The following is a 72,089-nucleotide window of genomic DNA, read 5'->3' as shown; positions in this document are numbered from 1 at the left end:
CATTTTAACTTTTTTACATATCCCTTTGTCTTGTAAAGAGATAACTCACATACCTATGCCTTAAATTTAGCCTTACTCTCCACCCAACTTTGCAGCAGAAGCGGCAGCAGAAGTGGCGGCAGCAGCAGCTCCCGATGCCAGCAGCATCTCTGACTGCCTGTGGGCCCTGTCCCCACGCAGAAGCTCTGACTGCCCATGGGTCCTGTCCCCATGCTGGCAGCAGCAGCTCCCCATGCCAGCAGCATCTCTGACTGCCCGTGGGTCCTGTCGCCACGCAGCAGCTCTGACTGCCCATGGGTCGTGTCCCCATGGTGGCAGCAGAAGCTCTGACTGCTCATGGGTCCTGTCCCCATGCTATTCTATTCTCTAAATAAAAGAGCACTACTGCCAGATCTTAAGAGTCTAAGAAATCTTTCTTTCGATTCCTCGGCTCACTGACCCCGCATCAGTGATTATCAAATTATGATAATAATCAACGTGATAACTGAAAGTGGATCAGGTAGCATGTCCCTATTATTATTTCTAATATTTCTAGTGATAATACACCTGGCACCTCAAATCATTTATCTTGTCTAGGTGGAAAAGGGAAAAATCAGAAATGTAATTTTGGAAAGAATCAGGCTGAGAAAGAACACTGTTTTTTGAAATTTTCATTATTATTTCAAACAACGCTTCGCCCGCTCCCTTACTCCCTGTAGTCATCCTGGCCTCCGTGCAGCTCTGACATTGCACCAGGCAGGCTTGTTCTCTACGGCCTTCACACTTGCTACTTCATCTTCCAGAAATGCTTTCCTCCCGACATCCACTTGGTCCCTTCTCCTCCTTCAGTTCTTTGCTCAAACATCTCTGCAAACATCACCTCCGTGGACCACCCTCAAGAAAATGGCACCACCACCACCACCCTGGCATTTCTTACCCTCTTCCCTTCTTTCATTTTTTTCTATATCCCCACTAGAATGTAAGTTTCATGAGGGCATGGATTTGCCTATTTCATTTCCCGCACTGTGCCCAGTACCTAGAATGTTTAGTATATATTACGGACTTAATAATTTTGCTAAATGATTGAACTAATTTTAATGCAGTCCAAGCATTTTATCCATTAGACTGTGAAAAAGAACTTACCAAAGGGCTCTTTAGTAGTACTTTTCCCCATTAAGGCATACTCTTCACACTATGATTTGGACAACAGGCCCGGGAGGGAGGGGACGGCGGCTGAGGGTGGAAGCAAGTATACAAAAGGGGGTACACATTTATGAAGTCTATATTGAACAAACAGATGTCTAAGACGACTGTTTCCTTTACTCTGATTTTAAAAAGTGAAGGGTAAACAGAGAGCCATGTTGTGTAGTATACAGTGGTTGGGTTCGGAGAAAGAGCCAAGAAAGGAGGTATAAATGAAGACCTTTGCAGAAAGATTAATCGAGGTGGATGCGTCCCTCAGGCTTGCAAAGTTGTCCTTGGGGCCTTTGATTTGGAGCTATTGTCATCAATAAGTACACCTTGGTTTAATGTTCAAAAGCAGAAATAGAAAGAAATTGGTATTTGGTCTGTTAGTTCAGTGGAAATCAGTTGAGATGGAGAACTGACTGAACCTTGGCACGCTCTTCACACATCCGCAGCAGGAAAAGCCTGTGTTGGAGATCAAGACCATGCCGAGTACATTAACTTTATTTATCCTTATGAACTTTGCGTGAACTAGTTTCAATTGTCCTTTACACATAAGCAATACAGACTCACCACCGCCCTGCTCTGCTCGGACATGCTGTTATTTCACACTCATGCATTTGTAGCTCTTGTCTAATTTTATTCCCCCTGCTCAGAAAAATAGAACAGCTGCTAGTCTTAGCTTCCTGGCCATTCTCTCAGCCTCCCCTTCCTTCCTGTCCTTCTACTCCAGGCCTATGTTATTTCTCTTAAAGCAAGTTTTCCAAACATCAAGATAGATAAAGATCTGAGGACCATAACTCTTGTATATTCCTTAAGGACAACTTTTTTTTGTCTTGGATCCTGTATCCCTAACAATGAAACTGTGCCAAGAATCTATTTCCAAAGTAAAGCCAAGATATATCCCTGTGCGACTAGCAGCAGATAAACAGCTTTCAGTTTAATCCTAACAAGAATGAGCCAATGGACACCGATCCTTGATTTAGTATTTCACTAACGTAATCCCTTTCCCAGGTGGTGATACTCTTCTGTGACTTATTTGTGTGAGTGTGTGCGTGTGCATGTGAGTGTGTCTCTGTGTGTGTGTAGATATATTTATTCTTCTGGGACATGAAGCTTTAGTTCTGGTGATCTCAAAAGACTTTTGGAGTGTGAATGTTCAAGTGAAAGAAATCATATATCATGCTTATCTTTGGTGAGAGCACGTGTGCACTGGATGATTTTCACCTACAAAGATCATCTTTGACCAAAATGGTAAGACAACTGCCAGGAAAATGTGGGGGGAATTTATTCCAGCCATTTTTAACCCAGGCCTATTTCTCTGTGCTCCGATCTTGCAAACCAACTCAGTAATGGCCAAGCCTCAGTCCTGGGTTAAGAGGAGTGTAGACACCAAGGGTCAACTTGAGTTCAATGCCAGTTCTGGACATCCAGTTTGGGCTTGGGTTAATCAGTGATAGGGAGAAGTTGACCAGTTCCAAGAGAGCTCTAGAATTAAATACGAATTTGTATGTTGGGCAGTTTACGTGGAGACCAGAACATGGAACTGGAAATCAGGACCACAAGTGTCCAGTCTAAAGGTTCTAGATGTGAGACTCCTTGGGCAGATCCAAACCAAGATTGGTGGGACCAGGGACAATCCATGGGATAGCCAGCTAATATTTCAGTTTGAGGATAGAATTTAAAAGACTCACAACTCCAGATATTTGGAAAATGGGTTTGATTCCTCTCTGAAAGATAAAATTTGCTCGAAGGGAGGATGAATGAAAGTGAATGGTTCAAAGAAATACCAAGAATTCACCAGCAAAAGGGACTTCCAGAAATGAGAGCCATAAATTACTGATGAATTGCTGGAAATATTAGAAAGTTTATTTTATGTTGACAACCAAGGAAACAACATTTCTGAATTCAGGGCCCACATCTCTCCCTAGGTTCCTGGTATGTGGGTAAGTCCCTGGTATGTGGGTAAGTCTGTGTGGTGGAAAAGGGGAGGTTTGGGCAGTGAAAGATTCACAGGAAGTAAAAGTTGTCCACTCAAATTCTGAGAGGAAGAACTGAGTTGGGCATCTTTCCAGTTAGTGTGGGCCACAGAGAGACCCAGGAATCCTGAAAGCTCCGAAGAATAAGATGCAATAAAAAATGAACATAAAGTCGATGAAGAATTACCCTTCTCTTCTCCAGTTAGCCTGACTCCTGTTGGCTTCTCATTAAGAAGCAGCAAATCTTAGTTATTAGCGTTTTCAAGAAGATGAACATTTTTTTCATTAAATTCTTTTATGTTACCCAAAAGTTCCTAGGAAAGAAAAATGATATGCATTCATGGGCTTTATATTAAAGATTTCAGAAAGTCCAGTAAAAATATTTTCAGATCTCAGAACTTCCGATAATATTCCAGTTTTATCTCAGACCTGCAGGCCTATAACTTTTATGTACAGAAAAGGTTATAAGAGTTGCTTAATGACTGGCAATTTTTAAGAAACTGCATTCGCTCAGCTTCTTTTATTGTAAGGAAACAGGTTGAATTTACTGTGAGACTGTGCATGCAATGGTGCTAGAATGGAAACACTGTCAGGAGAGAAAAGCTCTAGGAATGTCCCCAGATCTGCACAGGGACAAGCCCATCAGTGGTAGAAATTGCTAGCGAAAAGAATCCTTGTTGATCCATATGGTTGGCCCAATCCTAGGGCTTCAGACATCTTGTTGGCACAGATACCATTTGCCACAATTAGCGTGGGTGCTGTTGACTGGGTTTCCTCCAGCTGGCCCTTTTGGCACCCAAAATCAGGGGCTTCCTCCAACAGCTCAAACTCGTCCAGTTTCATTCCTGGATGGGAGGACCCTGAGACAAAGGAAGGTTTGGGTTTTTGTCATATTCCCCCCTCACTCCTTCCCCATGGTGTGGCTGTCATTTGCAGAAACTGGAAGAGACAAAGCTGCAGGCCTTGTCTCAAAATGAATTTAAAATTGTGGCCCCAAACCCACAAAGGACCTCAATAAAAATAATTTTAAAAACAAACTAAAAACATTCCAGTGAATTCTTACTCATATCCTGCTGCATGTGCCCCCAGTAAGCCGGGGCTCACGTCCCATCTCTTCCTGCAGATGTCTGTCTGTCGTTCCGTTTTGGATTGTTGTTTGCCCTGTGACCTCAGCCGTCTGACGGATTCAGGAAAAGTTTGAACTTACAGCTTGCCCGGCTTTTTGATATTGTAAGGGTGAGAGCTACACTCTTTCTAACCCTGTAGCTCTCCAAGAAGATCCTGGAGGTCCCCTCTATGGAACCTAACAAAACGTAATTGTTAGCTATGGGTCTCTGTCTCTAGACTGCCAAATTCTGGAGGGCAGGAGTGGTGGCTCCTCCTCTGGGTCCCCAGGTCTGGCATGGTGCCAGGCACAGGAGGTGCTCAGTGAAAACACTGCTACTTTCTGCTGCATTTTCATTTTAAGGACTCCTCTTCTCCCTGGACTTCTGGGGGCCAGCAGCGGCAGCAGCACCTGGGAGTTGGTTAGAAATACACATTTTCTGCCCCACCCCATCTACTGAACCCGAAATTCTGGGGGTGGGAAGGCACAATCTGTTTTAACAAGCCCTCCAGGTGGTCTACTTGAGAACCACCTGCCCTAGAGAAACAGGAGATCTGGGCCCTTCGTGACAACCGCTGTGGCTTTTGCTGAGCAGTAAAGAAGACAGGGAAGTGAGGAGCCTGCCCCAAGTGAGGTTTCCGGTGGGCTGCCGTCCTGATCGCCCCCGGCCTCCATCTCAGCCTTTCTCAGCTGCTGGGTACTTGCCCATTTGGTTTCCCAAACCTGGAGTCAATAACCTCAATCTTCCCTCCTGCCACTTTAAGCAGAAAATCAGCACCAAGTAAACTGCAGAAAAAAATGGCCGGACCTTAAAAAGCTAACCCGGTGGCTGCAGGTTGGAACCACCTGGGGAGCTCGCAAAAAAAAACTTCAGACCAATTAAATCAGAATCTCCTGAGGAGGGGGAGGGGGAGGAGGGTTAGTTGTTGTTGTGGTGGGGTTTTTTTTTTTTCTTTAAGTTCCTCAGGTAATCCCATGAGCCGACAGCCTAGCAGAGAATCAACCCTCTGGCCTTGGCCTGCTAGAGAGACTGCCTGAATTTTCTTTATAAAATAAACAACCCCAATATTGATTTTTGGACAAGGCATGTCTCCTCTCTGAGCATCCACCACGTCAAACCATGGGTGCCCTTGCCATGGGATGATGAAGGCAGAGCTGGGTGGGCGTGTCAGTTCTGTGCACACAGACAAGGAGCAGCCTGCTGTCTAATGTCCAGTCCTGGGTGCACCAGGCAACAGTCTGTGACACCCCTTAGCAGAGAGGGTCCCCCAACAGTTTGTCTTTGTGTTTCAGGAGCAAAGAAAATACATGCACTCTATAACCGCTTATTACCCTGGATTCCCTGTCACAGAGGTGGAGAGAAGATTCTGACAAGTAAGGCGTTTACTGGAGAATGAGTTTTCACTTTTAATAAACGTCCAGCATTTTGCCTTGGCAAGCCAGCCAGCTGGAAAGCAGGTGAACTGGGTCATTGTTTCTGCTAAGCTTTTCAGTGCAAAAGCAGCTCTCGGGTCAAAGAGCAGACTTGCAAAGCTTTGCAGAAGCTGTGATCCATTAGCAAGTCCTCCAGCGCCCTCCCCCTGACAGTGCCCAGTGGGTGCACGTAAGCAGAAACGTGTGACCAGGGTCAGGACTGAAGCAGCTTGGGAGCTGAGACCACTAAGCACTCTGTGCCTCTCCTGTAACAGCCTCTGTGCTCTGCCCTGCTCCAGCTCACCACTAAACCCACCCCCCACCCCCCACCTCTGTAGCTGGCAGGACTACAGCCTTATCTCCCACAGTGCCCTGTAGCTCCATCATCTGTGCATCCTCATCTCCCACCATCATCTGCTCCTATGCAGCTTGATCACCCAGGGCCCCAGCCAGATCCATCATCTGGTCCCACCACACCTCTGCAGTCTTACCTCCCATGGCCTCATGTAGCTCTATTATCTGGTCTTAAAAGGTACTTTCCACCTCCACCTCCCATAGACTCCCTCCTCACCGTGGCTTCCTCTGGGTACTTCCTCTAATAATCACAGGAAGAATTAATTGCACTCTTGTTGGTTCCAATAGCGCTTTACACATATACCTGACCTAGAACTTTTCTCGTTTTATCGTAATTGTTTACAATCTCTTCCCCCTCAATAGACTATATTTTCTTTGCAATCGACTTCTTACTCTTCAAAAAAATAGAGATTCAGAGCCTCAAGGTATCTGACAACAGTAAATGCCTAATTAATATTTATTGGCTTCATTTAGATACGTTTAAATGGTCTTGGTTGATCCTTTGGAGCTGGAAGGAGAAAGGCTGTCATCTCAAAGTGGAGGATGACTAAGGAGTGCCCAGGAAGCCAGCAGAGGTGGAAAGAGGCGGAAAGAGGCCATCACACCGAATGGTGTGGTCCGCAAAGGCGGAGGGATATTGAGTGAAGATGGCCGAGGCTATCCAATGAGAATAGAATGCAAGGCAGAAATGCAAGCCACACACGGAATTTTACATTTCTAGTGGCCACATTAAAAAAAAAAGGGTAAAATGAAGCTGCTGAGGCAGATTTTAATAATACTTTTTATTTAACCTAATCTATGCAAAATATTGTCTCTTCAACATATACTCAGTATAAAAATTATTGAGGTATTTGATATTCTATTTCCTTATTTAGTTATTTTGTATGACGTCTTTGGAATTTGGTATGAGTTTTACATTTACTGCACATCTCAAATCAGACTGGCCACATTTCAAGCACTGAATAGCCACATGTGGTTCGTGGCTGCTATATTGGAAGGCACAGTCTAGAAGCTGAGGTAGTGCCCTGGAAGCAGACGGTCAACCCCTTCTTTCAGGCCTCAGAGCAGAGTGAGAGGAAGCCTGGTGTCCCCGGAAAGGCTTATGAGAGGGAGGGGCATGTCAGCGGAAAGATGGCCACTAATAAGGAGCTGGTGGCGGGTGGGTCAGGGCAGAGGTGCCTCAGAAATGGAAGGGGCAGAGCAGCGATGCCACAGGTTGGAGACAAATGCAAAAAAACAAGCTATTCTGACCCACTTGATGCCGGTTTTCTACCACTCACTGTCATTACCTCTGTTAAGAGTCAGAACTTTTCAGGCATTGCAGATAAAGGAACACGCCAGCACTTTATGAGGGGCCATTAATCTTAGCCTCAGGGCAGGGCCAAAGGGAAAAACAGACAAGTTCTTCCTCCTCGATAAATACCCCCTTTACAAATCCAATTAGTAGCAGTAAGTGAAGGTCTTCCTGTGATAGAACGAGTAATTTGAGCGTCAGAAGCGGCTCCAAAGCCAGGGGAGGTAAGGCAGACCCTGAAGCTTTTATGTGGAGCCAGAGTGTTCAGCTCTTTGAAATGGAATTTTCTGGAAAATGCAAGAGAAAACCCTGAGCTAATACCTGCAAAAGGAAGCAGCAGTTTTTCAGAGAGATTTTTCTCAAATAATCTATTGCAAAATAACCAGAATTAAAGCCATTTAAGGAAACCACTGTACATTTAGGTTTTTTATAGTCTTCTCTGGGTTTCTTTCCTGACAAATAGCAATGGTATGTGGGAGGAAGGGGAGCCGGAGAAAGCCAGGAGAACGCAGACTGTTTAGCCTGTCACTGGCTCAGAAAGCCATGAGTGTCTGGTGAACACATCTCTGATCTGGGTGCTGCCCACAGGGCTGGGGGACCCTTGATCAGGAAACTTTCTTCAGATGAAAGGGTAGAAAGATATTTTGTTTGGGCCCGCAGAACCGTAATAGTAAAACCCTTGACCTGCTCAACTCCTCAGCTCTGCTTTCTAGATTCATTTTGGGATAGATAAACTCTGAGACTAAAGGAAAACAAAATATATACAAATTGACCATTTAGGTTGGTTTTTTTTGAGAAAATTCATCCAACAATCACAATGGCACTGCTCCAGGCCCTGGATAATCTTTTTGCATTCCTGTTAATAACTGCAAAACAGCTTTGAAAGAGTTATCAAAATATGGGATGCCTTTGGGCATTTTTAGCAAAGGAGACTTTTTAAAAATAAGAGTTTCATTTAATTTATGTTCTCACTCATTTACCTTAATAGTTCAAATCAAAACAAAATGCAAAAATTCCCATAAATATTGAGATCTGAATGATTTAGATCAACACTATCAGTCTATACCTCCCCAGTAGCTATTTTCTTGAAAAACTCAACACTTCGGAGCCAGATGAATATGAAATAGCACATAGAATAGTGGATCACAGTGCAAACAGCAGCCGAAACGCCAATACTACAATGGAGAGACAAATATGCCTTATAATATCTTCAAAACATTAAATGCCTTTTAAGTTATAAAAAGCCACATAGACACATGCTAGGTAATTAAAAACACACAGTTAATGACAAGGAATTCTGTTAAATAAGAGGCCAGAAAACAAGCAGACCGACTGACCTAGCAGGATTAATGACTGCTTTTTAAATAAAACCATGAAAAGGTCTTGCCCCTGTTTTGAGTGGGGAAAACAAAAGACTCCTTTGTATCAAATAGCCAGCGTCAGAGCTATACCCAGGGCCCCAGCTGTTCAAATATCTTAATGCCAACAAATTTCACAGGCAAGTAGGCTCCCCTTCACGGAGGCTAACGTTTCTCCTGGGTTTGATATTAGAACTCGCTGGGTGTGTCTGGGCTTTTCCAGGTTGTTATGAAATAATTGCTGCTCCAACATGTGTCTTTGAGGCTGACACTTAGACTCGAGTTGGTATGCTTTATTACTCCTTTCTCATTTTGGAAGAGCCAGTTACCTTTCCTCCTTTGCACTCTGGGAAATGGTGGCCCAGTCACGTGGACACCCCCTGCACTCCAGGGCTGCTTTCATTATGTGCCAGCTTCTGTTGTAAACCCCAACGCCTTCCACCAGTGCTTTCCTAGACAAGTTGGCGGTCACAAATGTTATTTACATGTTCAGATGCCTCTTTTTTTTTGGTGAGGAAGATTGGCCCTGAGCTAACATCTGTTGCCAATCTTCCTCTTTTTGCTTGAGGAAAATTGTTGCTGAGCTAACATCTGTGCCAATCTGCCTTTACTTTTGTATGTGGGAGGCCACCACAGCGTGGCTTGACAAACTGTGTAGGTCTGCACCCGGGATCCGAACCCGCGGACCCTGGGCCATGGAAGCAGAGCACACAAACTCAATCACTATGCCACCGGGCCGGCTCCCACATTCCTCTTTTAATTAACATTATGGAAAAGCTTTTCCAGGGCTCTGATTCCTGAAAGGAAGTTAATAGTATAGGTTGAAAAGAATAACTCTGTAAGAGGGGATCTATGAAGGGATTAGAGCAGCTGTGCTAATAAACCTGAATTTTCTTCATTCCCACATCTGCCATGAGTGGCTCCTATGCTGACTTTTCTAGACTCTTTTCAAAGTATGATTTCAAAAAAGTTAAAAACATGGCTCATGGCCAAGATTTTATCCAATCCATTAATGATGGGACCAATGAGACGATAAATGGGCATTGGAGTAACCGCATATTTATAGGCATTAAAGAAGAGGATGTTCAAATGAGATTGCTAGGTTGGATATGAAACTGCTCAATGTCCTACAGGGCAATAAAACTGTAACCTTTGGAGTTATCTTTTCTACCCACGTCATAAATGATTTGCATCTGTAAATCTATCTAGGTAATCTAGGTAAAATATATATGTTAACACATAACTACACATATCTGGGATCCTATTTAATAAATAGTAAACAGCAAGTCAAACAAAGGTACCTTCCTATAGCCAGTTATGTAGTCCTGGGTGGGCTTGTTAGACAGTGCACTGTTATGACATTGAAAGGAGATCTTGAACTCTCCTGGCCTTATTCCGAGATTTGGGTCATTTTTTTTTCTAATGCTTTATTTATTATTCCTTTCCTACTCTATTTTGATCCATAATCAAGATGGTAGGAAGAATATGTTAGCAAATAGACATCACAATGTGAAAGTTTTCAATACACACCAGAAATGTGAAGAATTTAGGTGCATTTTGGGAGTGAGGGTAGGTGGCCTTGGGGAAGGAGGCTGAGGCAAAACCGAACAACAAAAGTAAGTGGCTTTTTAAAAAATTCACTATAACTCTAGACTAATGTGCCCTAAAAGAAACTAATAAACTGGTTTGAAAGCAGCTTATTAACGGCATTTTTGACTTTAAATAACACACTTTGCTAATGCGGAACGCACACACTTTTTCACAGAAAAGAGCCTCTTAGGTTATCCCATGTTAATTATGCAATGCTGTAAATGTTAATTTTCAGTGGGCCCAGGGATCAATTGGCAGGAAATAGAACAATAGAAACCGAAGTGAAAAGGTGAGGTTTGGAGCCAAGCCTGTGGGTTGGGCTGGGGAGTGGGCAGAGCTGCTGGGAAGAAAGAAGAGTGAGCCAGAGGTTGTGACCTCCTAGAAAAGAATGTGATCTTGAACAGTCAGAAGTGAAGCTGAAGGAAGGTCTCTGGAAGCGGAGGAGCCCCTGGAGTGGAGACAGGGGACACGAGGAGCAGCTAGTTCTGGAAGAGGAGAGCTGTCTAGAGCACCAGGGCAGCCTGGATACCAAGCTACGTTTTAAATACTGGTAGGAAAAGTGCCTAAAAAGCAGTGACATAACCAAGTGGCCCTGGGGGTGGGAGCAGTCCACCCTCACCTAGGAGAAGGACTCTTATCAATGAAATTATTTAGAATTGCTGGCGCACGGTGATAGTGAAAAGCAGACCTAGTTTCATTATTGTGTGGAAGTAAATGAAGACCACCCAAAAGAGGACAGAGGCTCCTTATTCAGAGCAAGGGACTCAGCCACCGTCACTTCCCTTGGCAGAGACTCAGACAGGCAGCCGGGTGGGAAAGCTTCATAGTGGACAGAAAAGAGGGCTCCGGGGGTGCCGACTGGAGGTTGTTGACATGGGGAAGCTGGAGGCGGGCTAATTAGAAGTGCAGAATCTTATGTGATTGGTTTGGGGAGTATATTTGGCTTTCTCTGGTTGGTTCTGAGTTGGAAGTTGGGGCAAAAAATAGGGAAACTGGCAGTCATTGACCAAGACGTTCTGAGCCGATGGCTGTAGAGGTTATGGTTTGGCTTCGTAAGCTGGTTCCTGCAGAGGTTATGAGTCAGTTCTTTTGTCACATATGGTCTTGCCATTGTCCACTTGTATATTCAGTCTCTCAGTTGTTTCTGAACATTCTGCTTGCATCCCGTTATTGCCTGCATCCTTGCAGATGACTCTGTTGGTGTGCCAGGGCTGTAAGGAGATCCAGCTGCAGTTGTACAGAATGTGGATAGACGTAAAAAAGGGAAATCCGACTTACCTGGTAGCCACGGGCAGGACACACTAGCTATGAAGAGACTCAGCTCTGGAACCATATCAACCTGGGTTATGCTCATGCATAGACTGGGCCAGGATACTCCCGGCTTGATCCTATCGTCTCTCGTACTCTCAACTTATAACTCCCAGTAATTCCCAAACTTGTCTGTGCATTACTATCACAACCATGATGAATCTTATGAGAATCTTCGAGCATGGACCTAGGGATCAGGAGTTATTTTAAACTGCCCAGATGATTGCACGTGCACGAAGTTTGAGAATGAATGCTCCCACCTTCGCTACTCAAAGTGTGGTCCCCCAACCACTAGTAACATGTGCATTGTATAGCAGCTTATTAGAACTGAAGATTCCTGGGCTGTACCCTTGTCTACCGAATCAGAATCTGCAGTTTATCAATTTTCTACAAGTCATTTAATTTTATAAAGTTTTGGGTCTAATCAAGTAGACAATAAGTCAAACAAAGTTACCTACATTAGCTGCCCCTTAGGTGGGCCTGTAGATAATGTTCTAGTATGGCATTGAAAGGGCACACTGTAATCTTTCTGTGTTCCATGTTTTGGAAATTTTTTCTTAACAAAAGCAAATTCAATGGTGAATATTTTTTAACATAACAACAGCAATCACACGGCTAATATTTACTGCTGGCTCCTTTCCACGCACTCTGCTCAGCACTTTACATCCTTTATTTCTTCTTCTCCTTGATGCAGTGCTAAGGGATGGGTGGATAATGGGTCTGTCCATTGTTGGACAAGAAGAGTAAGGTACGCATAAAATGAGCAGGTTCCCCAAGGTCACGTATCCAGTAAAAGGTGTAGACAAAACTTGAACTTGTGGTTTCTGACTCCAAAAGCCTTTGTAGCTCACAAAGATGGTTTCTAAAATGTCTTTGTATCCATAATAGTGCCTTGAATATTGTATATGTTCGATATGTGCTTCTGGTGAATTAACTGAAAATTCAACTAATACAAGCAAAAAAGGAAGTAATAAATAATGTTGGAAAGTCTTTCCTTTGTGCTTCTGTACAATTTCTCCGTCCATCTAGATTCTTCTCTTTGCTCAGACTCCTCTTCTCCTCCTTGGGTACAGGTGCATGAAATCACACAATGATTGCATCACCCCAAGCTACTGTACGATTTAGGACCAAGTACGGACATACATCTTCATTCTTTGTCACACAGTACTGGCAATGGAAATGTACTGGCCCTCGTCACGGGGGCTCATTTTAAAATTCCATCATCTATTTCATCTAGATATCTAAACAAATTCCATGGACAACAGTCATTTTCCTAGATCAGTTGAGGAAGTGAGTGAGCATTAACTTAAAAATTTATTTTTTACAGATGGAAGACCAGATAGGCTGAACAAGCCCAAGGTCACAGAGCAAATCCTTGGAAGAATGCGGACGACACAGCCAACTTTTTCACTGAAACTATTAACTATTGGACAATCCCTCCCAAAATTGCTTTCTTCCATTTTGATGTCTCTTTTCTTAAGGAGAAGTGATACCAGAAAGACAGCTGATTATAAATGAGAGAGAGAAAATACTTCAGAAAAAAAAAAGTCTCAAACCTATCTGGCAGTGACCATTTTCTTGATTTAAGCAGAGAATGATTTTTGTGTTTCCACATGAGTGACCACATTCAGCAAGATGTAATTGCCAAACACCTGGCGTGTGTCACATACTCTTAACTAAAAACAAAGCCGTGGGAATCCAGAACCCATGTATGATGATGAGCTGGAGTAGAGCTGAAGTTAGTAATCAAAACGATTCTGTCTAGATGTCCATTTCCAAAAACCGTGCACTTAGAGGTCTCTTTCCGCTTAAGTAGCTTGAGTGTATGCAGGTGTTCTGCACGCCCTGCATTGCCATTGTTGTCAAATTCAATCTTATCTTCAGGAGCACCTTAGTAATGAGCCAAATGAACAATCTGATCGTTCCATTTCATGGCGCACATCGCAGGAACACCTGGGTTATGCCCCAGTAGACAGCTTAGACATAGGACAGAGGCAAGGCAATGTGCGAGCATGGTGCTAGCCCCACTCGTCCTTTATCAAGAATCACAGGGCTTGTCTGCATTTGGACAAAGCCTTGATACACACTCATGAGCAGGAAGAAGGGAAGCTAAAGAGTGAAGAGGATAAAGAAGTGAGAGGCACAACAGTGTCGGAAGCTTCTCAATCAGAGTCTGCAATCTCTGTCCAACTACTCAACCCCGCTGGTGTCTGGTAAAAGCAGCCACAGATAATACATGAGTAAATGGGTGTGGCTGGGCTCCAATACAACTTCAGTTACAAAAAGAGATACTGGCTAGATTTGGCCCGCAGGCTCTAATCTGCCTAACACTGAATTGGAGGAATAAGTGTCCAAATCTTCACCTTGAGCTTGGACTTTAGAACTGCAGATGTCATGATCTGAACTGGGAGCTTACCTTCTCAACACACCACAGAAAGTGGGTACTTTCAAAATCTATTTTTACAGTTAGGCAGATTTGCACAAACTGAAAACATCTATGTAACTAGCGTTCAGATTACAAAATAAAAAAAAGACCATTACCAGCCCCCAGAAGCTCCACATTGTGTCTGTGAGACACAGCCCTGTTGCTATGTGTAGCTGCAGCTCATTCAACTCTATCACTGTATATGGTGCTCCATTGTGTGGCAATGGCACTTGCGTAGCTCCACGAGACAGCCCCACAGCAGTTCTTGGCCTGGCCCCATAGCTCTCTCGGGTTGGGGTCCCAAGCCTGAGGCTCTGCCAGGAGCCCCATCATTTGAAATCTAGGTGGAGGGAGCCATGCCCCCCGGGCCCATGCACTCTGTGCACCGGCAGAAACTGCAACCTGTGGACGCCACCAAAGTCCACTGCCTTCTCCTTCCAGAGGGGCGGCCACTACGGCCTTCACTGCACTGGGGCCTGCAAGAACCGCACCTGGGGCGGCCAGGGAGCTTGGTGCCAGAATGGGGGCAGCAGACCTTGTGATGTGAGGTGGTGCCAGGCGTGAGTGCCCAGGTGCTAGGAGCACAGGCAGGGGCCCCCTCTTTGAAACTTCTCTGCTCCGCTCCACCCCTTGCACTCTGGGCCTGTTCCGGGAGTGGCAGCCCTGATGGTCTCTGAATTGCCTGAGGGGCCATTCTTGCCTTGTCTTGGAGAAGAGCTCCTACCTTGAGTTGAGTTGGCTGACACATACTATTCTCCTTATCTAGGTCACCTGGCCACATTCTTGGCATCCTCATTTTTTGCAATATGGATAAACTGAAAATTTTCCAAATCTTTAAGTTCTGCTTCTTTTTTGCTGAACAATTCTGTCTTTAAGTCATTTCTCTCTTGCATTTTACTATAAGCAGTCCAGAGGAGCCAAGCGACGCCTTCAACACTTTGTTTAGAAATCTCTTCAGCCATGTATCCAATTTCATCGCTTGCAAGTTCCACCTTCCACAAAACACTAGAACATGAACACAATCAGCCACTTCATAACAGGATCAGCTCTCCTCCAGTTTCCAATAACATGCTCCTTATTTCCTTCTGAGTCTTCATCAGAATGACCTCTAGCATCCACATTTCCACCAGCATTCAGTCCAGGATTACTTAGGTATTCTCTAAGAAGACCAAGGCTTTCTCTACAGCACTCCTCTTTTCCTTTTGAGCTCTCATTGACTTTAACAGTCCATTCACGGCAATCCAGGCTTTTTCCAGCACGCAGCTCAAAACTCTTCCAGCCTCTACCCATGACCCAGTTCCAAAGCTGCTTCCGCATTTTTGGGTATTTATTACAGTAGCAACCTTACTTCTTGGTACCAATTTCTGTCTTAGTTCAGGCTGCCATAACAGAATACCATAGACTGGGTGGCTTATATACAACAGAAGTTTATTTCTCACAGTCCTGGAGGCTGGAAAGTCCAAGATCAAGGCACCAGCAGGTTTGGTGTCTGGTGAGGAGGGCTGGCTTCCTGGTTCGTAGACAGCTGTCTTCTCTCTCAGTCCTCACATGGCAGAAGGGGTGAGGGAGCTCTCTAGAGTCTCTCTTATAAGAGCATTAACCCCATTCCTGAGGGCTCCACCCTCATGACCTATTTACCTCTCAAAGACCCCACCACCCAATACTGTCACACCGGGGATTAGGCTTCAACATGTGAACTTCGGGGGGACACAAATAGTCAGTGTATTGCAATATGATTATTGGCCATTTGGATATTCTTTTTTTGTGACGTGTCTCTTCAAGTCTTTTGCTCATTGTTTTATTGTGTTGTTTCTTTCTTACTGATTTAAGGAGGGTTTTGCTCCCTGAATTCTAGCTGTATTGCTGTGTAAAATGTTACTTAAAACTTAATAGCTTAAAACAACAATGAACATTTATTATCTCACATTTTCTCTGGGTCAGGAATTTGGGAACAGTTGACTGGGCTGGTTCTGGTTCAAGATCTCTCAGGAGGTTGCAGTCTGATGTCAGCAGGAGCTGTAAGCATCTAGACTTGACTGGGGCTGGAGGATCCACTTCCAAGATGGTGTACTCACACGGCTTGTAAGTTGGTGCTGGCTGTTGGAAGGAGGCCTCAATTCTTTTCCCACATGGTCCTCTTCACAAGACTGCTTGAGCCTCCTCCTGACATGGTGGTTGGCTTCCCTGAGGGTGAGCAATCTAAGAGAGCAAAGTGGAAGGCACAATGCCCTTCGTGTGCTAGCCTGGGAAATCACTTACCCTCACCTCCATCGTATTCCATTGGTCACCCAGTCTCGCCCTGATGCAGTGTGGGAGGGGACTCACTACACACGAGCATGAATACCAGGAGAGGAGAATCACTGGGGGCCATCTCGGAGGCTGGCTACCATGCAAGTCCTTTGTTATATTGAGTCATTTGTGGAGAAGGAAAAAAAGGGAAAGCTTGAGGGAGAGATCCTCTGGCATATGCCTTCAATCATGCGAAAATGCATTCTCTTCTCCTCTGACTACTTAGCCCTTCCTGAAGACTCAGTTGAAGTCCCCAGTGTATCGATCTCTCTGTGGCTGCATGTTTATGTGCTTAGACCTGTAGGGGGATGTGAGACACTGCCTGCCAACTGATACGGTTTTCAGCATCCTCAGAGGTTGCTGGTCTCCAGCAATATTCTCTTCTACTAAGTCAGTCATGTGTGAAATCCTGCCTTAGTGCTTTTTTAATTAAGATTTTAATCCTCTCTTGAAGCAGCATCCTTGGTAGGGAGTGATGTTATGATTGCAGTGAGTCATTTAGCCCTTAGTTGTTAAAGGGTCATCCAAGAGACAGTTGTCAGGGAGAGGCACCAGGCACCTGAGCTGATAAGGAGATGAGGAATTTCTCAGCAAGATAAGGGGAACCTGGCAACAAAGCTGGGACTAGGGAGAGGGAGGAGAGGTGCCTCAGGAGCAAAATTTAAGGAAGCACTGGCTCTCAGAGTCATGCTAGTACAGGGTCTGCAGTGGAGAGTGAGTGCCTCCTTAAATTTTGTGCCCTGGGTGCCTTACTTGCCTCACCCTAGTTCTGATCCTTGCTGGAAGCTCCAAGTGGCACACAGTGCTGTGTCGGTTTTACCTAGACCTGGCCCATGTACACACAATAATGTTAACAATCTCAGCAACGACAACTTTAGGTCAAATGACACGCTATTGCCATTTTTTCAGCAAGTTCATATGGTTCGACAATATGATTTACTGAGTTTCAGGCACTTTGCTCACATAGTTATTAATCCTTACAACCACCTCTGTAAAATAGGCATCATTCCTATTTTACAGCTAAGGAAAGTGAGGCTCATCAAAGCTATAAAACTCGCACAAGTTCATACAACTGGGAAGAGGCAGTGCCAGGATTCCAAAGTAGGTTGGCCTGGGTCACAGCCTTAGCTCATTCTCTCTCACCATGCTGGATATTTCTACAGGAAGTTAGAAATTGACAGCCATGGGTGTGGTGTAACTGAGGCCACCTGAGCAGGGCTTTATTATATTAGCCATGCTCTGCAGTGCCCCACGTTATGCAAACACATTAGTGCCGTCTCTTAAGTGAAGCATAGACGCTTCAGTTTCTGCAGAAGCCGGCATGGGCAGAGGGAGCTGATAAGCAGTTCATGAATGACTAACTGCAGCTGAGAGAGATCTTATAGGTGGAGCAGGGTGGATCCACAGCTACAGAGAGCTGCAAAACCTTGCACGAGGAAATTCTGTTTCAAGGCCAGTGAGGCAGTCTAGTCTTTGTCCATTTTCTAGAAAAAGGAAGGATGAGTTTTGTTTTTATCTTTTTTGTAGATGAGAAAGTGCTTTTGTTGATAAACAAGGCCATTGTGATATTCTGTTTTGAGCCCTGAGAGTCACTACAAGTTTTAGCCTGCAAGAAAAGAAAAAATGCCATTTTTCAGTGGAATCATTATTCTTTGCTTTTTAGAATGAAGCACAGGAAAGTGTAGGCAAAATTGCCAAATCTTGGCAATTTTATATGGTACAACCTAATACATATTCAAGAGCAAGGCTGGAAAACTTTTTTTTGCAGAGTGCCAGATAGTAAATATTTTAGGCTTTGCCAGCCATAACGTCTCTGTCCCACTACTCAACTCTGCTGTAGCAGCATGAAAGCAGACATAGAAAATATGTAAATGAATGGATGTGGCTGTGTTGTAACAGAGCCTTATTTATAAAAATGGACGGCAGCCTGGCTTTGACGTGCAGGCCATAGTTTGCCAATCCTTCATCTGGAGGCAGCTTTCAAGTGTAATCTAGTATCTTTCTTTGCTCTTTAATATTTTGAATTTTTTGTTTTGTGTTTTGTTGTTCATTGTTTTTGTTTTTGTTTTTTCACGATTCTTTTAATGCTAAAATGATGAGGATAAAAAAAAGAATCCTAGATGGTGCAAAACTTCCCTGAAGGGCGGAGAAATGGTTTGGCCATAGTGCGCACATTTTAAGAGGCCAGCTGTTTTCAATCTCCATCAATAGATGGAAGAGCCATCCGGTCTCATAACAAGTTCCAAGCTTCAATTTGGTATTTCAAAAATAGATCTTGTTACTGGAACATCTCTATCTTTAAGCATTTGGAGGGGATGCTAAATAAATATCACAAGCCAAATATGTCATGTGTCCAATGCTGTTATTAGGTAATACAGGAGAACATTTGATTTATGTATTTAATCATGTGTGTGCGAATAAGAACACTGTGTATGGGAATGAATGCTGAAAGAATAAATAAATGAATGAATAATATGGCTTTACCTGAATGTACTAGAGGGCACCAGCATGTGTTATTGATTCCCACGAGGCAGTGTGATCACCGTCACAGGCTTGGATTCCAGGTCTGGTTCCCCTATTGAACTTTGGGCAAATCGTTTGGCCCATCTCCTCACTCCTTCCTCATCTAGAAAATAAAGAGGTTGGATGAGATCAGAGGGTTCAAACTCAGATGCCTCCAGGGGCCAGACTGAAAATACAATGAGGTAAGTGCAATGTAAAACAACAGATGTTAAGTTGATTGTACTATAATATGCTTACTTTTGCAGCCTTTGTTTTTTAAGACAATTTTTTTAGAGCAGTTTTAGGTTCACAGCAAAATTGAGGGAAAAGTACAAAGATTTCCTGCATAACCCCTGTCCGCACATATGCATAGCCGCTCTCATTATGAACATCCCCCACCAGAGTGGGACATTTGTTACAAACGATGAACCTGGATTCACACATCATAATCATCCAAAGTCCTTAGTTTACATGACAACATTCCCGTTCACTCCTGTGCTGTACATTCTATGGGTTTGGACAAATGTTTAATGACATGTATCCACCATTATGGTATCATACAGAGTATTTTCACTGCCCTAAAAATCCTCTATGTTCCGTTTATTCATCCCTCCCTCCCCCCAATCCCTGGCAATGACTGATGTTTTTACTATCTCTGTAGTTTTGCCTTTTCCAGAATGTCATAGAGTTGGGATCATGCAGTACATAGCCTTTTCAGATTGGCTTCTTTCACTTTGTAATATGCATTTAAGGTTCCTCCACATCTTTTCATGGCTTGATAGCTCGTGTCTTTTTAGAGGTGAATAATATTCCATTGTCTGGGTGTACCACAGTTTATTTATCCACTCACCTACTGAAGGACATCTTGGTCGATTCCAAGTTTTGGCAATTGTGAATAAAGCTGCTATAAACATCTGTGTGCAGGTTTTCGTGTGGACTTAAGTTTTCAACTCCCTTGGGAAAATTGCAAGCTGTGTGATTGCTGGATCCTATGGTAAGAGTATGCTTTGTTTTGTAAGAAACTATCAAACTGTCTTCCAAAGTGGCTGTACCATTTTGCATTCCCACTAGCAAAGAATGAGAGTTTCTGTTGCTCTGTGTCTTCACCAGCCAATGGTGTTGTCAGTGTTCGAGATTTTGGCCATTCTAGTAGGTGTGTAGTGGTATCTCACTGTTGTTTTAATTGCGTGTTTCTGCTGACATATGATGTGGAGCACCTTTCAGTGATGCTACCTTTTAGAAAAAGGTCGAAGATAACAAAACTACTTGCAAAGTTCATCTTTGGCCCATAGGTTGACCCTGTGGACTAAGGTAGAGTTTCTCCACATCAGCACTATTGACATTTTATGCCAAATAATTTTTTGTTTGGGAAGTTGTCCTGTGCATTATAAGATGTTTAATAGCATCCCTGGCTTCTACCCACTAGATGCTAGTAGCAGCCACCCCGACTCCTCAAGTAGTGGCAATAAAAAATATCTCCAGACACCTGCAAGTGCCAAGTGCCAGATACATTGCCAATTGTCCTCTAGGGGTCAAAATTGACCCTAGGTGAAAACCACTGAGGTTACTATAGAAACATCGGGGTTTTTTTTTTTTTTTGAAGATTTTATTTTTTTCCTTTTTCTCCCCAAAGCCCCCCAGTATACAGTTGTATATTCTTCGCTGTGGGTCCTTCTAGTTGTGGCATGTGGGACACTGCCTCAGCGTGGCTTGATGAGCAGTGCCATGTCCACGCCCAGGATTCAAACCAACGAAACACTGGGCCACCTGCAGCAGAGCGCGCGAACTTAACCACTCAGCCACAGGGCCAGCCCCTAGAAACATCGGTTTTGAGGCATGAACTATATCAGTGCTACTCAAAGTGTCGTCCTCGGACCAACAGCATCAGCATTACTTGGGAACTTGTTAAAAATGCAAGTTCTTGGGCCTCACTCCATGCTTACTGACTCAGACCCTTTGGGACTGGGGCCCAGGAATCAGTGTTTCAGCAAGCCCTCAGGGTGACTCTGGTGATCACAGAAGTCTTAGCAGCACTGGAGTAGCTTCTTAGGGGAACCCTTCAGGCTCCTGAATGGGAGTGATGATAAAGAAGAGTGATCAGGATTCTAACTGGTCTGACAGAGAGCAAAATTCTGGAGGAAGATAAAGAGATGAAGTACACTTTCTTTTTCATCAATGAGAGGGGGAAGAAGGGAGAGGAGGCCTAGATTTTAATGGCATTTGATGAATGGTCTTTAAAGATTTAAAATAACGTGGATTTCCTGAGATGAACTTCGTTGGTCGTCTACCTATATATAGCATCCAGCCTGTCTTAGCACATTTGGACCACGTATCTGTGAGGAGTAGATGCGATCACAGTGGCTGCTTGCTCCAAAATAGTCCCTGCGCTGACTGTGACTCTTCCACCTCCTCTGCTTCTGGTGACAGAAACTCGCTTTCTCTTCACCCCCTACCCACTTTCTCCAGTGGGATGTACTTCCACCTCCCCTCTCCCACCCAGGAGTGAGCACATCACCCGAGCCAGACCTAGCAGAATCCTCCTGCGATCTTTCAAACAAGATCTAGTAAACTGGCTTGAGAGAATAACTCCCACGAATAGAGAGCAGCAGAGGTGGAAACAGGGGAAACTGATGGTGTTTGAGCTGGTTCCAGTTGCTCCTATGTCCTTCCTGTGGTTTGAGTGTATGCACAAATAAATCCTTCCTTTTTTTGGCTTAGGTCGTTTGAGTCAGCTTTCTGTCACTTGCAACCACAAAGTCCTGACTAACACACACAGCTCGGCAACAGTAATCTGGCAAATATGATTGCCTAGCACCTACTAAGGGTTATAACCCTGGATTTAGGATTGTAAAATACATTGTAGAATATCCTAATCCATTAATTTTTCTTTTGCTTGACACGCTCATGAATATTTCTCATGGGACAAGATGCTAAAAGACAGAGACTTTCAAATATTATTGTTTTAATTTAATTATGATTTGATTATGAAAAAGGTTTTCCCTCTCTTCCCATCTCCACATTGACTTAGAAAACAATAATTTCCAGATTGTTTAGATCTTTTTTGTTTAAAGAACTAGACCCCACCAAATAACCTGGAATCGGGGGTTGGGGGTTGCTGGTGTGTGCGTGCACGTGTATGTAATAGATATTCATTGAAGGAAATTTGACAAATCCAGAAAGGAAAAGGAAGCAAATTAAACTGTTCCTAATCCTACTAATCAAAGATAACCACAATTAACATGTTTTGTTTCTTCAATTGTTTTTCCTCCACATAGAATTTTAAAGTCCTATGTACTGCAACTCTGGAAATCATCAAATGCACCAGGCTGTACCTATTAGGCATGCAGAGTTGCTCTCAGCTCTTTACAAAATAACCTAACTGAACCGTTCTATGACCTCTAGATGCTTACAGTCTAAACCAGGGGCTGGCAAATTTTTTCTGGAAAAAGCCGGGCGGTAACTATTTTAGGCTTTGAGGATCATACCATCCTGTCACAACTACTCAACTCTTGCTGCTGTAATGGGAAAGCAACGATAGACAACATGTAAATAAATGGGCGTGGCTGTGTGCCAAGAAAACTTTATTTACAAAAACAGGCATGCAGGCTGAGTTGCCAACCCCTGATCTAAACAAAACCGGTAGGTCAGCATTTTAATGCCAACCAGTGAAAGAAGTCTCCTATGTTAAGCTACCACCATGTCACTTGGCAGCCTGAAGAGGACTACAGTATTATCCTATAGAGACACCGTGAAAGGAAAAGAGGAACAAATGTTATTTGGAATAAAATCTACATCCTCGAATGTTCTCACATCCACAGGAACTCATATATGTGCTAGGAAATGATTCCAGGACAATAAGCCAAGGAAGATTGTCTTAGTGCTCAGATTCATGGCTAGAACTAGAACTTGACTTGTATATCTGCTAGCAAAGCCAGCGGAAGCTGTGTTGGTACTTATCTGTGATGCAAAGGCTCTCTGTACTAACATATATTCCTTTCTGTGAAAGCTAAAGAAGTAGAACATCACTGAAGCCTGATGTGGCTGAAACTCTGTGAAGCGACCTTGATCACTGAGTGGTCCAGTTTCCCCCCGTTCTAGGGTGGCGAAGGCGAATGGGAACTGCCCTGTACTGGATCGATTCTGGGACTCCCTGTACGTTTGGATTTTCCCCTGATATGGGTCAGGAGAGAGTGCTCTGAGCCTCTCCTGTGCTCATCGCTGGAGACCTGCTGGCTTCCCAGCAAGCACTGGGGCAGGGGCAACTTGTCACTGCACCTTCTTTCAAAGGGAAGAGATGATTCCCACATGACCTGACTTGTTGGTGAGCCTTCCTTTCCCGTGACAGCTGACTCATGGGATGTCTTGTAGCCAAGACACCCTAAGAGCTAGCTCAAAAAGAGAAAGTTGTGATAATTACTCCCCAGGGGCCCCTGAAACTTGCCTGAGAATTGAGTCTGGGGAGCTGAGGGCACACTCTAGGATGAAAGCTGGAAGAAGGCTAAAAGCTGAGGCTTCCGGGAAGTCTAGAATGCATGCCAGATATAGAGAAACTAGAACAGAGCTTGGAACTTACAAATGGGAGGTTGTGGGAAACCAAGCTAGGACGGGGCTTAGAGGATCAGGATTTAGAGGTTAAGAGTGAGCAGGAAAAATCCTAATTAGCTCTGAGTTTGCCCTTTGAAGCCTAACCCAGCAGAGGCCAATCAAACACCCCCCAGCTGGGGGCAGCAGCCTGGTTCTCAAACTTCAATATGCATAAGAATCCTTTGAGGAGATCAAAATGCAGATTACCGTGCCTCCCCTTCGGGAATCCAGACTCTGGTGAAAACTAAAATGAGGCTTGGGACTTACATTCTAAAAAACATTCCAGGTGCCTCTGATGCACTGGTCCTTGAACCACACGTTTTAGAAGACCGGACGTAAAAAGATTAAATTATGTGCTCCCTACTGTCGTACCTGTAACTGCCACAGTGGCGGCTGGGCCACCAACCTGGACCTTTCCATTTGTTTAGTATTTTTAATCTTGAAAGCACTTTTGCACTTATTGTTTGCTATAATTCTCCTTCCAACAATGTTCTGAGGGAGGAATTATAATCACTTTCACGTGTAGTAATGCGTGGCCGGGCTCGCTGCACTGACCTAGAGACCCAGATCTTCGGAGCACAGTGGCAGTGATTTTGCCCCATTACATCAGATGTTGTACAAAAATATGAAAATTTATAGAATCTAGAAATCCTACCAAAGTCTCTTGGGTCTTTGAGACTAGATCAGACTCCTTTCTGTCTTACGTACAGAAGGTAGGCAGTATGATGGGACGGTAGCCCAGCCCCAGGCAGAGATGAAATCTTTAAAGGTAGGGTCAGTGTGATTTGCGGAGGGAGTGAAAAGGATAGAGGCATTACTGAAAAGACCAGTGTTCACACAGCTGCTGGTCCAGCTCATGGAGTCGAGGGTCAGAAAAACCAGAGTTGGCAAGATTTACACCATCAGAGAAGATCCAAGAAGGACCTGCAGCCAGTCAAGGGGAGCTTCAAGCAACCTGCGATGTGGCTTTCCTGCCACTCTCCAGCATCGGGGCCTGGATCCTTCAGGGCCAAGTAGGAGGCTTCAGGGCCAGCAGAGGAAACGGGATCTTCACCTTCTGGGTAGACTTAGGGTAGGATCAGCAATCTCCAATGGGCCCGTTTGGTTTGCCCTCGGAATTGAAGGAAGGGATTGACCTCAATTTTATAAATCGCCCCTCCCTCATGGTTACCATCCAGGGACAGGGCAGAGATCCCGGCAAGTAAGATTCCCATAGCCCTTCAACTGAGAGAAACTTCAGTCTAACACCTTGATGCTCAAAGTGTAGTCCATGGACCAGCAGCATCGGCATCACCTGGGAGCTTGTTAGAAATAGAGTCTTAGGCCCCACCCCAGACCTAGTGCATCAGAATCTGCATTTAACAAGACCCGCCCCCGCCCTCCGATGATCTGTATGCACATTAAATTTGAGACTCTAAAGCAGACACTCTCGTCCCTAACATAAATTCAAAATAATACATTGGGTAGAACTTCTTGGGATTAGATTCAACATTAGGAGCAAGAGATAAATTTCCATAAATTTTAACTGCTTTCCTGGTCATCCCAGGCTATTTACTTTACTAGAAAGCAAAGATGTATAAGAGGCTTAGAAAAGAAAACAACTAAAAGCTATTTAATTTTAATATTCTGTATTAATTTATGCCCCCACTTTCTTCCAAAATAATTTAAAATGGCTTAAAAAATATAAGTAGTTGTAGCAGATTTTATTTTCCACAAAACAGCCACAGCAGTATTTCTCATCTCTTCTAGAATCTTGCCATTCCTCTATTAAAAGGTGGAATCTATTTCCTTTACCTGGGTCGACTATGTGACCACCCTCAGGTGTCAGAAGTGATGCTACCTGACTTCCAAGACTAGCTTGTCAAAGGCAATAAAGCTTTTGCCAAGCTCATTCTATCGTGGCATGCTCACCCTTGGTACTCAGCCACCGTGCTGACCATATGGAGAGGCAACATGTAGGTGTTCCGGCCACAGTCCCAGCTGTTTTTGTCTTCCCATCTAACAGCCAGCATTAACTTCCATACATATGAGTGAGCAAACCTTTGGATGATTCCAGCCCCTAAGCTTTGAGCAGCCCCGGCTGATGCCAAATGGAACAGAGACCAGCTGTCCTGTCAAGCCCTGCCTAAAGTGAATATCTGTGAGTGAAATAAATGTGGCTGTTGTTTTAAGCCACTAAGTTTTGGGATGGTTTGGTACACAGCACGAGATAACTGAAACACTGCCATAAACTCATACCAAGTTGTGAGAATTAGGTGAATAGAAAACAACACTGGAAAAATAACAAGTCAAGAATGAGAAGAGTTTGGACGGAACCAAAGCTTTATTAGGTTCTGAAATATGAGTGTTTTTCTGTTGTTGTTTTGCTAAGCTTTCTGGCAAAAAGGAATATAGTTTAAGACAGTGCTTCTCAAACTTTACTGTGCACACGAATCCCTGGGAGTCTTGTTAAAATCCAGATGCTGATTCAACAGGTCTGGGGTGGAGCCCAAGATTCTCTATTTGTTACAAACCCCCAGGTGATGTCAAAACTGCTGTTCCCGGGACCACACTTTGAAAAGTAAGTGTGTAAGGCATCTTTAGCAACTTTTCTGCAACACATAAAAGTGAATTTCATAACGCTGTTTCTTAGAAGGGTCCTTCAGTGTTGAATAAATGCATTAGGCAAAAGGCAAGTGATCTATGCAGGATCCAAGCAATGAAGGTCAAGTACAAAGCTTGCTGATGGATTGGCTTGGTCCAAGGGCAAATTTTAGAATATCTGAGGATGGATTTCATTTCTTTTAAGCAGTCCTCCAACGATATTATTTCTTGTCAATGTGCTTTTGATAAGGTTTGCAGAGCAGATTGTTCAACGTTAATACACCTGATGTGAACACAGCACCAGGCATTTTCTGTTGTCAATTAAGGGACAATCCATATGTTTCAACCATCAAAAAGAGGGTAGAGTTAAGGTCATCTTAGGAAATTTAAAATGCCAACTCAAGATAGGTGTTTGGTAAATGTACACGCAGCTGTCACGTGGGGAAGACAAACCAAGAGCATGTCCGTGGAAAGAATTAATATCCCCTCCAGCAAACAGTTCTGGACTGTTCTAACCTACAGATAAATGGATGGCCAAAACCTCAAACACGGGCCACTTAGCATTCAGAGGAACCTCACACAAAATAAGTGTTATCTGCTCTGTTAGGGGACATTTTGTCTTGAGCATGACCTTCAAAGTTGTAAAAATATAGGTTTTGCATGAGCAGTCAGTATAACTTAGTTCTTAACCTATTTCCATTGACAAATAAAAATGGCAAGCAAAAGGATGTATTGGAGTATATGAGGAAGCCATTTGGTATAAACCTAATTCAGCCTGACTTTTTTTTTCAAAAGGGCCTGACTGTGGCTATTGAGCACGCACTGCATATCTGCTTAGACATTTCCTATGGCCAGAACAAAGGCCCTTGAGATAAAGGTGCAACTTCCCCCCACATTAGCATTTCCTTAGGGATAAGCATTTTTCCTTAGGCTAGGAACTGATTGCTGCACTCACCTTTGACCACCCAGCTCACCTGTGACCACTCAGCTGGAGACAACAGGCTGCCACCCTGCTGTGTTCACTGAGACAGAAGACCTACCTGCTATTTCCATCAATCGCTGTGCCGACAGAGCAGTCTTGTGACTATTGTGGGAGGGACATTTCAATCATATGTGAAACACCCTCTTTGAGGGTATATAACCACCCTTATACCCCCACTTCTTTGGAGTGCTCTGTTCCTTTGTGGAAAGACTCTCCCGGGTTATAATCCTCAGATTTCGGCTCCAAATAAACTCACCCAAATTTTCATTTACAGATTGGTTATGGATTATTTTCGTCGACACCATTCATAGAGGCAAAGGCTGAGAAATGATCACAGGAAGCTACCAATGACGATGTTATTCGCATTTCTCTGAAAGTTTTAGGGTTAAAACAGCTGTCAATTTTAGCCAGAAATTCCTAAAGCATACCTATTCCTCATGAAGAATATTGAACTGACAGACCCAGGCTTCTAATCCAAGGAGAAAATAGGCAAAAACCGAAAAAGGTTATCTAATGAATTCGGTTGGATCCATGATCTGGGGAGAAAAGATAATTTTACTTTGTAAAAACAGAATGGACTATGGTCTGGGCCCAACCAGATGTCAATTTATCCAGAATGCAGACTGGATACAGAGTTCCCTGATGGAATTTATGTGAAAGTAATTCTAAATCTGCACCTAGCTTATAGATAATTCAAACAGTGACAAGAACAGGGGGAAATGAGTTGGGGTAAAGAAAGCAGTTGAAGAGCGAGGAAACCCTCAGAAGGACACAGACCATGACCAACTTTTTTTGTACAAATAGAATTAGATTCTTAGCATTACAAAGATTTTTGTCATTATTTTAAACTCAGTTCTTCAAAAAAAACCCTTGAAAATTCTTTAGCATAATGAAATGATGATGTGTCTTATCAGAAATGAGAAAGTGCCCATTAAAGAAAATATCTTTAATAAGTTTAGGCAATTAAAGAAAATATCTTTTATAACTTTAATCTAAGGATTAAAATGATCTTCAAAGGAAGGGGCAGCTTCACCAAATAGTGAGATATCCGTTTCTGGAAGAATTCAAGGCTGGATGGACATCTACTGGAGAGAAGATTCTTGCACTGGATTGGAACATGAGCTACAGGACTTGCGAGGTGCTGTTGGAGTCTCAGTTTCTAGGATTCTCTGACATCTTCAGTCTGCCATTTGATGTCTGTTTATCTCTAGAGGGGAATTTTTGTACTGAGGCAAATACATTAGACGGAGCTCTCTGTAGTGAAGAATTTTCAAGCAGAAAAGACCCCAAAGATCATTTCGTCCATCCGTTTCATTTTACAGTTGAGGAGACCAGGCCCAGTATTTATTCACGATGCCACAGGCATATATTGTAGTGGTGGCACCACTGAGATTAAGAGCTTACTTTTCATCATTTCCAGTCCATATGAGTGTGTAGTTTTAGGCAATAAACATATTCAATTAATATTATATAGTCCACATCATGGTCACTCCTTGCAAATCTAAACTTCATTTGTGAGTTGTAGTTAAATGTGGTTCTATTGACACCCTACCAAGAGATACTTAACTTTGGTTAAGAAAAATCTCAAAGATACACAAAATTAGAGAGAATTGAACTTTCATGTACCCTTCACCCAGATTCAACAATAACCAAATTTTGTCACACTTGCTTTATATATCCCTTTTCCTCTTTGCTGAAGTATTTTTAACAAATCCCAGATGTTATATTGTATTACCTCTAAATATTTCCATATGCATTCTGAAAAGCACATTTTCTTATGTATAAGCACAGCACCATTCACACCAAACAAAATTAATACCCAATACCTAGTTTACAATCAGCTTTCCCCCAATTATCTTAAAAAAATCTCACTATCTCTCTCCAACTGAAAAATAAAAACCAAGGCAATTATTAACTCTATAAATAACCATTATAGAAAGGAGATGAAATCATATCTATGAATAATATTTACATAGCCATAAAAATATAAATACTATTTTTGATTTTTCAATTTATCTTGATTAATATCATAATATTAACTTCCTCCTTTAACTATATGGTTTTGTAAGTATGGTATTTTAAGCTATTTTAATTGAAAAATGAAACCAAAGCTGTTTATATAATCATATATATCCTATATTGGTAGCATCTGCGGATTTCTGGTGTCTTTGGGATCTAAGATAATCCATAGGAAAATATGATTTACACTGAAAAATTCATTTTGTAGTCTACTCTTCAGGAAGCTGAAAGAGGCAAAGAGAAGTGCCTGTAAATGAAAGCAAATCTACAGTAAAAAAAAAAATAGAGAGAGAGAGAGAGAGAGACAGAGACAGAGAGACAGAGAGTACTGATGGATAAAAATTTATTGTGTAATTATATTAGAAGGAAGGGGGAGGAGCAGAGAATTTCCTTATTAGGAAATGAACAGATAACACCTGTTTCAGCCAAATAATCAGGGTCTTGTTTTTTGTTGTGTTATTCTTGTTTTGCTTGCAGTGTGGAATTAAATACCAGAAGAAACAGCCAGAAGATTTGAAAATGGCTCCCTCTGGGAAGACAGACTATGTAGGATCAGGGAGGACAGAGGAATGATGTTTCTGATGAACTATTCATGTGTAGCTTTGTGCATACATAACTCTGAGAAAACTAAAAAGTCAAATAAATGGATCTACCAATGATTTGTCCCCTCAGATCTCTGTTAGAAGAAAACTCTTCTTTCAATATATTCAAACACAAAATATCAGCCATCAGTCTGGACTCGTACTGTGGGCCTGGGGCACATCAGCCATCTAGAACCTTCCTCCACTATCATCTTGGGGACTGTCTGCATTCCTCCTGTGTAAGGTCAGCAATTTCTAAGTCCCATAACTTCCTCTTTCTTGGTTTTACGTTATTTTGGTTGCGCTCCTCCCCTGGGAGCTTTCAAAGAAAGAGGAGGTGAAATTTTCTAAAACTTTCAGGTCTAAATATATTTTTCTTATCCTCACACTTGATCACCTGATTGTAGGGTACAGAACCAATGATTTCCACGCAAGATTTTGAAGCTCTGTCTCTCTGAGTCTTCCAGGTTGCTACTGAGAAGACTAATGTGACGTGTATTCCTTGTGCCGTTATACAATCTATTTTATAACTGTGTCCCTGTGGAAATGTTTAGAATCTTGAACTCTGTTGCTGTAAAGTTTCATAATGATATGCGTTGGTTTGGGTTGGTTTTCTTTCATTATGCTGCTCACTTAGAGGAGCCTTTTCAGTCTGGAGACTCATATTCTTTAGTTCTGGCAGAAATTTTGTAATATTTTCTTGAAGGGTTCTTCTCTTAACGTTTTCTCTGTCCTTAGTTTCTGGGATGGCTGCCGTTTAGTGCTGGATCTCCTGGGCTGCTCATCTGATTTTCTTATCTGTTCTCTCTCACATTCGATCTCCTTACGTTTTTGTTCTACTTCCTGGAAGATTTCCTCAGTTTTACTTTCCGGAACTTCTACTGTTATTTTTAATTTCTGCTTTTATGCCTTTAACTTCTGAGCTTTCAGTGAATGGCCCTTTTCTATAAGGTGCTCTTCTTGCTTCATGAATGCAATATTTTCTCTTATATCTTTGAGAATGTTAATCGTAGGCTTGTTAGTATTCTTATTTTCTGCTTCCTGCACTGTCTCTGTTTCTTCTAAGTTCCTTGTTTGTTTTCGTCTCTTTTTTGTTGTTGCTGTTGTTGTTAGCTGAGGAAGATTAGCCCTGAGCTAACATCTGTGCCAATCTTCCTCTACTTTATATGTGGGTCACCACCATAACGTGGCTGACAAATGGTGTATGTCTACACCCGGGATCCAAACCCATGAATCCAGGCCACCAAAGTGGAGTGCACCGAACCTAACTACTATGCCATGGGGCCAGCCCCGTTGGTCTCTATCTTTTGTGTTATAGGCTTCCCTCAAATATCTGGTGACCTTTGACTGTTCATATTTCAGAGTAAGGAGGATTGGAAAATCCACGTATGAGTAAGTCTTTTCGTTCCTTGCAGATTTGAATATAGGATGTTCTGTTTGAGCCATTCAATTGGGGGATTCCCAGCTGTCAGTTCTCTTGGTATTTTTCTTGGGCTGATCAGCAATTCCTGAGAATTCTTTGATTTCTTGCCTGGAGTATATGGACTGCTTAAAGAGCTCTGGGCTCCAAGAACCCTCAGATATGGAGGGCCAACTGTACTTCCAGAGTAATGAGAGTTCATTTAGCAAAAGATTTACTTCTCTACTGTGACTGGAAAATCTATTTTTCACCCGCAAGGAATTCAAATTATCAATAGGAAAGAGGAAGGGCATTTGAGATTAAATGAAACACTTTCACTTTATATATCAGGCAACTGGACTTGGGTAACAGAAAGATATTACATTGTTCACAGCCTTGGGGAAGAGAGCCAACTTGATCTGCTAGTCTAGCCATGACAATATTGAAAATTTACGTTAATTCTCCTAAGGTTTAGCATTGTTAGACTTCACTGGCAAATTACCTTTCTGAGGAGGAAATACATTTGCATGGTGCGTAAACAAGAATGTATCATTGTTATGCAGCAGAAAGTTCCCTGGCACTCCTGTCTGCCACATCCCAGTTCTTACTGCCCACGGCCACCCCCAGGTAAATACCATTCTTCCGTGCATATGGTTTTTTTTCAGAATTTCAACCAAACAAATATGAATGTGGATCCTTATTTCCCCTTTTTTATACAAGAGTCGTTTCTGATAAACACTAAGTTTGGCCCAACCATATGAATAGCACGTAGAATTTAAATTAACAGCAGACTTTGAGTTAAATGTTAAAGACTGAACACTCACATTTATCACTAATCCTCCCACACACTCATTAAAATGAGGGTAAATGATGAAAAGAATAAAACTTCACAAAGATATAGAGAAGAGGAAAAATGAAACCAGTCAGCATGAGATAATGGGGTAGGTTTTATTATTTGTTCACAATTATTTGTTCTCTGCCTGTACTTGCTCTGCTTTCCTATAGATGGAAATACTTCACCCTGTGTACTTTGGGCACGGCCAGTTGACTCGGGCCAGTGCAATGTGAGCAAATAATGCATAAGACATGTCTGAGCAGAAGCTTTACTGCCCTTCTGTGGTTCAGTTCTTTTCATTGTGCTTCTGTCCTTCACCAGGAGAACAAAATTCCCCAGATGGTGTCTGCTCTTAAGACCGAGTCCTGGATTTCAAAAACACACGGAGCCAAGCCCAGCAGAGCCTGGCAGAGCAACAGCCCTCATGTAACTTAAGACCAAAAAAGTGCTGTTGTAAGCCATTGAGATTTGGAAGGTGTTCGTGGCTATAGCAGTAGCTCCTTAATGCAGATACCAGCATTTTTTGGAAGTCAGATAACAAATTGTGGAGTGGTAAAGGGAGAAAGAAAATGTCTCAGAGATCTAGAGATACAAATATCTGTAGACACTTATCCATAAATACTAACTCTATAAATGTGACTATCTAGAGATCTACCAACATTAACTCTAACTCAACAGAAAATCACTCCACCCTCCACAGTGAAAGTCAACTGTCAGCAAGCCCCACCTCTGTTCACAAGGCTTCTAATTTTCTTTTCCATGCTTTAGCCTTAAACATGAACATACAACCAAGGAAAGCCTGCAACATGAAAGAAACCCAACACACACAAATAAAGGAACTTGTAGGAGACAAAGATAAATCAGGAAGAAGAAAAAGTTTAAAGAAACTAAAATTAATGTTCTCAGAACCATAAAGGGACAGTAAACATGAAATAAGATTACAATCATGCATTGCTTAAGGACGGGGATACGTCCTGAGAAATGTGACGATAGGTGACTTCATCGTTGTACAACCGTCATAGAGTTACTCCCACAAACCTAGATGGTATAGCCTACCACACGCCTAGGCTATATGTTCTAATCTTATGGAACCACTGTCATATATGTGGTCTGTCATTGACCAAGATGTCATTATGTGGCACAGGACTGTATACATGAAACAAGATTAGGATATGTTAAAAGGAACAGAAAAATGTTCTTATAGCCCAAATGAAAAATTCAGTAAAAGGATTAGACAATAAAGGCAAGGTTATCTCCAGCTATACTGTCCTATTGAACAACATCATGGAAAACCGTTTACATGACCTAGTGCCCATCAAGTTGTGCAACTAAGTGGCTCAAAGGAGAAGAAAACACAAACAAATGGAAAATATGAGGAAGGATAAGAAAAAGCTATCTAGGAGGTCCACAACCTAATAGAGTTCCAGAAATAGAGAATAGGGAAAGCAGAGGAAGAAAATCATAACATATGTTGGGGAGGAAGACATTTCCTCTACCCTCTCTGGGTTCGTCTGGCCGGAGAACAAATTAAATTCACATGAGACAGACTAGCAGGAGAAAATTAAACAAAGCTTTATAACATGTATACATGGGAGAGGCTCAGGCAAGCTGAGCAACTCGCCAAAATGGCTGAAGCCACCACCTTAAATATCATATCCAGCTAAAGACAAAGGAGGATGTTGGGGGTGGGGGCAGTCAGTTACAGGAGGTTACCAGAAACAGGAATAAGATTATTATGCAGATTTAAGTCCTTGCATTCTGTATTGATTAAGAGTTTCTAGAGATAAGGTCATCCCCCTTCTTCCTGGTACAGAGAGGGAGACAACTTTACAGATGGAGGTTTCCCTTACAAATGTAAATGTTTCTTAACAAAGAGTAAGCAAGTTCCACTCCTCAGAGCCTCCTTCCCTGTCCCAGTTTATTAAAAGTACCCAGCCCCAAATAATCCTCATGCCAAAGAGACATATCTTGGGGTGGCCAATGCCAGTCCCCCACACATAGTATGTAAATATATTCTAAAACAGAAGGGTCTCCAGATTAAAACTCACTGAGAGCAAAATAAATACAGCAAAAATAAATAGAAACATGAGCAACATCCAGGCATTGTGAAATTTCATACCAAGAGAACTTTTTTTTATTGAGGTCATAACAGTTTATAACATTGTGAAATTTCAGGTGTACATTATTATTTATCATTTTCTGTATAGACTGCATTGTGCTCACCATCAATAGTCCAATTTTTATCTGTCACCATATAAACGTGCCCCTTTACCCGTTTCACCCACCCTCCCCCGCCTCTGATAACCACTAATCTGTTCTCTTTGTCCTTGTGTTTGTTTATCTTCCACATATGAGTGAAATCATGCAGTGTTTGTCTTTCTCTGTCTGGCTTATTTTGCTTAACATAATACCCTCAAGGTCCAGCCACATTGTTGCAAATGGAGAAATTTTTTTTAAAAAAATAAAAACCTTCTCCGGAGGGATGGATGTGGGCAGATAACATACAAAGGATCAGGAATTGGATTGACCTTGTTTCTCTTAATAGGGACACAGGATACTAGAAATCAAAGGAGTAATATCTTAAAAGGTTAAATAAAAATTCTATAAGCTGTCAAAGCATCAATCAAATGAATGGTTAAAATAACATTTTCAGATAGAAGAATACTCAAAAATTTACCTCCCATATATTCTTTCTCAGAAAAACACTGGTGGATATATTCTACCAAAAGAAGAGAATAAACAAACAAACAAAAACAATGAAGGAAAGAAGGAAGGAAGGAAAGAAAATATGGTTTGCTGGTTATATTTTGCTGTGCACTAAACCACCCAAATATGTAGTGGCATAAAAAAGTTATTATGCGGTCAGGAATTCAAAAAGGACACAGCAAGGATAGCTCTTTTCTCCTCCACAATATCTGAGGTCTCAGCTGGAATGACTCGCATTCCTGAGAGTAACTCAAATGGCTGGAGACTGGAACAGCAGGAGCTAAAGGATCTACTTCCAAGCTGGTCCTTCAGTCACGTGTCTGGCCCCCGGGTTGGGATGGCTGAAGGACAGGCTCAGGTAGGACCGTCTACTGGAGCATCTACATGTATTCTTCCAGCAGCGGTCTCAGGCTGGTTGGACTTAGTACGTGGAAGCTCAGGACTCTTAGAGCAAGTGTTCCCAGTGAACAAGGCAGGGCTTCAGGGCTTTTTCTGATCCAGCCTCAAAAATCATGTAGCATCTCGTCTGCCATCCTCTAGTGTTTGAAGCTGCCACAAGCCCACCTAGATTCAAGAGGAGGGGACATAGACACTACCATTGATGGGAAGAGTGTCAAAGCATTTTCAGCTGTGTTTTAAAACCACTACATATGGGATCAGGGAATCAGGGGATCCAACACAGAAGAGTAGGAGGAAGAAATCCTAGGAGGATAGTCATGCAGCGAGTCTCGAAAGCAACCAGCTCAGACTGAAGCAGGAAGACAAAAGATTCCAGAAAGGATGTCACCAAGGGAAAAAAATAAATGATAAACAAATAAATCTGAGATATTATATTGCATTTTGGAGCATACATATGTTGGAATATATGAGGAGAATTAGCAAGAAGTACATAAAAACTAAACAAATGAAAATAATATAATTTTGACTCAAGGGGAAATATGTAATAATGTAAATTTTGATTTAACCAAAAATTGTGATACCACAATTGGGAGAATGGGGACAGCTCTAGTGAGGATACTGCCTAATTTTTAGACATATTGCACTGACTTTATATTATGGTAGATAAGGATCAAGCATTTGGTGGAAGGTAGACATGGTTCTCCCAAAAGGTTGACTATGGCTGCTTCTGGGGAACGGGACTGAGGATGTGGAAGCCTGGGGCAAAGAACTCTTGTTTTTCTTATAAGTTTTTTGCACTATTTGATTTTAAAATATGTTTACATGATTTTTTATTCTGGTAATTCTGAGCTATTCCATTTGCATAAAAATCCAAAAAAAAATAGATAACCTGATCAACATATATAGGACAAAACAACCACAGCCATCATTAGTTGATTAATGGATAAAATTCAACATGATCCTTCATGGCCAACTTCCCATGTATATTATACTGAAACCATTTCAAATTCTAGGCTTTCCCTGAACACACCCTGTTTCTTCACAATTTTGTGCCTTTGCGTATGCTGTTCTTTCCGCAGGGAATTCTCTCTCACCCATTCCCCTTCTGGCAAATCCTACTCATCCACCATTTAGCCCAAATGCTTCCACTGACTCCCCTGCAGAGCCATAGAAAGAGTCATTTCTTTCTCTATCCTCCTATACTGTATGGTGCACACTCTTATTATAGAATATTTCTCCTCATTTGTAAATATCTTCCTCTCTCAGAAGAGGTCTTCCATCACAGAGTTCTTGGAAGTTGTGTGTTGCCTTTGAACTCAGGTTCACCTGTCCTTCTCTCCTTTCCTTCATTGGAAATGATTTACAGCATCTTCAACCTTGTCACATTCTGTACTTAGCCAAGTATTGAGGCTTATTAAAAACTCAGTCATATCTATATTATTTTCCAGCAAACAAACAAATAAAAACAGTTCATACTACTCAAGCCAGATGGGAATTTATCCAGGATTGAAAGGACAACTAGTCCTTAAATTGATAAATCCTGTGTCTGTCAACAGAAGACTTCTCAATTATTCTCAATTTGTTGCTCCCCATCTTGAGTCACTTATTCTTTGCTAGAAGAAGGCCTCATTTCCTGATCCAGAGAAAGTGACAAGTATTGCTAGACTTCCTGTGGCCTTATTAACTGATCATTCCTCAGAAGACCCCTGCAGAGAGATGCAGCGGGAGTAGACATTGAGGGTAGCAAACCATGAGCTACACGGTAAGGGATTTTTAGAGATTAAAGATGTATTATGCCTACCCAAGACACAAATATTTTAACCTTTTAATGGCCTTGCTATTATATCACAGTGTGGACTATGCCAAAAATGTTTGCCAAAATTTGACATTTGTTCTTCTGCCAAACCCATGGAGTTATGTGGAAATTCAGCTGTGAATGGCTGGCTTGATATATCTTCAAATGGATTGTAAAAATACTAGTGGTTTTTTCCCTCTCATACTAGGTTGCTGAGACAGCGGGATAGGGGCAAAACGAATGGAAACTCTGGAAAGTCTCCACAATCAACTGAAAGGCTGGGTAAAGAGAGGAGAAACATCAGAGCACTTCAGAGAGCAGACTTCCTCTTAGAGCAGGAAGTCAAAGAGTTCACAAGTTCACTGCAGAGGGACACCCGGAACAGGCATCCCTGGAAACATTATTATCACCTTCATCAGGGATGGATTCTTCTTAATGAGAAACAGCTGCCCTTGTAGAGTTTCGGGGAAGTTTCTGCCCCAGTAGAAGCCAGAATGCACTGTGATATATACATAGGGTCAAAACTGCTCTTTTGCCTTTAAAGTGGAAGAAGGGAAACTGTTCCTTTCTGCGAGTTCCTGGTAGGATAAGGAAGTCTGCCCGTCTGAGGCTGGTTGCTGATTTCTCCACACCAAGACATCACTGCTGCCAGTGCCCATTGTTCTCTTTTGTTACTTGTCTTAAGTAAAAGTGAAGCTCTCTGTAAATAGAAAAGCGATGATGTCATGGAGGAAAGGGCCTGAGTGGCAGGCTTTGCACAAAGCCCCAGGCTACAGCTGCAACCTACACTGTAATTTTAAATTGAAGTCCAGATTACACGATACCATAATACAGCAACAGAGGGTCTGGGGACACAGAGTAGCCAGCAGGCAAGCCTTGGGACGTTAAAACTCTACCTTCCCTTGGGAGAGGAATTTTATTTAAATCTGGGAGAGTGGACATGTCTGGGAAGGAAGGGCATAAACGATCCAGGCGAAACCAGGAAAGGCTTTTGTGTAACTGAGCTGATGGAAAGCAGCTCATTGTTTCTGAACAAAAATTGGCAGAAGTGCACTGAATTCTAGCATTTAGTTTGGTTTCCTACCTAGAGTTATTGAAAGTTAAAATTTTTAAAAACTATACAATTTAATAGACATGCCCTTCTAATTTCTGACATGTGTGCTTTTTGGGAGCAGAGAATTTCCACTCTGCAGGCAACACGGCCCTTAACCCCCAGGGCTGTATTCCAGCTGCCCTCTGTGCAGCCCACCTCTCCGTGGAGACTCACTCCCAAAGACACACCTCCCAAACCAAGCTCATTACCGGCCACCCTGCACCCACCACCCCCAAATTCCCTCCTCCTGGCCAGTTTCCAAACTCCTCGTGGAAATGGCACCACCACGACCCAGGAGTCTACCCTAAAAACCTCAAAATAATGTTAAACGCTCTCCTCTTCCCCTTTTCCACGGATTTAACAAATCCTGCTGGAATTATCGCTTGAATCAGCCCCATACCCTCCAAGTTCTCCCCTCAGGCCCTTATCCTCTGTCCCTTGCGTTAACTGTAACAGTCATGTGCCGGCCAACCAGCCCCCAGGCTCCCGTAACTCCAGTCCATGTCCCACATGGCTGACAGAGTTAGCTTCCTGTGACATAACATCGATTGTATGATTTATCATTTAAATCATATACTCAAAAAGTCTAAACTAAGGCTAACAAGTTGCCTTACAAATCAGGTTTCCTAGCATTTTTACAAGAAGTAGTACAGTAGAGGCAAAGCGGCTTCGCAGCCTGAAATCTGAATCCTTGTTTTGATTCCTGCCCTCAACGCTGTCTAGCTCTGGGTGCTGGGAAGTACTTAACCTTCTGTGCTACAATTTCCTCATCTGTAACAACAATAACAATAAAAATGCCAATTGTGGGGCCGGCCTGGTGGCATAGCACTAAGTTCATGCGCTCTGCTTTGGTGGCTCCAGGGTTTGCAGGTTCAGATCCCAGGTGTGGACATAGGCACCACTTAGCAACCTATGCTGTGGCAGGCATCCCACATATAAAATAGAGGAAGATGGGCCCAGAGATAACATCTGGGCCCATCTTCCTCAGCAAGAAAAAAGGAGGATTGGCAGCAGATGTTAGCTCAGGGCTAATCTTCCTCAAAAAAAAAAAACCCTGCCGATTGTGAGGATTAAAGATATAAAGGAAAACAGGTAAACCTGTACTCTCCAAGAAGTAAGCATTTGATAAATGCTAGATGGTATTATTGTTAATACTATTATATTAAGATCTCTTTATCATAGACACTCATATTCATTAAAACATAGCTGAATATGGATACAGTTAGAATATCTCCTACAAGGAATTATGTGGTTTGTAAGACTTCCAGTAATCTGATATAAAAATCTTAAAACCCTACTCCTAATGGGGTTGCGTAACACTTTCAATCGTATGTAAATAAGACCAGATTTTAGTCATCCATTAATCGGATAATTATTAATTGCTCCTCTATAAGGTGCCAGTCACTGTGCCAAATCTTATTCAACTTTTATTCTCTTATAATAATGGCAGAGTTCCTAGCACATATTAGAGATAAAAACACATGCTTAAAAATTACAATATCTGGGCTGGCCTGTTGGCATAGTGGTTAAGTGCACACGTTCTGTATAAAACAGAGGAAGATGGGCACGGATGTTGGCTCAGGGCCAGTCTTCCTCAGCAAAAAGAGGAGGATTGGCAGTAGTTAGCTCAGGGCTAATCTTCCCCCACCCCCCCCCAAAAAAATTACAATATCTGTTGTTTCAGTCTCTGAAACCAAACACAATTAAACACAAATGTCACAAATTCTACTGAAGTTAAAAAAAAAATTATAGTTCATGCTTCTCAGAGATTCCTACAATTCCACCTAAGTGTTTCCAAAGCCCTAAAATGAATTTTCCAGAACATGCTGGACAACATATATTTTTCCCAGTATAAGTAGCCTTTTTTGATCTGGGTTTAAAAATGAACTACATCCAAATGTCACTAAACTTTCCTTCTCCTGTTTTCACATTTGTTTGAGTCAAAGCTTATTATTTCTCAACGTTTTTAGTAGCTGGGATATATATTATATATTTTAGCCTTAAGAGTACTGTAAAGTTAAAAAATAATATTAAAGTACTGTAGAGGAATTTTGTTAAGCAATTGGTAGATGAAAGATAAAACAGCAGAGAGCTCTTACTAGCTAAATGATTAACATATCAAAACAGCTATTTTCTCAGGGCTAAGAGATAAGTCTTGGCTTTGGGCCAGCAGCTCTTTGCGATTCAAATTAAGTTTGTCAAGTGGTTTCAGATTCTTCAATCAAGGCCCTAAAGTTCACCCGGAGGTGTTGAGTGGAGGTCCTCGTTTCAAAGACATTTTCACATGGGTGAATTGAACCAGTACTGATAGAAACCAAATGACAGAGCCAGGCCTTGGATTGCTGTGGCTGGATCTACAGGAAAATGAAACAGTGGGTTGGTGTCATTTTATCTCCAGCAAGTAAAAGTTGCCAAAAAGATCAGAGAAAGGTTTAAATCTACGGAGTTCAATCTTAGATGTGGTCTGGACTTCAATCAAGTGGGATTTTTTGAAACCTCAATGTTGCTGAGGAACCGGGCAGAGCCCCAGGGAAAGCAGAATTGCTGGGAAGCAGTTAGAAATTTGAAGGGGTTTGTGTTTGCCATTGTCAAGCAACCCTTTTAACGTTGCCTTTATTACTAGAGTTACTGTTGTTGTTTACTGATTATAAAATACAAGAATATGTAAAATACAGAGAAGCAAAAGTTGGAAAATTAAAATTACCTGCCACCCGGAGATCAACTACAACATTTTGGTCTGTTTTCTTCCTTCCTTTCTCCCTTTCTTCCTTATTTCCTTCCTTCTCATGCATCCATCTGTGCATCCATCCATCATTCACATGGCTCTTTTTATCCAGCTATTTCTCTATTTTTACGTAGTTACATAGCTCTGTCGTTTGTTGTATAAAGTTTGCCTTGTCACCCATTTTCAGATGTTTCGACTCATCCTCTAATTTGCAAACTTTAATCCAGGGGCTCTCTGGCTTTCCGAGGCAGGGTGGCTCATGGGCATTTATGGTCTTTTATTCTGTTGAAAAATTCCTCACAATCAAGAATTTGGTGTTTTTCCTAGTTTAACCTAAACAAAAGCACAAAATCACACAGAGCTGGAGGGGTTTGCACTAAAGATTTTTAAAAAATTTCTTCCTGCAAAATTACGTTCCACAGCCTGCCCTTTGCTCACTCCCTCACCCCTCCGGATGTGGGTCTCTGGTGGCTCCTTGGGTCTCAGAGATTGTTTCTTAGGGTGGGATTAGAAATGTCTCTGGCAAGATATTGTCAGAGGCATCTTGAAAGATGGGTCATTTATAATTAGTAACAATAAATAATGGCGGTTAACATCTTCATGGGTGTTGTAATTTTTTTTACCAAGTTTTTTACATGCATAAACTCAGCTGGGACTGGTAGAAAGATGGTTTGGATTGTGAGTCAAGGTGCCTTGAGTTCTATTTCTTTCTTTTTCTTTTTTTTGCTGAGGAAGATTAACCCTGAGCTAACATCTGTGCCAATCTTCCTCTACTTTATATGTGGCTCGCTCCCACAGCATGGCTGACGAGTGGTGTAGGTCCACACCCAGGATCCAAACTCGTGAACCTGGGCTGCGAAAGTGGACCAAGCTGAACTTAACCACTACGCCATGAGGCCAGCCCCTTGAGTTCTATTTCAAATTTTGTTTCAACTATTACCTTTTACAAGCACTTAACATTCTCTGGGCCTCAGTTTCCCTGTATATGAAAGGGAGGGGTCAATGCTTAGTGGACCAGATCATTCCCAGATCAGCAGTTAGCCTGCATTATGAAGGTTTTGATGGCTCCATATTGGACAGACACTGAGGCATTATTTTCATCAACTACCAGTCAGCAGTGAACTTGCCATGGGCACATACTCAGAAGGAGCCCGAGTGTATACTAATTTGAGTGGGTGGGGGGTGGAGGGAGAATCCAGGGTCTGACTTCCCCAAGCAGAGCTGTAAAGTCGGCTAACGTTGTTCCTCTGTAGCTCTCCTAGGCCCTTGGGTAAGATAAGCTAAGCGAGTAGGGGTGTGTGTAGAAAGATATGAAGGATAATTTATTACATACATACTTCACAGGGCACTGGCACCAGTCAGTACTTCCTGAATAACCCCAGAAACAAATGTAAGATGGAGCAATGGTTGACGAGCAAACGCTTTGCTAAATTTGGGCTCACAGGGGCCTCCTGCAAGAGCTGCGGTGTTTGCTCCAGGAGAGCAGAGTCCGTGAAGACAATGTGTTTCCTGCTTTCAAGGGCACAGGTTAGCACTCATGGCTCTGGGCCTGGGCATTCAGCCACAGCGGTCGCCTTGCCACGTACTCAAGAGTGGGAGGGGAAGGTAATTCCTGGGAATGGCTTCCTGGTCCCCATTCCTTGTGCTGAGTCCAAGGAGAGGAAAGAACAATTTCACCAGTAGCTCTAATGGACATGTTTTCCTCTAAACTTCATTATTATTGACATAGCCCGTCTGCAGTGGTTAATCGAGCAAATACTGGAGACTCGAATGCTTTTGTGCCTCTTGTTTAAAAGTGACTTAGAATTTATTCCCTACTTCCACATGAGTTACCAAAACAGAATTCTGAAGTGACTTATCCAGGGCCACTTGGCAAGCTGGTGGGTTCAATCCCTGCATACCTAGCACACACAATTGGCCTGGTTGGAGGGACAGTGCAAGGATCCCCCTGCCCCCCGGTATTCTTACACATCTCCCTGTCTGCCCCTTTGCAAGGGCCCGAAATTTCCAGAGTTGAGAGTTCCTGATAGTGTCTCCAAGTCCCTCTATTAAGATCCAAGTTTTAGGGCAGGAAGAGCACTTTGAACTTTTATCAAACATTGACCTTAGTGAAATATTCTTCCTCATACCCCTTTCTGAGCCAATTAGCTAGAAGCCAGGCCTTCCTGGAATAAGGCAGGAATGAGACACCTCACAGTGTCGTGGGAGGAGGAAGGGAAAGACTGGAGGTGGGGATTTGCCAAAGACAAACTTCTCATCATAGGGTGCTCCGGCTTCCAGCTGAAAGCGACCCCAGGTTGCGACTTTATTAGCTAATCTTCCTCTTAGGAGTGTGTTTGAAATACCAAGCAATAAAACAGTCTGGGAGTTGACATGTTTAATTAAGTTGAGGTTTACTTAAACTTATTTACTGTCTTCACTGACTCGTCTATGTCCCTCTGTTTCCTAAACAGAAGCAGCCCGGAGGACCGGCCCCACTTGCTTTTTCCTCTACACTCTCTCAATTTGGGTTACTCACCTTTTCAGCTTTAAGTATTATGACGAGGAGAATGCACCTCCCAAATTTCTCTCTAACCCAAGAGTTGTCAAACTTTTTGTGCAAAGGGCCAGATAGTAAATATTTATGCTTTGTGAGACGTATGTATAGTCTCTGTTGAAACTACTCAACTTGTCTTCACAGCATGAAGGCAACCATAGACAATATGTAAATGAATGGGCATGGCAGTGTTCCAGTAAAATGTCATTTGTGAACACTGAAATTTGAATTTCATGTAATTTTCACTTGTCACAAAAATATTATTCTTCTTTAGATTTTTTTCCCCAACCATTTAAAAATGTAAAGACCATTCTTCCTGGGCCTTACAAAAGCAGACTGTGCTCTGGCTTTGGCCTACAGACCGGAGTTTGTCACTCCCAATACTTCTTTCCACCTTCCATTCCTCCTGCTGTCCAAAACACCCTCAGACTTGACATTTATAATATGAAAATTGCCCGGTCCCTGATCCACCCCATAAAATAGCTTCTTCCCCTAACTTCCTTATTTCTCTTAGGATACCAGAATTCTCCCAGGGCCCCAGGCTGGAACTCTGAGGGTCACTAGGTTTTCATTTGTCATCTCTTATGCAAAACCAGCATCCCAATCCGATTACTGACCCACATGCAATGATGCCAACCCACATGCAACGCTTCCAGCATCTGTCCCTCTCTCCTGTGCAAGATGTTCTGTGCGTCCGAATTAATTCTCACAGAGCTAGACGTTATCATAGTACTCCCTTCAATGTCTCTACCATTTCCTGCACACATTGACCCAGCCTGCAGGACCCTCTGCTCGTCTTCACGCAGTTTCCCCTCTGATGGAGTTTTCTAGTTTCATCCCTCACTGTTTCCCTACACAGATCCTCTATGCAGACCAAAGAGACCGGCCTTCAGCAGGGGCAATCAACGTGCTGGCGGAGGAGGCTTCCTCCCTCAAGCCTTTGCTCCTGATCTTCCTCACCCCGACCCCGCACTTCTTTCCCTAAAGCCATGGACCTATCAAAAGGCTCACAGCCAACCACAATAAGATATTACTTCACACACACTAGGGTGGCTATCATAGAAAGAGGGACAAAAACTAGTGTTGGCAAAAATGTGCAGAAAATGGAACCCTCATACAGCGCTGGCGGGAATACAAAATGGTGCAGCTGCTTTGGAAAACAGCCTGGCAGTTCCTCAAAAGGTTAAACTGAGACTTCCCATGTGACCCAGCAATTCCACTTTTAGGTACATGCCCAAGGGAAGTGAAAACATACATCCACACGAAAACTTGTACATGAACGTTCATAGCAGCATTATTCGTAATAGTGGAAACAACCCGAATGTCTATCAACTGATGAATGGACAGATACTGTATGATTCCATTTGCATGAAATATTCAGAATAGGCAAGTCTATAGAGACAGAAAGTAGATTAGTGGTTGCCTGGGGCTGGGGTGGGATTAAAGGAATGGGGGGAAAGGAGGGTGACTGCTAATGGGTATAGGGTTTCTTTTGATATTGATGAAAATGGTCTAAAATTGATTATGGTGATGGTTGCACAACTCTGTGAATACACTAAAAACCCCTGAACTGTACACTTTTAAATAGGTGACTCTTATGCTATGCGAATTACATCTCAATAAAAATTCATGGCCAAATCAGATCATTGTACTTTGACTGTTAAAGAAAAGATTATCTTTATTTTGTAGTTACAATATATTCTGTTCCATTCAATTGATATTATATACTACCTTATAATTTTTTTCTGCCTGTATTTCAATTTCCAAACCACATTTTAAACTCTCATACTTTCCCATATAGATGCCTGTGTCTGTTGATCTAATTCAGAAGATATTTCTGAGTAGTTAAGGTAATTTAAATCGAACCAGATAGGAGATGATAGGTTACAGAGTGTGGCTGTGTCAAACACAACTCACAAGCTACCGTGTTGACGTGAAATGATGAAGTAAGGGAAAAAACAACCTTCAGTTTCACTTGTAAATTGCTATGTCTTGCTTTTACCATTGTGCGTCCCTAGGAGTCAATAAACTGGGCATGGGCTGTCTTTCTGATCCACTGCCCAGTGCCTGGAAATGAGGATATTTGGTTATGCTTAGGTTGCAGTGTCCCTGTTCATAAAGCCAAAGTATGATAGAACCAGATATATTTTTTAAATTGATTAATTATTGAGTACTATGAGCCTACTATGAGCATTGCACTGGAAAGACTATTTAAGCAAATTCAATAAATAATAAATGACCATGCTAGTGTAGCAGTCAGCTTTCTACATATTGAACACGTGGTCCTCTAAATTCCATTCACTACCAATTTGTTTTCTCTAAAAGTTTATATTTGGCACATGGTTTCTTGAAAGATATCAATTAATAAAATATTAAAGTGTATATCATAGGTCTATATTCAACATATATTGGCTAGATCAGCAAGAAATTAAGTATATGGAAACAAATAGAATCCTATGTGTTTAGCATTCTCTGAAGAGCGTCCATGATCCATTTCATAAATTAGAGCCAAGTAAATGCTCTCAACACAAGGGTTAAGGCACCTTAATAGTATTCTAGGATCCCAAAAGAACTTTCTACCCTCGAATGCTATTCAGAATAAAGACGCAGTGATATATTAAATTATTGTGAGTTTTGATGTCAAGGAAGTGTCATTTCAGGGAAGGTCAGAAATCATTTGCCTCTAAAGTATCTCACTTTGAATGACCTAATTCTCAGCAAGTGAAAATGCAAAGTCAAAGCAGGGCCCTTGAAAGGCCAACTTTCCACAGATTGCCTTACAGCCGCATTTTCAGGATTACTCAGCTCCTTGAGAGCCACCCAGGGCCTAGGCAAGCTTGCCAAAGCTAGCGTTCCCACCTAGAGGTGTGGGGCCAAGGCTGTAGTTAGTAAAAAGCATTATCCATTTGTTTGGAATGTCCTGTCTGTGTATCTCCCCTGGGAACCTGTAATGGTGGTGACCAAGGGTTCAGGAACTGGAATCCTAGTTAATCACACTGGCTTTGCCATAGAGACGGTGTTAGTTTCCTACAGCTGCTATAGCAAATTACTACAAATTTTGTGGCTCAAAACGGCACAAATTTGTTATCTTACAGTTCTGGAGGTCAAAAGTCTGAAATGGCTCTCACTGGGCTAAAATCAAGGTGTCAACAGGGCTGGTTCCTTCTGGAAGCTCTAGGGGAGAGTCCATTTCCTTGCCTTTTCTAGTTTTTAGAGGCCACCAGCATTCCTCAGTTTGTGGATGCTTCTTCCTTCTTCAAAGCATCACATCTTCCAATCTCTCTCTACCTCCCTCGTATAAGGACCCTTGTGATTACATTGGGCCCACCAGGGCAATCCAGGACAATCTCCCATCTCCAGATTCTTAATTTAACCAATCTACAAAATCCCTTTTGTCATGTACGGTAACATATTCACAAGTTTCAGGGACTAAGACATGGACATCTTGGGGCCCATCATTCTATCACAGAAACACAACAGAGAGCAGGCCTCCTTGAAATATTAGCATCATCATCATTATCATCCTCATCACTGCCTTTAAACACCTACAATAATCTGGGCATGCATGGTGAACACTCTGTGTCCATCATTTCCTGTCATCCTTAAACAACACTGGAGTTTAGTGTTGGAACACTCATTTTACACACGATAACACTGAAGCTCTGGGAGGCTTAATGACTTTCTGCAAGTCCCACAGCTGTGAGTCCAGTCACCTCTTACCTCAAAGGCCATGATATTAAATACTCTTGGGGAATTCTGTTTGGCCTCTTACAGTCACTACAACCATTTTCATCTGGGGTTATGGAAACACCTTGTCCTCATCTTCCCACCTTCTGTCCAGCCTCATGGTGAATCTCTGGTGCAGCCCCAGGTCCCATTGCCAACCCAAAGTCCAAAAAAGACTTAGATGGGTTAGGATAACAGAGCATCTAGCCCACCTGTCTGCCTCACTGGGGAGAGAGGTCAGTCATTTGACATTTCTTCAGTGCCCACTATGTACTAGGCACAGTACCAGGACCTGGCAGTTCACCAATTTTATCACAAACCATTCTGTATATCACTGATGCCACATCCGCAGCCCTTATGATTTTAGTAGCACAACTTGTCCTGTACTTTATGATTTAAAACAAGTAGTTATTCTTGACCCTAATTATAAGCATACTTAAAATGCACAAGAAGACAAGATAGAGATACTTAAGATTTAGCCACTGTCTTTTCCCTACCCAAGCAGATATTCTTCCATTTTTGCTTAGTTCGCTAATTTTAAATAATTATAAGTAAAGGTCCTTCCTGATTTCCAAGGGGGAAACTGAGGCACAGAATGGTTATTTGGTCCAGAAAGAGGAAGAAAAATAACCCAGGGGGATCCCAATCTAAGGCAGCCACTTCAAGAGACTGAGAGCCAGCCCTGAGAAACGTCCAGATTGGATAAACTATGTCCACAAAGGTTGGCTTGTCCCACGACTGTGACACTTACATTTGCCTGCCTGGTTTGTTTGGATTATGCGTAGAAATCCTCAGAATACCCCCAGAAAAGCCCAATTCATCACTGTTCTGAGACTGGGCACACAAGGTTGCTGGATCAAGAAAGTGTTTTTTTAAAATATGGAAGAGACTTGAGCATATCTCTATGTTAAGACGGTAGAGCCAGAAGAGAGGAAGCAATTAAAGATAGAGGAGAAACAACAGCCACGAACTAGAAACAACCCAACCACCAGGAAAATGGATAAACAAAAGTGGTGCATCCATACAACAAAATATAACTTAGTTATGAAAAGGCACGACTGACCGCTATGCACACGATATGGATGAATCTCAAAATCATTATGTTGGGTGAAAAAAGCCAGACAACAAAGAGTACGTACTGCATGATTCCATTTACATGAAATTTTAGAAAATGCAAACTAACCTAGAGTGATGGGAAGTAGATCAGTGGTTGCTTAAGGTTAGAAGTAGAGAGAAAGGAATGAACAACAGAGAGGTACGAGGAAATTTTTGGAGGTAATGGAGATATTCTGTATCTTGATTTTGGCAGTGGTTTCATGGCATCAAAATTCAACAACTTGTACGCTTTAAATGGATGTCATTTATTGTGTATGTTATACCTCAATAAAGCTGACTTACAAAGAGACATACAGGGAGGCTCCTTGGGCTCCCGTGGACTGGAAGAGGAACCCTCTTCCACTGGGAAGGAAGGGAAGAAGGCCAAGGTAGAGATGGTTATGGGTCCATTCATTGCTAAGGAGGAAAGGGCAGAGAGAAGAGGGTGATCAGCCACCATTTGTCTGAATGCTTTCTCCAAAGCTCCCTGCATTATTGTCCCCAGCAAAGAGTCTCCTTTGAATACACACATTCACGTGCATCGCCACGAGGTCAGTTCCCATCTGAAGCCTGGAGACTCCCACTGGCACATCTTAACCCGCAATGTGAGCTCTCCAGGGAGAATATTTGCAAGGTCTAACCTTCTTGTATCTCTAAATTCAGCCTACTTTCAGCTTGGTATTCCTGTCACATAGAGCCCCCAGAGCCTCAGCAGCGAACTGGCTCTCAGAGTGGCATTTTCTTTGATTTCTTCCTGTGCTGCTTTAATCACTGGCAGCCCCAGAAGCCATAGAAGGTGGGAGAAAAGGCTTAGTCAGAAAGCTTCAGACTGGGAGGAGAGCCTGAAAGATAGGGATCTATAAGCGCCTCTGCAGTTATCAGTCCTTTCATTGAACCACTCACGGGAGTGTCTCTGACAGTATTTTGCAATAATGAAGACAGAGCCATAGCAACCAGACTACAAAGAGAAGCAAAGGCTTCTGGAAATTGCTCCAAGTCTCTGAAGAGATATTAGCATTTCGCAGCTTCCATTTCTTTTTGTGTTTGTTTCCTTTCAGTAGCTACTGGAGATACACTGTGTTTTCTTTACACACCGCCAAACTAGGGAAATTTTGATTTATCACAGCTGGGTACATGGGCCTAAAACTGGAATTCTTCAGTTAATAGAAATATTACATAAAGTGTTTTTTTCAGTCATCAAAAAGTCACCTTCAGAAAATGCTTTCTTAGCTGCTGTCTAATATCTGGTACCTTTTTATATTAATAATAATCTTTTCATCCTTCTGAAAAAACAGGAAGTTGTGATTAAGTAGAAAAACCAAAAAACCTCCCCCTTGACACCGTGCTAGTTAACTGAAAGTGCTTCACCAGGGCGAGTTTCTCATGAAAGCTGAAGGCTGGGCAGGGTCCCCACCCTTGGGTTACAGAAAATGAGCTGGGTCATGCAATTTCTCCATTGTAGCCATTTAGGTTTTTACAAAAGAATAATGATGTGAGACCTGAAAGAGGACAAAAAAAAATGTGACTACGCCTGTGAAGATGAGCATGGCATTAAGGTGCCCATTTGGGGCTCACCCCTCTGGCGAAATAGGAGCCTATTGTCCCTTATCACCCACCAAAACGCGTATCAACTCTACATTTTAAAAGCAAACAGATGACCAAAAGAATTGAAAATTAACAAATACTTGTACACAAATGTTCACAGCAGCACTATTTACCATAACTAAAAGGTGGAAACGACGCAAATGTCCATCAGAGAACAAAAGGATAAACAAAATGTGGTCTATCCATACAATGGCATATTATTCAGCCATAAAAAGTAATGCAGTACTGATGCATGCGACAGCATGGATGAACCTCAAAAAACGATGCTAAGGAAAAGAAGCTACACACAAAAGGTTACGTATTGTGTGATTCCATTTATATGAAATGTCCAGAATAGACAAATCCATAGAGACAGAAAGCAGACTGATGGTTGCCAGAGGCTGGAGGTAGAGGGGAATTGGGTTTCATTTTGGGGTCATGAGAAAGTTCTGGGTTTTGTTTGTTTGTTTGTTTGTTGAGGAAGATTAGCCCTGAGCTAACATCTGCCACCAATCCTCCTCTTCTTGCTGAGGAAGACTGGCCCTGAGTTAACATCCATGCCCATCTCCCTCTACTTTATATGTGGGACGCCTACCACAGTATGGCTTGCCAAACAGTGCCATGTCCGCACCTGGGATCCGAACCAGTGAACCCCAGGCCGCTGAAGCAGAACGTGCAAATTTAACCGCTGTGCCACCGGGCCGGCCCCATAAAAACCTTTTAAATACAAATAATGCACTCAAAAATAAAATATCAAAGAAAAATTACTATAAAAAAAGCAGAAGGGCGTGCGATGTATTCAATTCATTCTATTAATATTAAGTGAGCCTTCTGTGTCTCCACTAGAGGAGGAAAGACATGTAAATAAACCACCCCATGCTGTGATGAGGACAGGGACGGGGTGGCGGGAGTGGGGAGAGCTGTTTTGCCCAAAGGGCTGCCAGTATGGTAGAAGACAAATATTACAGCGTGCCTTGCACCAGGAGGCCACACCCTGCCTCAGCTGGAATCTCACGGAAAGGTTAATTAGTAAGGCAAGGCAGAATTTGGTTAGGAGCTCAAAGGAGCGATAAAGAGTATGGTAAATGTTTACAAGAGTTTAGAGATGGAAAAGCTCTCCTAGGGTGGACTCCCCGCAGGCCGAAGCACGGAGGAAGCACGAGTTCTACCAGGATCAGGAGTCAAGGCTTCTAGTCTCTGGTTGGGTCACTGCATGACTAGGAACTTGGTCAAGCCATGTAACTTTCTGGGTCTTGGTTTTCTTTGTTAAGTGCTCCGCAGACTGAGCTGACATCACAGATGTCTGTGGAAAATTTAAAACATAAAGACTCCCTTAGGGCTAGAGAAAAGGCCCCTTAGAGATCACCCGGTGGTTCTCAGGCTTGAATCTCTTGGGGCTTGTTAGTACTAAGATTGCTGGTCCCCACTCCCAGAGTCTCTGATTCGGTTGGTGTGGGGTGGAGACCTGAAAATTTGCATCTCTAACAAGTTCCCCATGAAGCTGATACCTCCATCACACTTGAGAACCACTGAGATAAACTAAACTAGTCGTTACCAACACGGGCTGGTCATCAGAATCACCCAGAAAATATTTCACTAAAAAAATACTAGGACCTCACTCCACATGCAGTGAACCAGGGATCCTCTGGAGTCTAGACCCTTCTGTCCAGCTCTAGATCCCATGATGCTTCTGAGAGGTGGGCCTGGGGCTGGCCTCTTACGGTGAGCGGGATTCGGAATAGGGGAGAGAAGGACCTTGGGATTCACTTGAGCCAGAATGAGCAGGAACAAGCTCCGGGTCAGGAATCAGCAGCCTATGATGGGAACCATGGACCCAACTCATCTTAGATAACATTTGTTGACCACTCACTGCATTTATTTGGCACCTAAAGAAGTGAGGGAGGGAGATACAATAGGAAAAGAAGAGTGGCTTTTGTACAAGAGACACTTGGGAAAGGCCTGAGGAAACTTCACAAAATGTTCCAGACAGCGTCAGTGCTGGTCTGCCAATATATAGTCCTGCATTCTTTTTATTTTTCCCAGAACTAAGTCTAAATAATAATAACAGCTTTCAAATAAAAATATTGTAGCATAAATTCCTAAGGAATGAAATCCAATTTACTGATGTCTTAGCATAAAGTGTTTCCTGAGATGCCATTTCCTGAGGTACCAGGTAGAATGACCATTCACTGAATATTTAGTTGGTGGAATGAAGAGAAGGAACTGTTCTGTTCCCTCTGGTTGTTACTTCTCAACCCAGACATCCTACAGCACAGATACGGGCCTCCCTACAGATCTGTGCCCTAGGAGATGATCTTACTTAGAGGAACTCCTGCCAATTATTCAGATATTTGACCTAAGTTGCATGTTTGACCTTAAATCATCTGCTAGAACGAAAACAACAGGCAAGAAGGTCCTATTGCTTCAGAAAAAAACAGGATGTATTCACTGGCGGGCACGTATAACATGAGTGTAACTTGGTAAGCTTCTATGATGTGTAATTGAAAAATTCTCCCGAGAGTTTACTTAACTTGGGCCAAGTGACAACCTCCCTTCTTGCCCCCAACCTTGCAATAGGACTAAACAGCCTGAATTGTCTTCTCTACAAATATGAGTGGTGTGATCATGCAGCTGGTGGCCAGGCTATTTGGGAAATTCTCCCTGGTAACTATCATTGTTTTATTAAGGTTCTTTTCAAGAAGACGTAAATTCTTTGAGGTCATGCTATTATATACTTTTGCTCTTCACTGCACTTCGCACAGCGCTGGACACACCAGAATCCCAGGACGGTCGAATTGGTTCACTGACTAATCAGAAAATGCTGCCTTGAATAGGCACCTTTAATAGTTCCACAGCAACCATGTTGTAGATCTCCACGTCACCCCTGGATTTTTCTTGTGACTCTGATTCTCCCTCTTCTCAGTCCACTCTATTCTACAGCCTTCGGATACAGCCATCCATACCTCACTCATGAACTGAGGCAACTGGGGGCAGTGGAAGGAGGGCTGACCAGGAATCAGATCTGGGTTTGAGTCTCAGCTAAATATGGGGTAGCTCGGTGACCCCAGACATATCAGCTAAGCTTTTCAAGCTTCCGTTTCTTTATCTTAAAAATGTGCATAACGATATCCAACTTAGCAATTTCTTATCTCTCCAACTTGACTGTTAGCAACTTAAAAGCAAAGACAGGGTTTTCTGTCCCTTTGGTCTACTCCACGTTACCCGCCTGCCGAGCACCCCAGTAAGCTAAGTAAATACTTGCAGAACTGGTGTTTGAAGGAAGAACGGGACAAAGGAAGAAATGACTCTGAAGTTTAGGAGAAATGTAAAACTCAGAATTATTTTTTCCCATTTTCTTCTATTCTGTGTTTTCTTGGCCTAAGGACAGAGAATTGCAGCAAAGTTCGTGAACATCAGCGGGAAGAGTGATGTTTGTGCAAGCTGGTGAAACTCAAGAGAAGCTCAGAGATTTTGGAAATCCATTTGCCTTTCAGCCAGCGAGTGAGGCCTCCAGCCTCACAGCCTAACGTTGTCCATCTTTGAACACACAAAGGAACGCTTGCTGGTGAATTATGTTTGCTCGATATTAACAAACCCTCAGAAGAATGATGTGATGTGCAGACACGTCAGATATGATTGTTGTGTTTCTCACAGGCCCCTGGAAGGTAATTATGGGAAAACTTCTATTAAATGCCGCAGACTATAGCATTTTCTTGCCTTCCTCTGTCAACAGGTCCCATGTGAAGGTTACTATGGGAAACACTCCCTACTGAAACACCACTCATGTCTGCAGCCCGGGAGATTCTAGCAGCAACCTATTATGCTCAGGGGCACGGCCCTCTGGGATTTCATCCAAGCTGGAGAAAGACAGCCTGGTAGGGGGGAAAGAGCATTTTGTAAACAAAACTGAAAGAACAGGGTGTTCATTTACACTGCTGCAAAAAGAACCAGCAAGGCTTTGACTTAGTTGGATCAGCAAAACTAACTAACTTTTAGGCTCCAATTTGCTCAAGAATAAGTGTGTTTCGGCTAAAGAGAGTTCGTTTTCAAGTCGTTTCTTGGGGCCACTTTGCATGAAAAGTAGAATGTAATCAGGTAACATGAAAAGCACCAAGGCCATTGCAAAGAGCAACATTTTGTATAAACATGAGTGTTTCACCAGGAGACTGAGGCATAAGTCTTGGTAGAGGAATCACAGAGCGTATTGGTGACCAGAAGTTTCAACTAACCCTTTGAGCTGAGAAGTCACTCCGGAACAAAACTACAGCAATAAATGAAAGGAAGATAAGAAAGCAAATGTCACAAGTTGGATTTTCTAGAAGCAGAAGTCGTGAGTAGGATTTAGGCGCGTGGGAATTACTGAGGTAGTGCTCTAGGGAGAAAAGGAGCAAGGCAGACAAGGGAGAGAAGGGGAAGGACGAAACAAGGGTTTGATCTCAGCTTAGCTCCAGCCTGACCCTGTGGGGAGCTCTGGAGCATGAAGCACACCATACAGTGGCACCTTGTGGCTTGGGATCCCGCTAGCTGTGAGCTGCTGGGGGTAGGGAGCTGCATAACCTCCCGGACCAGGCGACATCCCTCTGGAGATGAGGAGAGCTGTAATCATGCAGCAGCAGGAGGAGCATGCAGCAGCAGGAGGAGCATGCACCAGCCCAGTAAAGGGGGTCTGAGCGCCACTAGTTGCCTACCCAAAGACACATGCTAGTTAGTGGCACAGTCAAGACTAAAACCCATCTTTCAGCCTTGCCACTGGCTCATCAAGGCCCCTATTTATAATGGCAATACCTACCATGTGCCATCCTTTTTTTTTTTTTAAAGGTTTAACGTTATTTATTTTTTTTGAGGAAGATCAGCCCTGAGCTAACATCTGTCGCCAATGCTCCTCTTTTTGCTGAGGAAGACTGGCCCTGAGCTAACATCCATGTTCATCTTCCTCTACTTTATACATTGGATGCCTGCCACAGCATGGCTTGACAAGCGGTGCGTAGGTCCACACCCGGGATCTGAACCAGCAAACCCCGAGCCACCGAAGTGGAACGTGCGAACCTAACCCCCACGCCACCGGGACGGCCCCAGTGCCATCCTTTATAAAGCATTTTCAGAGCTATTATCTCATTTCATGCCCACCATAATCCTGGGAGATAGATAAAGGCAGATATCTGTGTGCCCTTGACATGGAGGCTAAGAGATTGATCTGGCCCAAGGCCACAGACTGGAAGTAACATAGTTGAGACTAGAACCTTGCTCCATGGGACACCACCACTTTTATAGGTCAGAAGAGATATCCAATAGCGAGCCACAATTTAGCCCTTTATGCTTGATGTCTACTGACCACAAACTCAATGTCTTCGATTTGGTTTTGTCCTATGTCCCTCATATGCCTGGCAGTTGTGGGCCTCAAACAAGGACCACCATTTGAGCAGGGGCTTGCTCAAGGGATGTTTAAGCTCCTTGCCATGTGTCACCAGCCCTGGTGCAGGGTTTCTGTTTTCTATTTCTAACTTTTGATATCAACTCTTAGTTACAAGAGAAAAACAGTCTATTTTTATAAAATGACTCAGATGTCTCTGGAAACATTTACAATCCTTGGAATGTTTTGTTTTAATAATTTCCTGATCTGTATGCAGTAAGGCGTTTCCGTGTAATAGCTCATATGAAATTCCTCGTCATTGTGGAGTTTAAATTTTGCTTTATACTTTCCTTGCATTTAAATTTAATCACAGTCGATTCTCATGTGAGCTGAATTTGTGATAACTTCCTCCGCCGTTTGCTTATTTACAGGGCGCGCTCTCTGCTTTTCATCCCATCTTCCTCCTCCATTTCCTTAAGCCTCAGAAGCTTTCTCATGATCTCATGGTTTCCTGCACTGGCGTCTGGATAGCCAGAGCCTGCTCCAAATTATGCCATGGAATGTTTACATCTTTGATGAGGTCACCTGCACAAGGCCATCATGGGTTGTGGAGATGGAAGATGTTGGTTCCAGCCCACAGTGCACCTTGCACTGACTTTGTGATCTTGTAGCAAAAAAGAGCATGGGGACCTATAATTATGCTTGTCCTTTGACCTAGAAATTGCCCTTCTTTCATCTATTCTAGAGAAATAATTGTAGATATGCCCAAAGGTTTGATTATAAGGATGTTTACCACTGCAATTTTTATACACACACAAAATTGTTCAGGGACTCCTCAGCCTCCAATAAAAGAGGAATAGGAATATAAAATATAGCCACATGACACAAGGTGCATCTCAAACTTGAATTTATATCACAATCCCCAGGGCTTGTTAAATAAAACACAAGTTACTGTGCGTCACCCCCAGAGCTTCTGATTATGTAAATCTAGGATGGGATCTGGGAATTTGTGTTTCTACAAGTTCCAAGGTGATGCTCATACTGCTGGTCCATGGACCACACTTTGGGAACCATTGCTATACTAGAATATGTAATGACATAGTTTCTATATATTAGTCTTAAAAGGAAATTTATGTACAAAAAGTACTTTAAACCTATTTTTTGTAAATCAATACCAAATATTTAAAAAGTTAAATGGTGGTTAACTTTCAGTTATCTTTGAATGGTAGGATTATGGGAGGAGGGTGGAATCTCCCCCCCACCCCGTTTTTTGCATTGACTCAGAACTCATAGACCTGGGTTTAATCCTATCATCTCCAGCTCTCATCTGCTGTATGATCTTGAGCAAATTAGCTAACCAACAGCCACAACTTCCTTGCCTATAAACAGATAATGATGCTTCCCTCAAGGAGAGACTTTCACTATTAAGGGAAATAACGTAACACTCATGTATTCATTCATTGACAAATATCTGTGGAACCCCTCCTGTGCCCTGGGCGCTGCGCGGAGGTCACAAGGTGAGAAGATGAAGAAGACTCGGTGTCTGGACTTCACACAACTTCAAGTCTATTGAAGGAAAAAGACATTCAACCCCCCTCATCTTTTTCCCTGTACAGATATACTTCAATGAAAGCATCTTAAAATATCCCAATTTCCCAAATTGCTGATTTATGGGGTCTCAATGTTTTTCCCCTTACAGAAGAATATACGTCTGGATTCCTCTGATGAGCCAGTCCCTGGAGCATGATTTAATTTAAACAGATCTTTTCAGGATCAAGCCTGTTGGTTGAAGTGAGTCAAGCGCCACTCACAGTGTGGCATTTCCTGGGCCTGTAGGCATGGCTCTGTCACAACCTGGGTGAAGGGTTATCCCTGCTTTACAGAGGCCTGGGAGGATTAAAATGTCCATACTCCCTCATGCAAAGTGAGTCTGGATCCTTATTAAACTCTCGGAGCACAGCCCAAGAAGAGAGAAAAGTGCCCCCCCACCCCCAACCAAGAACCGGGAAATAAATGCTCCTTGTTCCGTCAGTGAAGGCACCTGAGGCGAACTTCTTGCTATGACCCAATGTGAAGGAGTGTTTGAGATCCTGGAGACATGTTGTCTAAAACCCACACAGCACAGGGTGGCACAGAGCTCCAGCGTCAGGTTTCACCCCAGAGATATTTTGCTAATAGAGAAAGGTTGTTGGAGCTGTGGTCGTGAGCAAACTGGTACACCCTGTGCTCCGTGGGAGAGGCCCCAGGATACGGGTTATCGTGGGCAAGAGCCTGGCCTTCCTGGGCGCTGCCTTTGAGGCCTCTCTCTTGGCCAAGCTCTGCCTTTCTCTCTTGATAACGCAGTATGTTTACTCCACCTGCCCCCGTACCTGGGAGGTGCTGCAGGCAGTGGGTATGTTTTACTGCTGGACTCCAATCTCTGGGCCTCTCACTATAAAAAAGAAAGAGAGAGGAAGGGGAAGAAGCTGGATCAAACCTTTCAAAAAACAAACCCCGTAAAACTCCCAGGGAAAAAAATGAAATAATTGCTGTATTTTAGAAGATGATTTTTCCTAGGTACCTTAGGCTTTATGTTTCATGGCATATCTTGAACCTCCAGAAGGAAGCTGTAAAAGCGCTCACCAAATGTCACTGTGGGAGGAAGGAAACAACTCAGAGACAGGGTCAATAAAACCAAGGTGGATGTAAATTCTATGTCGTTTCCATTCCAGGGACTGTGAATATCCAAGTGAAAACTACAGTGAAAAAGGAACCTGCCTCATGCAGCTTTATGAAGGCTCGAGTCGAGTCTGCAGGTCCTCTAGCAAACAGTTAAAAAGATAAGTAACCTAAAAATCCTTTTTCTTAAAAAAAATTGAGATATAAGTCACATACCACAAAATTTACTCTTTTAAACTGTACAATTTAGTGGTTTTTAGTATGTTTATAAAGTTGTGCAACCATCACCGCTTTCTAATTCCAGAACATTTTCATCACCCCACCAAGAAATCCCATACTCATAAGCAGTCACTTCCCATTCCCCCTCCCCCCAGCACCTGGCAGTGACTAATCGGTTTTCTGTCTCCATGCCTTTGCCTATTCTGAATATTTCCTACCGATGAAATCATAGAGTATGTATTCTTTTGTGTCTGGCTTCTTTCACTTAACATCATGTTTTCAAAGTTCATCCACATTCTAGCATGTATCAGTACTTCATTCCTTCTTATGGCTGATAATATACCATTGTATGGACATACCACATTTTGTTTATCCAGGATGAGATAAGCCATGGGTGGTCAATGATTCACCTGTCTGGTGAATTTTTTACAATTTAGTGTAAAAAAGTTATTATATGAGGAGTTATATTTAAACAATATGGCCTGCTTTGGGCCCGGCCTCCAAGCACCTACCTAGTCACCTAGTGAGTGTCCATTTAGTCACCTCAACTGGAAGAATGTCCCTGATGGGAAAGTGTGTGATGCACTGTATCTGTGAAGCTCTTCATTGTCAAATGCAGCAAATTGCTAAGCTGTGGGGTAAACACAGCCAATTTTCAAGTGCAAAATGTCACTCAAAGTATATTCAGATATTGAGATATTCAGGGAGTTGACAACAGTAGATTCTACCAGAACCAAGGAAGATATATAGATGGTCAATAAGCATATGAAAAGATGTTCCACACCATATATCAGAGGGAAATGTAAATTCAATCAACAATGAGATACCACTACATGCCTATTAGAATGGCCAAAATCTCAAACACCGACAACACCAAATGCTTGTGAGGAAATGGAGCAACAGGAACTCTCATTTGATGCTAATGGGAATGCAAAATAGTACAGCCACTTTGGAAGAGAGTCCAGCAGCTTCTCAGAAAACTAAATATACTCTCACGGCACAATCCAGCAACTGTGCTTCTTGGCATTTATCCAAAAGAGCTGAAAAGTTATGTCCACACAAAAACCTGCACATGGATGTTTATAACAACTTCATTCATAATTACCAAAACTTGGAAGCAACCAGATGTCCTTCAGTAGGTGAATGGATAAACTGGTACATCCAGACAATGGAATATTATTCAGCACTAAAAAGAAATAAGCTATCAAGCCATGAAAAGACATGAGGGAACTTAAATGCCTATTACCAAGTGAAAGAAGCCAATCTGAAAAGGCTACAAACTGTAAGATTCCAATGATGTGACATTCTCGAAAAGGCAAAGGTATGGAGACAGTGAAAAGATGAGTGAGTAGTTGCCAGGGGTTGGGAGGGAGGAAAGGATGGATAAGTGGAAGATGGAGGATTTTTAAGGCAGTGAAACTACTCTGTATGATACTATCATGATGAATACATGCCATCATACATTTGTCCAAAGCTGTGGAATGTTCGTTACTAAGAGTGAATCCTAATGTAAACTATGGACTCCGGCTGCTGCTGATGTGTCCATATAGATTCATCAATTGTAACAAATGTACCCTCTGGTGGGGGATGTTGACAGTGGAGGAGGCTGTGTGTATGTGGAGAGGGGGACAGCGAGTACATGGGAAATCTCTGTATCTTCCCTTTAGTTTTGCTGTGAACCTAAAACTCATCAAAAAATAGTCTATTTAAAAAAAATTCTAGTATAATCCTTGGCACTACGAATGTAGTTACAAATATTTGCTGATAACCAGGCCATTTCCACTCCAACTGTTTGTTCTCCTCCTGGCAAGACTTTTAACCCTGAAATGCTGTGTTCATATGTGAGGAGTCTAACTGAGAGTTTCCAGACTACTAGGTTTAGTCCAGTGCCCTGGGATCAAGTTCTTATCTGCCACTCACCTTTCTGGGACTCAGTTTCCTCATCTGAGAACTGGGGAGTTGGCCTAGATCATCTCTAGGTTCCATTCAGCTTGACCAGTCTGTGAGCTGGGTAAGGTCTGACAAAAGTCAATGTATAAGGCTGGCTCCAAAGATGTGACTCATACTTACCTGTCTCCACCCCAAGGGATGTGTTAGACCCAGTAACCACATTTTTCAAGTCAAAATGCAGGGTTTATTACCCAAGAAATGATTTTTTTTTATGTTTGAGAAGTTGTCTGGGCTCCCTATTACCATGTATGTTCCATATAGAAACATTGGAATGTTTATAAATATGTGAAAAAGAAAAGTAAAATCGCTCATGGATCCTTCTCATTCAGGATAACCACAAAGATATTTTGGTGGTTTTCCTTCCAGGCTTTTTGAAATTATTGATTTCCAAGTCTATCTTCTTCCCTAGATTGTGAATGCCACGTATTTTATTCTTAGTTATCTTCCCAAAGCCTGGAACTTAGCAGGTATGCATTAAATTTTTGATTTAATGAATCAATTAAGTTTGCATGGCAAAATATTTTCAATTCCAAGGTATTTCTATAATTTATGAGAATAACAGGGCAAAATGATTGAGAACAGTTGCTCCATATCAAGAACAAACCTTAGTTTGGGGCACTAATCACATGCTTAATTTTGAAGAGTTGGCCATTGAAGATAATTTTTACAGATTTTTAGGGGAAGGAGGGCAGGGAGGGTTACAGAGACCATTGCATTTCCACAAGAAAAGCCGGACCCCAGAATTCAGAGCCTCTGGGCTTTTATGGAGAGGGTGGCATTAGTTGAGTAATTAAACTTCAAACTCCTGCAGACACAGCTCTTTTTTTAAAAAAATGATTTTAACTTTTTAAAGCAGTTTTAGGTTTACAACAAAATTGAAAGGCAGGTACAGAGATCTCCCACCCTCCCCCTGCCCCACACATGCACAGCCTCCCCCATTATCAACATCACTCACCAGAGTGGGATGTTTGTCTCCAAGGATGAACCTACACTGACACATCGTCATCACCCAAAGTCCACAGTTTACCTTAGGAGACTCAGCTCTTTCATGTTTTGTGTTCAGCTGCAAGTAATCAAAAACCCAACTTGTGTGGTTTAATCCTAGAGGAATTAATTTTTTTTACATAACAGGAAGTTTGAAGAGAGGCAGTTGTCAATATTCAGATCAAAGAGCTCTGCCCTATCACGGCTGGGCCCACGTCTCTGCAGTTCTCTTGGAGTTTCCCTCATTGTCCTGGTTCCAAGCATCACTTCTGCATTCAGGGCAGGAGGAAAATGGGAAGAGAAGAGGAAAAGGCCACACCAGCCGGCTCCGTCTGTTTTTGTTATGGAAGCAAAAGCTTTCCAGAGTTCACCCCTGTCCCAAGAAGACTTCTGCTTCGGTCACACTGCCCAGAATCAGGTCACATGGCTCTTCCTGGTTACAAGAGGGTCTGGGGAACAGAGCTGCGCATACTGCTACTGCAGACAAACTTGAGGTTATGTTAGCACGGAAGAAGGGGATGAACGGATATAGCTATGCAAGCAACAGTGCTTGTCATACACACTGCAATACCCAGCTGCTGTGTGGCTCTTCATGGGGTTCGAGTTAATGGGTGTAAAGCACTCGTTTCAGTTGGCATCCAGTGTAAGGTAGCTTTTAACAATAACAATAACTACATTTATTATAACAAGCCCTTTTAACATACAGTTTTTGTTTAATCTTTAAACAATAGCGCAGAGTAGGTAAGCGAAGTCTTCTCATCCCCACTGTACAGATGAGAAAACCGAGACCCAGAGCAGGTGCAGCTACGTGTACCCAGTGGACACAGAACTTTAACTTAACTCTTGTGCCTCTGAAGCCTGTGTCAAGAACTGCAATTCTGTTTGTCCCTGCTCAGTCCCCACTGGATGTTGAACCTTTGCTAAGGTCATAGGACTTAAAATGCTGAGAAATAAACCGGGTCAACTCGAGTTGGGAGCCTGTGGAAGACAGCGAGTCTGTCTGTGGTTTCCTCTGCCTGAGATGGGCCGTGGGCTTTTAGTTTTGTTCAGTGCAACATTCTAAAGGACTTTCTGGCTGTAAGCGCGGGCTAGCAAAATGTAGGCTGAGGAGCTGTGGCCAGCTGTGGGCAGTCACACCCCTCAAAACCTCAGATTACAATAGAACATTGACAAACAGTCCGAGGCAGTGCTGGCCTCTAATCAAGTGAGCTGCTGGGCCAAGAGGGGGCCACCTTTGCCTCGGGTGCACGGCAAAAGCTTGCTCTTAGAAAGACAAATCCTTCAAGATCTCTTTTTTGAAATATTGGAGTTTTCCTTTGGCTGCTGAAACTATTCATGATATAGAGCTCAAGGGAGTTATAGGGAATTTCAGAGACCAACGCCCATAAAACCCCCTCCCACTGAACTTTAGACAGAATGCCTTATGTGTGGCCCTGTGAAGAGAAGTTATACAATGCGTGAAAATGAGCAAATGATGACCGCATGTCCTTTCAAAGTCATCCTGGAGCTCTGTTTCCTAAGCCAAGGGTATTTCATTCTCCACAGAAATGCTGCTTTGTTTGACTTACTATTTACCACTGATTAGGACTGGGACTTCACAAAGTCAGATGGTAACTTGTAGACCGAGAAGTTACAATGATTTTTGTCCAGTAGAGTTGCAAACGATTTATGTTTGGTAAAAAAGATAACCTCAAAGGTTACGGTTTTATTGCCTTGTAGGGCATCAAACAGTTTTGTATCTATCGTTGCACCATATTTTAACACTCTTTTCTCCACTGACTATATATACATCAGTCTCTCCTATATGCTGGTTTCCTCATTAAGGAATTAAAGACGTCTTTGATACCTGCTCACCATATATTTGCATAAAGGTCATGTTTTCAGCGTTTTGATGTTTGCTTTGGCAGTGCCTTGGCAATTCTTATAGAGAGAATTAACCGTAGTTTAAGGCATTTAGCAATGTGAAGACCATAAAGTGCAAAGAGGAACATCCCACTGGGAGTATGTGTGCTATTTAACTTGATCCTTGCCTCAGCTGTTCATAAACACTGTCTGGAAGCTATTCCTCACAGTGTGTTGGTATTGGATTCCAGAACAAAATCAAAATAAACAAAACAATGCAAAATGAGAAGCCCTATGCAAACAAAGGGATGAACATACAAATTACAAATTTAGAAATGAAATGGAATCTGCTGGTGGTGGCCACCTAGAGAGCATCCTTTTTGCTTCTAAATTCTGCCTCTCCACAGGTACTTGCTTTCTTTCCAAGCCCAGAGCCTATTTTCCAGGCCATGTGCATTGGATGGAATTTCTAGTGTAAAGAAAAACAAACTCCATCAAGCATATTTTATCCTAATCTGCACAACGATCGTTTCCTCCTCCAGGGGAGGGGACACACGTTGTAAAGACCCAGAAGCCAGTGCCTTCTCCGACGGGTACCAACCTCAAACAACCTTTACTTGTCCCTTTGATGCCTCCAGTTCACTAACAGGGACTTGCCGAGTTCCAGGTTCTAAAAAAATTGCTTGGGATCTAGTGGTAAAGGATTACAATTGTATCGCATTTATTTATTTATTTTAACCGTCTCAGTAGTGGAGCTGACAGTCTGGGGAGAGAGAAGAGTATTTGAGAAATAAACAAATTATGTCCTGCTATTTATCGTGTGTGTGTGTGTCTATGTGTAAGAGACGCCTCTTGTTTGAGGCTACCCTTTAGTTTTGGCACTTCTTCTGAAACTTACACAGAGATCATTGAAAATCCCATGTGCTTGTTAGTAAATTTGTTATAAAAATAGTAAGCACCTAGACCACATCATCACACGGGTTCCTGCAGTCCCTGACCGCATGTTTCCACTGCTAAGGCAGTTACATGTGGGCGTGGGGAGTGTCAGAACAATTCGTTTGACTCCAGTAGTGATATTCCTACCAGAACAAACACCTAACCCCTGAGATTTCCAGGATGATTTCCACCAAATGGGTCACAGGAAAGAGCTCTGAGATAATCCATGTCAGAGTTGTGTTATGCATGCTCTATGCGACTTACAAATGCCTATGAATAGTAAGTCCACATGACGATATTGTCACTTATGTCTACAATCCATTTACTGTCTCCGTCACATTCTAGATCCTCAAACCATCTGCCTCTCACTCGAAGAAAAATACTATGAACTATATACATAACCATAAGACAATTTTTTTTATCATTGGTCTTGCTCAATATAGGGCCTGCATCTCTCTCACGAAAAATACTATTTTATGTATTATGTCATATTCCGGAATGCCAACTTGTAGGAAGTCACATACATGTCAGAGAATCTTTGAATTGTGTCTGTTGTAAGGCAATGGATTAGTTGTATTCTCTCTGATGTTCTCATATCATTGTCCCACCAAGGTAGTAACTTCAAACCTTTGATAATCATGTTAGACTCGTCTATTGGTCAATTGTAATCAGAATCCAGATTCTGATTTTCAGTCTTCTGGTGCTCATTCCGTTCTCCCTGAGTGCTCAGTGGTGGGTTAGAGGGCTCAGGTTAAGTTTTCTGAGTCCCTCAAGATGTCTCTTGTCCCAATAAGGAGACTCAAAAATATTTACAAATGTTATCATTCATATATTTTGGAAATTCAAGCCACTTTCAGGCATGTCAAATGATTCTCACCAAAACTTAAACTTTCTCATCTCCCTCTTAGAGGAATATTCCCATATATCTCTGTTGAACACTTCCTTCTCTTGTCTAGAGACAAAAGACTTTCTGTGTTTCTTAGACTTTCTTACTGAAATAATCATGTTAGTTCTTTTGTTTGCCTCTGATCTAGAACATTATCATTGTGCTCTCAATTTTCTTTTTAAAACAATATTTTTTTTAACATGGGTGGGATAAGATGGCTTTGTGACTTGTTACGTATTCCCAAGACAGAGTATACTGGAAAATAGAAATCTAGTTTTGAAAATGACTTTTGACCCTATTTTTCTTAAAATGGGAGAATCAATTATATAATAATCTCTGGCACAACCTCTGACACCTTTTCTAACATCATTCTTTATATGACTCAATCAAGAAAAATAATGGTCTGCATCCTTTTTCCACAGCCACCTCCCATGCAGAATAAAGTCACTAAGAGCTATTCGACCAAAACGATCCAGGAACCAGGTTGTTTGAAGACCTTCTCACTCACCAAGATCTCCTGGCAGCCTTTCTTCTCTTTTCTAGCACTCACTGTAAGATGAAGGGGTACAAACAGAACACAGCACTCCATGTTATTATCCAAGGCTCCTCTCCTCTAATTGAATTTGTACTTCAGTGAGTTCTTCAAGTTTTCTTTGAATTTTCTAAAGAAGCATTAGGGCTTAACACTTCTTTCAAAAGCCTGGACCAAAAGTCCTTTGTAAGTTTTCTCCCATACAAAAGGCTTGCGTGCTTTTCTGTCCATTTGGTTTCTTAGGCTCCATGTTTCTTATGCTATTTGCTTTCACTTAGCAATGCTTTGGATCTATACAGATCCATGGAAGGATTCTTTCTTTGTGAAACTTGCACACAGCATATTTTTTGTTAACTATTTTCTAAAATGATCAGAGACGTTGGCTGCATTCAGGGTCGTGTGCTGGACTCTCTTCTCCTTGAGCTAGCTCATCTCAATATTGTAAGCTCCCTGAGGGTAGGGGCTGCTTCTGTCTTGCTACTGCTGTATTCCTAATACCTAGTACAGTACCTAGCATATAATAGTGCTCAATATGTATTTGTTGAGATAATGAATTAATCCCTTCCCCTAAAGATCACGTATAGAGTCTGAGCCACTGATATGTTTAAAGGATCTCAAAGTGCAGTTAAACTTTGCTGGGCCAGCATCTAGAGACATGGATCTGGAGATTTTTTTGTCTTATATCCCTCTGGACATGTGATGAAAGGCCATGGGTATTCTGCTCAGGAAGGGTTTAAATGCCCACATAAAAAGTGTCAGCTGACAATTCAGAGATTGACCAATTCTCTAAGTCCCATCCATGGGCTCTATCTTAAGATCTTCTTGTCTCGATTGTCCATGAATGATTATCTGTGAAGAGATAATGCCCAGGGCAGAGGGCCCAGAAAGGGGGCTTCCTGAGTGGTGGGAACATGGGGACCTGAAACAGAGACTTGGAGGTCACTGATGGCCAACGAGGGCCATAGGCAGACTGTGAAGAGCTGGGATCAGAGAGAAAATTGAAGAAAGTCTATTGAAGACAAAGTAGGGAGATAAAGCTGACGCAGCACAGAAACATTCCTTCAAGCAGACACTGTAAGCAAGATTCTTGGGTGCCCTCAAGTTGAGATCTGGTATTTAAGAAAAGGAAATTGAGATCTGAAACTGAGCCCGGACTGGGGATCCAAAGCCAAAGTGTCTTTTTCTTCCAGTTACCAAGAAGAGTGAGTCAGCAGCCCTAGACTTGAAGTGCAGAGTAGAAAGGAGAGAGAGTTAGCAGGAAAAAAGAAAATATAATTCAACTCGTCACGCTTTTATTGACCGCCTACTTTGTTTTGCCCAGGCTGGGAGCTATGAATAAAGCAGGCACACTTTCCTCATGGAGCTTATATGACCGCCCATCCTGTACTTCAAAAGGCTGGAAAAGAATAACTAATGCTTCGGACTGAGCCAGGCTGAAAGGAATAATATTAGCTGTCCTGTGTACCGCCACAATACCCTCATACAAGAGCAGTGGTGCCCCAAGGGGACATTGAGCAATGTCTGAAGACCATTTTGGTTGCCATAACTGGGAGGGAGGTGCTTCTGGTAACAGTGGGCAGAGACCAGGGCTGCTGCTCAGCATCCTACAACCCGCAGGGCCGCCCCCACGACAAAGAGCAACCCGGCCCAAAATGTCACTAGTGCCGAGGGTGAAGAACTCTGCACTAGAATAAAGGGCTTCGAGCACTTTCAACAGCTGACCAGGCTTGTCCTCTGCTTCCTGTTTCACTTGACACATTATGAGAATGAGGGTCCATACCACAAGAAGAGCAGATGGGAAAAAATATGATTCCCCGGGCCCAGTCTTTAGAGGAGAAATTCCACCGGCGCCCCTGTGTCGTGGCAGTGGGAAGTTACCCAAGCTGCAACAAGACAGCTCTGGGAGCTTTGTGTCCGGGGTAAATTTCATCAGAAGTACGCTCAGGGAATACCAGCGCATTTAAAATTAGTCTAAGCCAAACACCATCGGAAGATGAGAAGGGTAAATCCAGTGCAACAGACACCATATAACTCATCCTGAGCCAACACAAATGGTTCTGGCGTCGTATATGTCCCTGCCTCCCCCAGGGGGCAGCTGAGAAATGCCGGGGTTCTCCTCCGTGTTATCTCCACCGTGGGCGGAAATTTGAAGGGCAATACTCGAGAGCCTGGGCTTCTGAAACAGGCCGCCTATAAGCAAAACCTGCTTGTCTACATTTGAAGATGACTCTTGTTTCTTTTTTAATCAATGTTCTTCAACTCATTAAATCATTGAAGACAAGTAAACATGTGCCAACTCGCAGGAACCTCCTTTTTTTCTTTCAGTTTTATGAATTGGCAATTAAACAGACATTGAATAGCTTGGCCCTTTTAACATTGTGGATTGCTCACTTAGTTCTTCTTGCCCTTTTTTTTTTTCTTTCTTCCAGGACACTGTTTTTATTGTTAGGCCACCCAGGGATGTTCTTGATCCTGCAGGGCGTTGTGACATCGCCTTTAATTCTTGGGAGTGCTACCCCCCAGCCAGGGAAGGGCTGGGAAAAGGTCAGGACCCAGGAAGTGCAGATGTCAGAGATCTGAAAGCTTGTGCGCAGAGCTCTTCAGCTGGGCCACAGCTGCTGCCTTTCCCCTCCCCTCCCCTCTTCCTCTTCTGACAAAGCCTTTGTGTCCCAATGCCCCTATCAAAGGCACAAGAGAACACAAGCAAATTATCCGAAGAGGAGCTAACCCACTCTCCTTCCTGCCATAAGGTGTATGGGCTGGGTGGGCCAGCCGCCTTCAGGTCTGCCGGCATCCGTGCGCATTCTGCCGCCACTGGTGCTACTCCATTCCTTTATGCCATCTCCTGAAGGAGCACAGAGCATTGGGAGTGGTTCTGAGTCAACGTGATTTTTATGGAGTACGAGGGCTGTTCCAAAAGTGATTATGATTCAGCTGTTTCTTACTGACCATCTCCCCAAATAATCTCTTTTGGCAGAAATAAATTGATTTTATGGGGTCACAAAAGATATTCTGGTTAATAAACTTACTCTGCACCTACAATCCGTCAGATGAACAATGAGGTGACAGTGTACAGAAGCCATAGAACAAGAATCCAAGCCAAAAAGCCCACATATTGTATTTAAGTTAGCGTTACCAAGGGGCGGAGTAAACGAATGAGGTGTTTGAAGAAAATCAATTTCATGACTTTAGAGAAATTCCTACAGCTAAGGCTGTTGAGGTTAGTGGGCATGTGTATGGTGATAGTGGAGGGAAGCTGATGGGTGATTGTGCCTGATGTGAAAAGAAATACACAAAAGAAAAGTAAGCTTAGAATATCTATCGGAAAAGTGGAATAATTGTGCATACTCAGAAAGCATACATGCATCGTCGAAGATGCATGTTGCAAAGATAAATTCTACATTTAAAAGTTTCTGGTATATGCATGGAATTCCTCCATGAAAAAACTCCAGCTACATTCTTGTAGCTATAATATGTACAAAACAAAGAGCTAAAGAATCTTGCCTCCAGCCTTTATTATCATAATTACTAGAACAAAAGTATGTCGTTTCTGAGGTTTCAGTGAAATGAATCGGTCAGAATATATTCCTTTGCAGAAAATTACTACTTACGTTTCCAAACTCTTGCTATGAATATGGTCAGTCTTTGGAGCTAAAATAAATAAATACAAGTTGAGGGTCCACTAAAGAAATTCAAACAAATAGGAAAACTTAGCTACTTGCAGTTGACACAGGAAGTTGACGGTTTCACATTCACAAACTAAACAGCCTTAGGAAATGAGGATGTATTACATACCGAAAGCTAACGTGAAAAAACATTTGCAGAACACTTAGAACAGTTCCCAGCACACAGCTTTGGTTTCCTTTAAAGCTGCCATCGTAAACACAGGAAATCTGGAAGTCTATTCTACATCTAATTTTTAACATTACAATATATGAGAATGTTGCTGTTGGCTGAGCTCATGTGACTCTAAGGTAGAGGTCAGCAAACTACGGCTCGTGAGCCAAACCCCGCCTGCCGTCTGTTTCTGGACAGCCTGAGAGCTGAGAATTGTTTTTACATTTGTAAATGGTGAAAAGAAAAATCAAAAGGAAAATATTTCGTGACACATGAAAATTAATTGGAATTCTAATTTCAGGGTCCATGAATAAAGTCTATTTGGAACACAGCCCTGCCCAAATGTTTCCATCTTGTCTGTGGCTGCTTTTGAGTTACGAGGGCAGAACTGAGTCCTTTCCACAGAGACCCCATGGCCTACGAAGCGGAAAATATTTCCCATCTGGACCTTTACAGAAAATATTTGACGACCCTTCCTCTAATATGCAAAGACCAGCTTAATCTGAAAGTAAAAATACGAAAAAACAATATAGAGGAAAAAAGAGAGAAAAATGCCCTGTTCGCGAGTTGATTTTCATAAGCCACACTTGAACCTCTCCTGCGCATCTGTACCCACTTTCATGACAGCCTGGCCCCCTCAGATTAAAGGCGCCCTCCCGCCAAAACCTTGTCATTCTTTCTGCTGCGGGATCTGTGGAAAGCTCAGGTGTGGTTTGAAATTTGATGCAAAAGTTCGAATTAGTTCTTATTTTCCTTGGTCTAGGTTACCTAGGTAACACAACAAAGCAAAAATAGCTGAAATATCTGTATAAATGAAAAACAAATGTATACAGAGGGAGCAATCCATTTTCAGAAGAAAGAGAAATGTTCTTTTCGATGGAGCTCCCCACTGGCAATGGGCTCCCTGGTGTTAAGTGAAGGGAAAGGAGTGGAGGGACTTTTGTAGGTCCCAGCGGGACTTCCAATCAGCCCACAGAGTAGAAACTTTTATTGGCTGGGCTGTAGCAAGCTGGGCTTGCCTGTTTGTCCTGATACTGTGAAGGTGGATGGGTGTTTTGGTAATAAACTCCCAGGTAACTTCACAGTGGTGAGAGAATGAGAACTGTGGGGGTTATCCCCATAAAATGTTTTGTGATTCTTCTGCACACTTTGTTTTTTCTCAAATTCTGCTGAAAATTACTAAGGCAGCAGAAATGTAAGAGGTTGATGCAACCATTTATAAATTTTCACTATCCCAAGCGGGGTCCATGGGCCAGCAGCTTCAGAACCTTCTGGGAGCTTGTTAGAAATGCAGAAGCCCAGCAATCCCCCTCCTGCTGAATCTTAATCTGCATTTTAACGGGATTCCCAGATCGTCGGAATATACATGAATTTTCCAGAAGCACTAATCAAAGAAAGTGCACAAGACTCAGGGTCTTGGAGATTCAGTTCCAGGTTCAATTGGTGCTAATTCGCTGGGGACCTTGGGGAAATTCCTCAACCATCTTTTTGCCTCAGTCATCTTCTCTCTAAAGGGGGACTAAAATCACTTCCTTCACTTTTTGAACAATATTCTCCTTGTCACATAAGATCATGAACATGAACCTGCTTGAAGGACTATTAACTACTCTATGGTTATGAGACATTATTAATGGTAATGGCTAACATTTATAGAACCTTAAGGTTAACCTTAACCTTAACCTTAACCTTAACCATGTGTCCTGCTCTGTGCTGACTTCTGAAGATGAAGCTTTCAGTTCGGTCTCACAAAAATTGTCTGATGAGAGTAGTAATATCAATCTTACCTTATCCATGCAGAAAGGAGCCATAGAGAAATTAGGTGTCTCACTCAAGGTTATACATCTTCTTGGTTGCAGTGAAACGTGAGCCTCGGGCTATGTTCTTATCCCTGATCTATGCTGCCTCTAAAATATAATATTGAACAGTGAGAATGGACGAAATTATCACAGAAGACAGTCTAAAAAGCACTGCACAGTGAGATCAAAGGCATGACATGTTTTAAACTGTTTTGTGTCTTTTTTAATACACAAAAATGGAAGAAAAATTTAAAACAAGAAGTTCCCTGGAGATTAATGGCTCAATGTTCCGGAGCACACAGACCAACTGGAATGTCTTATCAAAACTGGTGGCCAAGTGGTTTCCTCTGTGATTTTGCTTCTAATAGGTGAGTGTGAACCCAATGGTTAGGACATGCAAGAGGCCGTGAGATTTCCCAGCTTCTTATCTATTGAGACTCGTATCTTTTTCTAAAATAAGGAGTTGAGTCAGCTGAAGGAAGGTCGCATCTTAAGAGCAGAAACTTACCGAGCTGACCCTAACCTTCCAATTTAGTTCTAAAATGTTGGAGGTGTAAAGATGTTTTATACATTTTGCAGGATCGACTCTGATCCCTTTGGCAGCAAAAACTTAAGGCTTCCAAATAGTTCTAAACAAACGGGCTCTCATATGGAGACCCCTTGAAAATCCCCCTACTTCTTGGCTTTGAGCTAATGTTTATATGTGCTTGCTTTGTGCTGGGAACTGTTCTAAGAGCTTTTCAAATATTAACTCAACTATCTACCATCTCAACAACTCCTTTTGGCAGGTGAAATCATTAATTGTAGATTACAGTTTAGATTAACTAGATTATTACTTAGCTGAGGAGGCGTAGATAGGCTAAGGGATTCCCCTAAGATCACCCAGCTAGGATCTGGTGGAACTGCATTTCAAACTGAAGCCGGGCTTCCACACTCTGCTCTCAACTACTACCCTCCAGAGCCTGCAAGTAGACCTACCTCTCAGGGATTTTTTTTACTTTGATTTTAATAAGATTAAAAAATATATTTTTGAAGTAGAATCTGGAGGCTGCATTGGTAATACATTAGTGCTTTCTTCTAAAAAATAAAGGACAGTTTTGATAGCTTTGGAGAGTCCATGTGATTAAAGACCATGTGGCCTGAAGCATTGCACCCATATTCTTTGTCTTATTCTCTAGCGGTGGTTCACAAATTGGAGGGGGGGATGGGAGGTGGGTGACTGCAAAACCCCTAGGGGACATTTGGCAGACAAAATGTCTGGAGACATTTTTGATTGCCACAACTGGGTGGGGAGGTGTTTCCTACCAGCATCCAGTGGGTAGAGGCCAGGGCTGTGGCTAACCATCCTCCAATGCACAGAACAGCTCCACAACAAAGAACGATCTGGCCCCAAATGTCAATAGAGCTGATGTTGAGAAACCCTGTTCTATGGGAATAAGAGTAGATAGCATTTATTGGGCACTAGTTGAGAACAAATACAACGATCACAGACTAGAGCAGAGGGTGCTGGATGTTAGATGTGACAGACAAATAGACAAATAGTTGCAAACCCATGAGGAACATGCTGGAATGAAAACTGTGCAGGGTGCTTAAAGGTCCACAGGAGGGACAGGTGCCAACAGCCTTCACAGTGACACCAGGGCTGAGTCTTAGAGATTGAGGAGGGTGGGGCCACA

General features: G+C 42.5%; 1 long non-coding RNA gene across 3 annotated transcripts; it reads right to left on the bottom strand.

Annotated features, from left to right (window-relative positions):
• Window positions 1–18,768: 18,768 nt before the first annotated feature.
• Window positions 18,769–61,064, bottom strand: LOC123282814 (uncharacterized). 3 transcript variants are annotated; one of them, XR_011499933.1, is made up of 4 exons: window positions 60,556–61,064; window positions 57,334–57,404; window positions 57,143–57,204; window positions 18,769–18,905 (listed from the first exon to the last, which is right to left on the bottom strand). It is a non-coding gene; the product is annotated as an uncharacterized lncRNA (long non-coding RNA). The 3 variants fall into 3 exon arrangements; XR_011499935.1 differs by lacking the exon at window positions 18,769–18,905 and adding an exon at window positions 33,802–37,364; XR_011499934.1 differs by lacking the exon at window positions 18,769–18,905 and adding an exon at window positions 55,676–56,339.
• Between the last annotated feature and the right edge of the window lie 11,025 nt (window positions 61,065–72,089).

This window comes from Equus asinus, chromosome X (assembly GCF_041296235.1).
Source record: "Equus asinus isolate D_3611 breed Donkey chromosome X, EquAss-T2T_v2, whole genome shotgun sequence".
In the NCBI taxonomy this organism is placed as follows: Eukaryota; Metazoa; Chordata; class Mammalia; order Perissodactyla; family Equidae; genus Equus; species Equus asinus.
Note: the sequence above shows the minus strand (reverse complement) of the source record. Positions and strands in the feature narration are given on the sequence as shown.